At 45.8% G+C, this 72,089-nt stretch overlaps 1 protein-coding gene across 1 annotated transcript; it reads left to right on the top strand.

The window, feature by feature from the left end:
- Positions 1 to 30,028: 30,028 nt before the first annotated feature.
- TNFSF18 (TNF superfamily member 18) lies at positions 30,029 to 60,138 on the top strand. The gene is made up of 3 exons (XM_086948302.1): positions 30,029 to 31,327; positions 45,783 to 45,828; positions 55,798 to 60,138. The coding sequence occupies exons 1-3, from the start codon at positions 31,145 to 31,147 to the stop codon at positions 56,214 to 56,216; spliced, it is 648 nt and encodes a 215-aa protein (XP_086804428.1). The 5' UTR covers positions 30,029 to 31,144; the 3' UTR covers positions 56,217 to 60,138.
- Positions 60,139 to 72,089: the final 11,951 nt, after the last annotated feature.

The raw sequence follows: 72,089 nt of genomic DNA, 5'->3' as shown, positions 1-72,089 counted from the left end.
GACCAACTATCTACCTTATGTCTTTCTGTGGTGCCTAAGTGGTGGTGGTGAGAATAAGGAAGTAGTTTCTCTGTGGGGCGACTCACACGTTGTATGCACACTATATACTCTTGCCCCCATTTTACACGGTTCCCATGAGCGCAACAGTATGTGGGAGACTTTCGTAGTACTGAAGGGAGAGCATACACTTGAGAAGCTGTTCTGCAAACAAGTTGCATCAGCGCAATCTCAAGGGGGTGTTCCCTCATTTGCATGGGGGCCACTTTGTGGCAGAATTGCAATATTTTCACAGAACACAGCACAGATACCAAATCTACTGTATTGTGCTGCTCATGGAGACAAAACAGTGCAGACCTATGTCTACTTAGATTAGCACTTTGCTGTCATTGCCTGAGCTGGTGCTCTAATTAGGCTACCTTGCGCAACGCGCAACCTCGCACGGTAGTGCAAAGGTGAGTGTGCGCAATCTAACATAGATTTTGAACTTAAAGTATAACATTCGAGTACAAATTCCTATGCCTATATAAACTCAGAAGAATCTCACAGACTGATGTGTGCTGTGTACTACAGCACCCATGCAACGTATGCTTTTTTTAGGAAATCAAAATATTTCCCCTTGTTAATATCTGCTGCAGCTTCAGTCGTTTGCTTTTGTGCTGGAAAGTATCCCTTCCTGCACAAAAACAATCTTTCCCGCAACTCAGGCACCCTTGCACAATGGTGAAAGGGTGCCTGCTTTGGCCCTAGGCAGTGCAAAGTGCACCAGTCCAAGGAGAGAACAGAAATGCTCTATTTCTTTGTAAATATGGAGCATTTCTGCTCTCTCCCCTTCTCACAATGCAGTGCAGCAAGTTCCCTTGTTGCGCTGCTTTGCGTAAAATAATAATAAATATGCTCCTGAGTGTTTCTCAGCATTTGCCTGTGCACCCATGCTATATTACGGACATGGAGGCAGAGGCAAAAGAGCCGTTAGGTGGCGTGCTTACTGTACACCACATAGAGGTAGTGCACAATCACTGTGCCCACCAAAGATGGCCGTTTGAAGGAGTGAAAGTGCTCCAATGGATTGCTCAAACCTTCCTCTGCAGGGGGTTCAGTCACTCAATACACCTACCTGAAGACCAAAGGTCTTCAAACTGGGGGGCGGGCCCCCCTAGGGTTCCTCAAGTGATCCCAGGGGGGTGCCAGGCTCTGGCCAAAAGAAGCATTATGCTGAGAACAGTGCTTTGTCTTCAGCTGAAAAAAATGAGCAGCAGTAAGGTGCTCTGTAATGGTCCATCTCTAACATCGTTTGTCATTTTTATCATGGCTGGAAGAAGGTGTCAAAAGGGAAGGGATTTCAAATGTTCTTTAAAACTCCCACCCCCATTTCAAATAATCACACTGGATACTTTACATGTTATTAAGGCCTGTCTGACCAGAGTAGTATGTTTGGCAATCGATTGCATTTTAAAATGATAACAGAATTTAACTACAATGTTTAAATAAATCTAGACATATGTAAACATTGGTAGTTTAATAAAACAATTGTGAATTTTTTTTTGGGGGGGGGCTGTAGATTTATTTTTTCCACTAGGGGGCGTTGGATTAAAAGTTTGAAGACCACTGCTGTAGAGTGTTCTCTACCCCGATTCAAAAGCAGGTTGGCTGTTGGCTGCACAATGATTGGCATAAAACAGTTGGGTGCAAGGCTTGTCGGACACAGGCCAGTGGAGCACGAGCATATGCAGGGTGAGGCAGAGGCTGGTTGGAAGTCGGCGAGTCGGCGGTGTGCCGGTGTCCGGTGTCCCGGATTGGTGCAGTGCAGTGGACAATCCTGTTGACAATCCGGAGAGTACAGGGGGTCCCATATGAACCCGAGGCCAACAACATCAGGTGGGGGCTAGGTGCTGACAAACGTGGAGGTCAGCGACTGTGCAGTGAACGAAGTCGCCATTAGGCGTGGCCACAGAGTGTGAACCCTGTGAGACAACAGAAGCGGCCCAACTAGGTTGGGTGCGGCTTGTGGCTCGTTAGGGTGACCTGCTCCTGCCCGCTCCATTTGACGTCCCGGTTCCCCGTCTTCCCTCACCAGTCGCCTTTGCCTCTGCCCCCTCAGCCGCCTCCCGCCAATACATTTACTTTAACGCTGCCATCGGGCCACTGGTAATGGACACGGACAGGCTTCCATTTACCGGGCTCTACCAGGCGGTCAGCATTAGCTGCAGCAGCGCTTCACCAGCAGGGGCGTCCGAAGTCAGAAGACAGCTGAATTTGAGTCTGCTGAGGGTAAGCGGGGTGGAGCATGGGAGTGTGAGAGTGTGCGCAGCTCTCTGTCCACTGGTCTCTGCCCTCTGCATGCCGTCCAACACACCCTACATGCTTCAGTGAGAACTGTAGTGTTGGTACCGGACCCCTCTGCTAGAACTAAACCAGAAACCAAATCTGCCATCCGCCTAGAGAGAGAGTAAGAGAGCAGCACAGCAGCAGCAAGAAAGCAGCAAGAGCAGCGCTGAGGAGAGCTGAGTAGAGCAGGGCTCGGGCTAGGACAACCTGACGTCATTCTGAAGAACTAAACTGAGCTGAAGTGAATCGAAGAGTTGTCTTCCCATCAGTAGCCAAACGTATTTGCAAAGTGCCCCAACACAACACGAGGAGTGAGAAAGTAGGGGTGCTCCGTAGGTCTTGGATTATTTTCCACCATGAGATCCGGTAGTAAAAGGGGCCAGCCTGTGGTCCTGTGCATAAAGCCAAACAAAATGAAAAGATAAGACCAAGTACAACAGATCTGTTTGTGCCTTCCGAAGATGCAGAGGCCCCCTTTGGCCCCTCTGGTCTAGCACAGCAGCGACCCGGAGGTCTCCAACCACATCTCTACCAACCAAAAAACTCCTCAAAATTGTAATTCCTAAAGGACCCAGCATCATCCATATTTTCCTCAGGTGGCAAAATTCAGGGCAGTCAAGATACTCTACTCCCCTTACAGTTATTCATTGCACCAGTTACGGCACAAGACAGAGAGAGAACTCCAGCGGTCCAATTTGTGGTCTCTCCGCAACCATTAGACAAAACTTCAGAACACAAAAAAAGCAGCTCCACTGACCTAAAAGTGGGGGAAGCCGAAATGAGAATAGAGGAGCATCCCATCTGCCCATACTTGCCCATCTGCACCCTCACTTGCACAGCTACAACCGACCCCAATAAGCAGAATGAAGTGCAACTAACACAAGTGACAACATCAAACGATGGTAAGGGTAAAAATTTAGGATAAGATGAGATAAGCAGATCCCAATTGAATCGCTCTCCCAAACACCAGCATAAGCTCCAGCCTCAAAAAGACTCCCAAAAATCCCCTCACGACCAGCCAGTACAGCTTGAGGCCATCAAGCTCGCAAAGGCCCTTAAGTCTCCGGAAGCGGAAACAGGGGGCAAAACGGAAAATTCCAAGGCGACCTCCGAAATCTCGCCGGATTCTAGGGGAGGTAGGCAGGATGCCCTCTCTTACTTAGGATCACAGGAGTGGACTGACTTAGTGGCCTCTTATGCCTTGGATACTCCTGAAAAACAGCCTGAGTTTACGGTTGGAACCGGCACCAATCAAGGCGTTAAACAAGGCAGCGATCAGGAAGCAGCGAATAACAATCCAACCTCACGCCAAAGCCCCCCTAGTTCTACCTTGGGCTCATCATACCAATCCGGAAAGCAAGCATAGAACACATGGAATATCCTACTAAACACAATGCAATGAACCGTTGATGTGTTGCACTATCAGTCGGTCAAAATGGACCTGCAAATAACATTACTAGACACTCTGGCTCTTTTTGTGGGGGGGATAGATGAGAAACTGGGTCAACTACACCTTCTAATTAGCAGAGCCCAGCAGGAAGCCAAATATAATTACAGTTGTGGTCCTATCATTGACAAACTATTGGTGCTTCCCTCAATCGTATCCACTCTTATAGAGGGCCAGCCAAAGGGCCAAATCAAGAAAAAGCAATGGTTAATTCACATGAAGTAGCGCCCAACGGGTTATCCAAAAGGGATCCTGTTGTTCAAAACACTGCTGGCCTAAATCATTCGAGTCATCAAAAGGGCAGTCCGATCTTCGGGACCCCTCCACCACCCAAGGAGCAAACTCGAATTCAGAATGCAAAGCGACGCCATCAACTTAGGAGAAAAGTTCTGATAAAATATCATCCCCGAGCCTTACAAAAGTTTATCCTCTTTTTGCTACAAAAACATCACAGCAGTTAGTGCCCGCAGAAGTTATTCCAGCACATGCCTCTGCAGTTCACGGAAGAACTAATCAGTCAAAGGAAATTCAGTGTAAGGAAGATAAGCATGCAGCACAAGTGCCAACATTTTCTCCGGGGGCAGTCATGTCATCACCTAGCAGCTAAACTGACACCCAAGGCAATAGAAAACCAAAATCGGATGGAAAAAGCATGATAGCATAACCAGCCGACCATCACAATCAACTGAGGAAGGGAGCCCCTTCTCATGTATGTTTTAAATCAGGCGTTGGCTTCTACCTCAGACCTACTTTTGCCGCACCCACAAGGTGCCAATCACAAAACATCAACCATGCTAAATGAACCTCCAATCTATAGGATTACTCAGGCCCCGACTCAGGCGTCAGGAGTAGTGACTTGAAAAAACGATAACACCAGCAAAGCCTACATTGAGGCATAGGGAGCCCTTAAAAAAAAAAAAAACTATGGATTTAGGCCCAGATCTTTGTACTGGGGTGAATGTAAGACATTGTTCTGCATTCTGTCCATCAACTGTGTTTTTTGCAATTTTCACCCCGAGTGGGCTGGGTATGCTCAGACGTGAGCCCCAGGCTCTCCACATCACTGGAGTCAAGCTATCCAGGCTGAAGAAGGCTGATAGCCAGAAACCGGTCCTTGGATGCTTGATTCCGGTCTAGGAAAGACATGGCTTGGTAGTTCGGGCTGGACTGTTCCCATGAGGCACAGGGTCAAGGCTGATTTGCATATAGCCAGTATCTGACCTAGGGTGGTGTGGAGAGCAAAAAAACGATGGATTTAGGCCCAGATCTTTGTACTGGGGTGAATGTAAGACATTGTTCTGCATTCTGTCCATCAACTGTGTTTTTTGCAATTTTCACCCTGAGTGGGCTGGGTATGCTCAGACGTGAGTCCCAGGCTCTCCACATCACTGGAGTCAAGCTATCCAGGCTGAAGAAGGCTGATAGCCAGAAACCGGTCCTTGGATGCTTGATTCCGGTCTAGGAAAGACATGACTTGGTAGTTCGGGCTGGACTGTTCCCATGAGGCACAGGGTCAAGGCTGATTTGCATATAGCAAGTGTCTGACCTAGGGTGGTGTGGAGAGCAAAAAAACGATGGATTTAGGCCCAGATCTTTGTACTGGGGTGAATGTAAGACATTGTTCTGCATTCTGTCCATCAACTGTGTTTTTTGCAATTTTCACCCCGAGTGGGCTGGGTATGCTCAGACGTGAGTCCCAGGCTCTCCACATCACTGGAGTCAAGCTATCCAGGCTGAAGAAGGCTGATAGCCAGAAACCGGTCCTTGGATGCTTGATTCCGGTCTAGGAAAGACATGGCTTGGTAGTTCGGGCTGGACTGTTCCCATGAGGCACAGGGTCAAGGCTGATTTGCATATAGCCAGTATCTGACCTAGGGTGGTGTGGAGAGCAAAAAAACGATGGATTTAGGCCCAGACCTTTGTACTGGGGTGAATGTAAGACATTGTTCTGCATTCTGTCCATCAACTGTGTTTTTTGCAATTTTCACCCTGAGTGGGCTGTGTATGCTCAGACGTGAGTCCCAGGCTCTCCACATCACTGGAGTCAAGCTATCCAGGCTGAAGAAGGCTGATAGCCAGAAACCGGTCCTTGGATGCTTGATTCCGGTCTAGGAAAGACATGACTTGGTAGTTCGGGCTGGACTGTTCCCATGAGGCACAGGGTCAAGGCTGATTTGCATATAGCAAGTGTCTGACCTAGGGTGGTGTGGAGAGCAAAAAAACGATGGATTTAGGCCCAGATCTTTGTACTGGGGTGAATGTAAGACATTGTTCTGCATTCTGTCCATCAACTGTGTTTTTTGCAATTTTCACCCCGAGTGGGCTGGGTATGCTCAGACGTGAGTCCCAGGCTCTCCACATCACTGGAGTCAAGCTATCCAGGCTGAAGAAGGCTGATAGCCAGAAACCGGTCCTTGGATGCTTGATTCCGGTCTAGGAAAGACATGGCTTGGTAGTTCGGGCTGGACTGTTCCCATGAGGCACAGGGTCAAGGCTGATTTGCATATAGCCAGTATCTGACCTAGGGTGGTGTGGAGAGCAAAAAAACGATGGATTTAGGCCCAGATCTTTGTACTGGGGTGAATGTAAGACATTGTTCTGCATTCTGTCCATCAACTGTGTTTTTTGCAATTTTCACCCTGAGTGGGCTGGGTATGCTCAGACGTGAGTCCCAGGCTCTCCACATCACTGGAGTCAAGCTATCCAGGCTGAAGAAGGCTGATAGCCAGAAACCGGTCCTTGGATGCTTGATTCCGGTCTAGGAAAGACATGACTTGGTAGTTCGGGCTGGACTGTTCCCATGAGGCACAGGGTCAAGGCTGATTTGCATATAGCAAGTGTCTGACCTAGGGTGGTGTGGAGAGCAAAAAAACGATGGATTTAGGCCCAGATCTTTGTACTGGGGTGAATGTAAGACATTGTTCTGCATTCTGTCCATCAACTGTGTTTTTTGCAATTTTCACCCCGAGTGGGCTGGGTATGCTCAGACGTGAGTCCCAGGCTCTCCACATCACTGGAGTCAAGCTATCCAGGCTGAAGAAGGCTGATAGCCAGAAACCGGTCCTTGGATGCTTGATTCCGGTCTAGGAAAGGCATGGCATGGTAGTTCGGGCTGGACTGTTCCCATGAGGCACAGGGTCAAGGCTGATTTGCATATAGCCAGTGTCTGACCTAGGGTGGTGTGGAGAGCAAAAAAACGATGGATTTAGGCCCAGATCTTTGTACTGGGGTGAATGTAAGACATTGTTCTGCATTCTGTCCATCAACTGTGTTTTTTGCAAACTTCATGAGTTGATGACAACAACAATCGGGCACCTGGGCCACTCTGCAATGTGAAATCTAATTAAAAACACAGATTGTGCCTTAGAAGCCTTCACAGGCCCTAGTTGTCAAGAACCCCTATTTCCATATAATCCCAGTGGGCCAACTCGGCAGCCTATCAACACAGTCGGAGACAACCACTTGGGGTTAAACTTTGCAATAGCCCCTTCAGTCAATGAAACTAGCTATTACCCTCTTTACACCAGAATATGACTCGAAAGGTCCTTTCAATATCCTTAACAGAGGGAATATCCTCCAACTCCTAGGTGCAATACCAACATTAAAAAGCATCAGCTCAACTGACCTTCTCTCAATAGAATTCATACAGTCAGACAAGGCAGGGAATCCACTAAAGCCACCTGTAGGTCTATTCAAATCGCAAATAAAGTTCTGTAAGAACATGAAATCTTTAAAGCTTCAAGGATACGATCCTCTGTGTATTACAACATAGGATATCCACTCCCTTTGCTTGCTAGAACACAAGAAGGAATGTTCTGCAACAGAGAAAAAACATCCTCCATACTCAGGGGAGCTTGAGGACGGTCACCCCAATGGGAACAGGCGTCAAAGTCACAAACAAGCATAATACACGACAATCCCACTGCTTCTGATGATTTTCAGATTATTAGAACTATTAACACATTCAGCCGCCTACAATGACAGAGTAACTCAACGAGGAATCGTGGAAATCCTGACAAATCACCTCTGACATTATGTTCATGGAATATTAATGGGCTGAACAACAAGGCTGCAGATGCCGATCTCTTGACTACTTAAAATCTTTTGACATCAGTTTCCTGCAGGAAACATGGCTAGAGGAGCCACTGCAACTAGATGGGAAGACTTGCCTCCAGACTCCTACCCTAAGGAAATACAAATACGGTAGTCTATCAGGCGGTCTAGCTACCTATATTAAAATTTCAAAAAACCACAGTGCCTAGGAGTCACCTTCTCTCCTGCCAGCTGTAAAAACTATTAAGGCTCATCTAAACCTCAGAGGCAGAAAGGAGGAGGTGCTGCTGATCAACATATATTTACATTTGAAATGGAAAAAACAGGAATCAAAAATGTTAATCGAACACCTGCTTCAACTAATGAGTTCACATACCACACCGAACCTCATTCTTTCTGGCGACTTTAATCAACAAATCCTAGGCATCATCCCAAATGAAGATATTCAGGTCCAGTCTTTTCATTGGAATATTCCAACTCAAACTCAAAGCGACCATGGAAGAACCTCTAAGAGTGATTTAGAGCTGCTAGAAGATTTTCAGCACATTGGCCTAAGGGGGCTAAACGGAAGCCTTGTCGATGACTCTCCGCCGGCCGCTCCATTTCACACGGGACTTGTGAACTCTACAATTGACTATACCTTAGTGTCTCTCATTTTTCCCACACATAATAGGGCTTTTGCCTAGGAGATAAAGAGGACAGTGATCATCGGCCCCAGGAAGTCTTAATTAAAGCATTCGCAGATAAATCGATCACAAACCCAGCAGGTATGCACACATGCCATACTATAAATCTAAAAATAATTTACACATCTATAGAAAACACCAGGGAGGTGCTCTTGGCAGCAAAGCAACAGCTAAATGAGCTTTACTATCCCACTGGAAAGTCTACCTGCACATGGGAAACCTTCAAAGCTGTGTTTACAAACGCCTATTCATCCATAGTTCAATACTTTCTGCCCAATCACCCAATGGCTGCAGGGAAGGCCACGAGTGCACAGAGGTCCACCTTGAAACGCCTCAAAAAATCTATAAATAACTTATTGAGATCACTGAGGCTACGCCCAAGGGACAAAGACCTACACCAAGAGCTCTGTAACAGTAAGGCCGAACTTAGGAAACGTAAGTGGGACATTAATAAGTCCAATGAAAATTAATTCTGGGCTAAACTCCATCATGATTCTAAGGGAAATAATAACACTCGATTTTGGTAAACGATGAATTAAATGTTACATCCGGCACATTGCGGTCAAATATTGTACATTACAGAAAACACATGGATATCCTTTTTAGAATCTTATTTTAACCAACAGGTATCAGGACAACATGCACACAAAGATAACCAGCCTGCTCTTTCAACTCAAACTGTGATGACTGATGAGGTTGAGGCTAATGAAATCAATGCTGCCATGATTAGGAAACAAATCTCGAAAGGGAGGAAAGAAGGAGCACCCTGGCCAAACAAGATTCCACCAGTTTTTTTTCAAACAAAATCCAGAACACTGGTCAGAGACTCTGGCTCCTCTCTTCAGCTCTGTCAGACAGTTTGGAAAGGGGCGACCACTCGGTCCCCCCGAACGTATGGTTGGGTGCCCCGATCCTCCCGGGAAACCATTTTGGGCGGGGGGCGTGTCTCGGCTGGTATGCCCCCGCCCAAGAGGGGTTGTCCTAGACACCTACACCGATGGACGCGCCCAGTAGGCGTACAGGAGGAGGGTACACGCCCTCCCGAAGAAGAATAAATAGAGCGGGAATCCGAAGAAGCGTCCTCTTGTTCCTGTGCTTGGAAGGCTGCACCCACTCGTTGCTCGTGTGCCCTCGACGGAACAAGGAGCAATTTTGAGAACTTGTAATTCTTGTGTTTCTCTTTCAGTGACTTTACAGCGAAGGATTCAGGACTGTGTTGATCGACTCGGAGTGGATAATCGAAACCATGTCCGGCAAGAAGGCAGGAAAGGGTTCCGAGACAGACAAGATGCTTCGCATGTTGGTGAACAGAATGGCGAGAATGGAACGAAACATCGGACAAGTCCCAGCGCTTGGTCGTGATTTGGCGGGCGTCAAGAAGCAACTGGCCGCAATGAACAAGCCTGGTAACCCGAAGAAGGTAATAGGCCCGGCATTGCCGGGAGTCGTCCCCGAGGGTAGAGGGAAACGGGTCAAGAGGAGGGCGGTTGCAGGGGAGGTTCCTGTCCCTGAGGTGCCCCCGGTCACCCCTGCCATACTAGCTGATGACCCAGTACCAACCCCAGACGCGGGTCAACCGATTCCGGTTGTGATTACGCCCGCTAACGATGAGGATATGCCTCCTGAATTGGCCACCCAGTTGGCCGCATGGCTCAATAAGAAGGCAGGGGGTGCTATGGCGCCCGGCGACACGGCCGAAGAGGCCAAATTACTAATCCAGCAGTTGCGGCAGTCGCGAGATGCCGCGAAGGTGAATCTCCCTCTTGTTTCCCCACAGGTGACACCGGAAGGACCGGCAGCTGGTCTTGAGAAAACGGCGGGAACAACGTCCGAACCGGGTAAGCTCACTTTATCAGTGGCGGGGGAGGGCTCATTGCCCTCAAGGCGGGAGAGGGTGGTTCAACATATCCCGATGGCCACGAAAGAATTGATATGGGCAGACAAGTATGTCAATATGTTTTCGTTGTTGACTGACCATCGCGAGATGGAATATGCTAAAACACAGAAAGATTTGTGGCACCCGAGCGTCTGGCGCGCCAAGATGGCGGAGTTCAGGGTGGAAGAGACGATAACGAATTGGGCGAAGGCCTTTGCAATGTTTACTGCGATTATTGGTGAACGTAAGCCCGAGGTATTGACCGAACTGTCTTGTTATCAGGCACGTATAATGGATTTTTATGAAATGTATGAGGTGGACGAATGGAAAGGTTACGACATGAAATTTCGTAAAGCGAAAGAGTATGATTCCTCTCTGACATGGGATTGCCTCGGTTCAATTTCTTGGCATAAGCAGCTCCTGCCTGGGACGGCAGGGACATCCTCGCCAGGTGGGAATGGGCCGGGGGTTTCCCGCCAAAAGCCCGCGGTGCCCTTTCGAGCAGGCACCGGTGGTGATCACCAGCCGAAAACCGGCGGGAATGGTGGAAAGCGGGGGGTCTGTTGGGGCTTCAATAGAGGCAACTGTAACAGACCGCAAGGTACATGTAGGTTCAAGCATGTGTGTGCGGGTTGTGGGAATTCCTCACACCCGGAGAGTTCATGCAGATCGAAAAATAGCGGGTCGGGAGGTAAAGGAGGGTCCAAGCAAGACTGAGGTGGATCGTTGTGTACAATTGCCTACTCCCGTTGATCTCATGGCTATGACTCCTTGGTTAAACAAATACCCTGATTATGTCTCTGCTGGGGTGTTGAGGAAGGGATTCTTATATGGCTTCCACATCCCGGCGGGGGATTTTCGTGGGGAACCTTTTTTTAAAAACCAGCTTTCGGCACAGCATAATCCAGGTGTGGTGGAGAGAAAAATTGCTAAGGAAGTGAGCCTAGGCTGAGTGGCTGGGCCTTTTCAGCGCCCGCCAGTGGCAGGTTTCATCTGTTCCCCATTAGGGGTGGTCCCCAAGAAGGACCCGGGGGAGTTTAGGTTGATCCATAATCTGTCTGCTCCAAGGGGTTTCTCGGTAAACGATGCTATTGACCCAGACGTTTGTTCGGTGCGGCACGCATCATTCGATGATGCCGTCACCATGTTAAATCGCCTGGGCCCCGATGGGTTGCTCCATTTCTTGTGCCTATTTTGAAAAATTCAGCTGTTTTTTAGAGTGGGCATTCACCGAGGCCACAGGGCATAGGCATGTTATGCATTATCTAGATGACTTTCTGTTCTTGGGAGCAGTCGGCGACACGAAATGTGCGCAGGCGCTACAGGACTTTTGCATCCTCATGAGGGAGTTTGGAGTGCCATTGGCACCAGGTAAGACGGTTGGACCATCTACTTCACTGGAGTTTCTGGGAATTGAGCTCGATTCTGTGGAGGGATGTTTCCGTTTGCCAGTAGGAAAGGTAGCCAAATTTGGGGCTTCCCTGGAACTTTGCCTTAGTAAGGTAGTAAGGAGAAAGTGACCCTGCACCAGTTACTGCAAACAGTGGGTCAGCTTAACTTTACCTTGAGAGTGATACCAATGGCACGCCCCTTTTCACGCTCTATTGCACAAGCTATGGCTGGTCTCAAAGAAGGACACCACCGCACGAGACTGTCTGCAGAGGTTCACCAGGATATGCGCATTTGGTTGGCATTTCTGGCGGACTTCAACGGTCGAGTAGTGTGGAACAAGCCGCCAGCATCTTCGAACGAGCTGGGTTTGTGGACTGACTCAGCAGGGAGCGTGGGATTCGGCGCCATCTTTGGTAATCGATGGTCGGCGCAAACATGGCCGACGTGGTGGCGCACCAGCGGTCTCACAGGTAACATAGGGTTCCTTGAGCTATTCCCTATTTTTGTTGCTCTGATGGCATGGCCGGACGAGTTCAGAGACCGCTCTGTGGTATTTTGGTCTGATAATATGACTGTTGTCGAATGCATTAACAATCAGGCAGCACGCTGCAAATGGATCTTGAGATTGTTGAAGGAAGTTGTGCTGCTTTGCATGAGACTGAATGTACAGTTCAGGGCGAAACATGTGCCGGGTGTACTGAATCATGCGGCTGATGCACTCTCTCGTTCACATATGCAGGCGTTCAGGGGTTATCTACCTACAGCGGACCTAGCGGCGGCACCATTCCCCGAAGCACTCTGGCTAATCGGTGCCCCGGATTACAAGACCTCGTGGCAGCAAGCTTAGCCCCCAGGACGAGGAAGGCATACGAAGGAGCGTTTCGTTCCTATTGTGCATTTTTGGGTCCGACAGGGAATCAGAACTGGGGTCAGGAGGATTCCTTCCTAGGGTTCCTGGTAGCACTGCACAGAGAAGGCCGATCAGCGGCAACGGCCAATAGACACAGGGCGGCCATCTCATTCATGGCGCAGGTGCATGGCATCAAAGACCCAACAGGTTCCTTTTTGGCGAAAAAAGCCCTTCGCGGCTGGCAGCGCCTCGAGGGTCGCAAGCTAGACGAGAGGCGCCCGATTGGCTTAGAAAGGTTGTCCCTACTCATGGCGAAACTAGTCACGACATGCTCCTCCCAATTCGAAGTAGTTCTGGTCCGGGCAGCTTTCGCATTAGCGTTCCATGGGGCTATGCGGGTGAGCGAACTGGTCGCAAGGAATAAGAAAGATGTGGAGGGAGGCTTGTGCAGGGATCACATCCTAATTAGGGGTGATTCGATGGTAGTCACGATAGCTAGGTCCAAGACTGACCAGGGAGCTATGGGAAGCAGTGTTGTTGTCCAGCGCTTGCGAGGGTCCCCCACGTGCCCGATAATGTGTATAGAGGAATACTTGGCACTGAGGGCGGATACATGGGGGGGGGAGTTTGCTGAGGCACATCGATGGCACCCCACTGACGAGGTTTCAGTTCCAGAGGGTGCTAGCACTGACAATCGCTGCGGCGGGCATGGACCCGTGCGATTTTGGGACCCACTCCTTTAGGATAGGGGCTGCTACTGAGGCTACAGCCAGGGGTCAGAGTGCAGAGGAAGTGAAACAGTTGGGACGATGGTCCTCAAATTGCTTCAAAAGGTATGTGCGATTGCACATGTTGTGAAGTCAAGTGACATGCACTCACGCTTCTTGTCTTCTGTTTGATTTACAGTTTCGCGAGCATGTCATGCGGGGTGGAATTTGCAGTCGACCCAGTACCAGGGGACCAGCGGTCATGGATCACCGTCTGAGGAGAGAGTGGTTTGGGTCGTGGGCCACTCATACGTGAGGCGGGCCGGGGACGTATTCAAAGCAGGTGACGCGACTCGCGCAGCTGGGGAATACGGGTACAGAGTGGCCTTCCACGGAAGGGGCGGGCTCTGTATTGACCAATTCGAATCTTTTGTTGAGGGTCTCTTAGGGCGGCAGAGGTCACCGCCATCTGTAGTCATAGTACACCTGGGGGGCAATGACTTGGTGACACTGGGTAGACGAGTATTACTCGAGCAAGTTTTGTCTGCCGTTAGCTGGTTGGCAAAAAGAATCCCGGGGTGCACGATTGCCTGGTCCCACATGATTCCCAGGAAGGTATGGCGGGGGGGCCTTTCAGTGTCAGCACTGAACCATTCGGTAAAGAAGGTTAACAACAAAATTGGTAGATTGTTTCGCTCTGCGCAGTTGCATAGCATTCCTCATGGGTGTATTCGGGGTGATCACATGTATCTGAATGATGGGGTTCACCTGTCCCGGGAGGGGAATGTTTTACTCATAGGAGACTTCATAGCATGGCTAAGGGGTTTGAGGAAGCATGACCTTTAGGAGGAGTTTGGGGGGGCCGGATAGCCGGTCAACTATCCGGCCTGTGGCGGTAAGGTCATGATCGGTGAGCAGTAATTTCAAGGTCCCTAGAGGGGGGCGCCACCCACTATGGATGGGAGCGCCCGGGGGGAGGCGGCCATTGGCCCCTCCCACTGGGAGGCGGCACCCACTAAGGATGGGTCGCCTAAGGGGAGACGGCCATAGGCCCCTTCCAGGGGAGGAGGTGGCTATATGCCCCTCCTATGAATTTCCCGGGGCCCGGTTATCCGCGACGGTGGATATGATAGAGAGTGTGGGGATGGGGGGGGAGTCCACGCTGTCCTTCCTACAGATACCTCACACGGGAGCTCGGACGACCTTTAAGATGGCGTCGAGCGGAAAGGGGGGCCCCCAACAAGACAAGGGAAATTAGAGTTGGCAAGGAGGGTACAGTCCTCTGCGCGGCCGCCACTCAAACCGTGAGGGCGAGAGTTTTTGGTAGTAGGGATCAGACACCGGTTAAGACCTTGCCGTTGGCCCTTAATGCTAGGATGTACAATTTTAATTTAGAATGTATGCATTTGCAGGATGTTAGACTCGGCTAAGAAACCTTTGTATTAGAGATTTGTTAAGGTTAGCCAAAGAACATGTCTTCATCGAAATGTAATAAATGAAAATTGTACATGATTATGAAACTTTTATTTAATGTTTTAAATTTTGTTTCATATTTTAATAAATACGGCCGGGAGGGTGACTCCCTCCCGCCTTCCAAAAGTTCAGAACTGCGTCCGACTTCCCATCCTTGGGGATTGTGTTGGGAGGGGGTGACGGGCATCCCGGCCATATGGAAAGGGGCGACCACTCGGTCCCCCCGAACGTATGGTTGGGTGCCCCGATCCTCCCGGGAAACCATTTTGGGCGGGGGCGTGTCTCGGCTGGTATGCCCGAAGCGGCGTAGCCGGGGCGCGCCTTTTCCCGCCCAAGAGGGGTTGTCCTAGACACCTACACCGATGGCCACGCCCAGTAGGCGTACAGGAGGAGGGTACACGCCCTCCCGAAGAAGAATAAATAGAGCGGGAATCCGAAGAAGCGTCCTCTTGTTCCTGTGCTTGGAAGGCTGCACCCACTCGTTGCTCGTGAGCCCTCGACGGAACAAGGAGCAATTTTGACCCACCCACCAGCCCCTTATGGCAATGTTTGGTTTTGCAAAAAAGTTTTTTGCTCTGATAGGCCCCTTTGTTCCTCCGTATAGAAGTAAATGAATGTCTAGATTGAGGATGTGACTTCTGTCTGTAGGATACTGTTTTTTCTTTTAGGAGTAAACAGTCTTGATACAATTAGACATGCTGATATTTTCTTCCTTAGTAGGTGAACAAATGTCGCATTTATTTTGGTCGGGCGGTAAGGTCATGATCGGTGAGCAGTAATTTCAAGGTCCCTAGAGGGGGGCGCCACCCACTATGGATGGGAGCGCCCGGGGGAGGCGACCATTGGCCCCTCCCACTGGGAGGCGGCACCCACTAAGGATGGGTCGCCTAAGGGGAGACGGCCATAGGCCCCTTCCAGGGGAGGAGGCGGCTATATGCCCCTCCTACGAATTTCCCGGGGCCCGGTTATCCACGACGGCGGATATGATAGAGTGTGGGGATGGGGGGGGAGTCCACGCTGTCCTTCCTACAGATACTTCACACGGGAGCTCGGACGACCTTTAAGATGGCGTTGAGCGGAAAGGGGGGCCCCCAACAAGACAAGGGAAATTAGAGTTGGCAAGGAGGGTACAGTCCTCTGCGCGGCCGCCACTCACACCGTGAGGGCGAGAGTTTTTGGTAGTAGGGATCTGACACCGGTTAAGACCTTGCCGTTGGCCCTTAATGCTAGGATGTACAATTTTAATTTAGAATGTATGCATTTGCAGGATGTTAGACTCGGCTAGGAAACCTTTGTATTAGAGATTTGTTAAGGTTAGCCAAAGAGCATGTCTTCATCGAAATGTAATAAATGAAAATTGTACATGATTATGAAACTTTTATTTAATGTTTTAAATTTTGTTTCATATTTTAATGAATACATCCGGGAGGGTGACTCCCTCCCGCCTTCCAAAAGTTCAGAACTGCGTCCGACTTCCCATCCTTGCGGATTGTGTTGGGAGGGGGTGACGGGCATCCCGGCCATATAAGTGCTTGCCTGCATCACGGAAGGACTCCATTATTTCACCAATTTATAAAGCTGGAGACAAAACCCTACCAAAAAACTATTGCTTGATTGCACTACTAGATGCAGAGGCAAAATATTTTGCGGGTAATCTACTAACAGAGCTGCATGAATGGGCAACAGAGCACAACATAATTCCTCCTTGCCAAACAGGGTTCTGCAGAGAGACCGGTACAACAACCAACCTATTAACAATGTCATTACTCATTGACAAGGCAAAACTAACAAAACAAACTCTTCATTTCTGCTTTGTGGACTTTCTGGGGGATCATTCCATCTCTTTTGAATCTTCTGATACAATTACACTCCAACACGTGGATACAGGTTAAGCTAGGTAATGGCACCCATCTTTTGAGGCGCATACCAACAACCAAAGGTCTCAAACAGGGTTGTGTGCTCGCACCAACTCTTTTTAACCTTTACACAGCAGACATGACATCAGCCCTAAGTGCCTGCAATGCGCATGCCCCTCGACTAGGAGGAAAAGCCATCTCCAGTCTTATGTGGATAAAGTTGTTTTAGCAAGCCACACTCAAGTAGGTCTACAATGGCCACTTCATAAATTGCACGGATATACAGCCGAAAATTATCTGGAAGTTAACACCAACAAAACCAAAACCCTGACAATCAATGGGAAAAACAGTCTCATTCGTGGTCTCTGGGAAAAACTCCAATTGCGAATTCGCCTGAGTATAAATGCTTAGGTGTCATAATTGATAAAGATGGTGAATTCGCGAAACAGCTAAAGGCCATTAAGAGGAAAGGGACGGTGAAAGTGTCAATGCTAAGGCAACTTAAAACAAAATTGACTAGACCAATTTTTTGCCCATTGCTTCATGTTGCGCAAGCAAACATTCCACCTCCAATCACTTACGGCAGCAAAACGCTAAAAGGCAGGGACGCAATACTGCTGGATACCACCATGGCAAAAGCATACAGAGTCATGCAAAACCTCCCGCCATACACCTCGCCAGCACAGATTCGACTCGAGTTTGGCTTAACAAAACAATTCCTCGAAAGGCGAGGCTCATACATCAAGTGCTGCCACAAAATCAAGAATCCGTCCGGGAATACATTGAACCACCAGCCCTGGCAGGAATTGTGCAGCCATCTACCCCACGGGGCAAAGCCTATCTGGAGGAATCATGGCCATTACCAGATTAGCCGACTTATTGGAAATTTCAACAACGCACTCGCACTTTAAGCACATTGTAAATAAGGTTATTAAGAAACTTTCTCGCACAGAAGACATACTTGCCTTTTCACATAGGAGCCATGCATGGATGACTCTGAGCAGTTACAAATTATTTGGACCGGAGGCATACTTCAAACTGGGGTACTCCAGGAAGTCAAAGAATCTTTTTAAAAATACAGGTTAGGAATCCTCTTAGCCATACCACATCTCCCACCGTGGCTGAGAGAGAATCGCAGGAAATTATGCAGGCTATGTGGGGTCGGAACTGAGGATCTTACAAAATCTAATATGTTCCCAAGCTAAAAGTGGAAAGGGCAGGCCTCCTAAAAATCCACTTTAACGAACGAGGCATACGTACCCGGAGACAAGCAGTACCTGCCTGCTTTAATCCCAAGGACCCACAATTAAATGGGAAGCTAGTAAAGTTCCTGCTATTAGTTGCGTCTAAGCAAGGTCCAGAGGCACCCTGTGGGAGCGCAAAAATAACAAAAGACTTTAATCCTTCACAATTGTAACCTGAGTACAGATTCCAGAGGCCTAGAGCATAATGTAGTTATGAGAAACAAGGGTACCCCTTTAGTCAAAACCTGGGGTCAAAGTATTGTTAAAGAGAAACAATGGCTCTGGGTGGCCTAAGAAGGTCCTAGTAAGGAAAAATATAGTTCTAGTAAATGAGTTAATCTTGGGAGACAGTTTTGTAAGGTAACAAACATATAAAGGACTTTATTAATGTCTTCACAATTATGTTTTCTCGGTTTTTCAGGTGCTCACACATGTGACAAGGTGCTTATAGTGACTGAGTGAGATATTAAAAAACTATATACAAAGTGTCACAAGCAAGGGTATTCCCCAAAAAAATATATACAGTAGGGAAGGGGAGTTTCCTTGCAGGGTTCGACGGCGTTTCGATCTAACATGACTTTAGATCATCATCAGGACGTGAGCTTTCCTGAAAGAATTAAATTAAAGTTTTACTACTACAGCCTTACAAAAACATAGCTTCTAAGAACGAAGTGAATGGTGCTCCCAGTGGCATATAATTCATGCACATTTCTATAGATGTAGAAATAGGGCGAACCGTGAATGTAACGCGCTTTTATTTACATTAAAATGAGAAAAACTTTTGGTAAAGGTTTAATTTACGCGCTTTTTGGTATTGAGTGTACTTGCTTACTTTGCACGAGATGATAGATTGATTATCTGACTCGGCGATCAACTTGTTGATACTGTGAGGTCTTTGGTCCAACTGTTTAAAGCAGGAGGATCAGAAAGAATTCATTTAAACATATATTCAATCACATGGAATTGGAGTATGATGCGTTACAGTTAGGTGACTTACTCAATTTTATTTTGGCAAGAAATTTAATTATCCATTCTTCTAGGGTAGTTTTAGCTCAAAGGGTTCATCACAATCTGAAAGTAAGATGAAAACAAAGTTTTGGGCTTTTTTTTCGGAAACAGGGTTTTATTAAAGAAAATTAAGAATAAAAGGATAAAAAACGTTACCAATAATGGTCCAATTACTCGTATTGCAGAGGTAGATGTATTGAATGGGAGCGGGTTATTTTCCTGAAAAGGATTTAAGGGAGTGAGGATTAGAATTACGATCTCATGTGATACACGCTTATGCTATCTGGATTTTAAAAGGAGTTCACAATACCTGGTATTATTTGGTGTCCCACGTTCCGGCGGGAACTGCAAGAGACAAAAGGGAGGCATTTAGGGATTAAATAATACGATCCCGTCACAAGCCAACCGTAATGTGTAGGCATGGGATACCGGCCGGGGTGGCGTGTTCACTTACTTGATCGCCGCGGTCCGTGGCTAAGCTACCTCTGCTTCACTGCTACGGCGTCTGGAAGCGCTGCAACAGTTACTTCCTGGTTCGGTTTTAACGCATGCGCTGACTCGTTATCGCTTACGTAACCCTGATTGGCTTAACAAACGCGCATGCCTGGAGGTAAAGTGTCTTTAAGCAACGCGCCTGCTCAGTGGAGAGGTAAAAGCAGAGCGCAAGTGGGTGATTGCAGTTGCCTGTAACATAAATGCTATACATTTCAAATTACATCAGGATCTTCGTTTTAAATTATAAAACATTGTGCTTCATGCTCATAAGAGTCGGTACTTAGCCACAGCTGTTCCACACATCAAGAGTGTTGAGTCCTTTTTCAATACTTTTGCAAAGAAAAATCCATTTACACTCAAGACGATTCAAGATTGTCTGTTGGTTTCCTCCTCTGGTATTAGGCAAACCTGGTCAACCACTTGCCACTGTAGCTCGTTTTCTGAATGTCCTTTTTCCACACAGTGTTCCACTAGGGGTGCAGATAGCACCTTGCAGCGAATTCTGCTCCTGTGTTGCGAAATCCTGGTTTTTATCTGCTGTGTAGTTTGGCCAATGTACAGTTGTTGGCATGGGCATTTAACACAATATATAACATTCTTAGAGTTACAATTAGTGAAAGTTTTCAATATGTGTTTACAGTTCTCATATTCAAACACCTTAGTATTTTCCGTGAATTCGCATGCAGTGCAGTTGTTGCATTTGTAGTGCCCTACAATAGGTGGTAGATTTAGACATGTCTCTATTGTTGTGTTTTTTTTGGTTATGGTAGCTGCTCGTACTAAATGATCTTTTAGATTACGGCCTCTTTTGAAGGAGAAAAGGGGCATTCCTGTGTTAAGTTCCAGGGGAGATAGTACAGGCCAATGTTTCTTAATCGCTTTGCACAGTTTATTACTAATTGTGCCAAACGTTGTCACACAGGTTATTCTTTTAAGCGCTTCTCTCTTTTTTGGTTGTAGGAGATGTTCTCTATGGGCGTACCAAGCTCGCTTCATAGATCTTCTCACCAGTTTTCTGGGGTAGCCTCTGTTCATCAGTTTTGAACATAGGGTTTCAGCCTCTAAGAAGAAATCCTGTTTGAATTTACAATTACGCCTGATTCTAAGGAATTGGCCATAGGGAAGACCATCCCGGAGGGCCCTTGGGTGTGAACTGTGGTATTCTAGGAGCGTATTACGCTCTGTAGGCTTTCTGAAGAGTGTGGTATATAATTCCTCCTCATGACACTTGATGGTGACATCTAGATAATCAATCTGATGTTTATCAAAATTAAAGGTGAATCTTAGATCTGGTTGGCTGTTGTTCAGCCACTCACAGTATTTTTTTAGGGTGTCTTCATCCCCTTTCCAAATCATAAGCACATCATCTATATATCTGCGCCAGCTAAGTATGTTGTCTCGGTACGGGTTGCCTGTGTTTAGAATGATGTTGGATTCTAAGTCATCTACAAAGAGTATGGCAAAATTGGGGGCAAAAATAGCCCCCATAGACGTCCCCTTGCATTGTCTGTAGTATGTATCTTTAAAGAGGAAGTAGTTCATGGTAAGGGCAATCTCAAGTAGATTCATAATAAAATCTGTGGGGACTTGATGGGGTGCTGGGCGCTTATTGAGATGGTTACGAATTACATCCATTCCTTTTTGTTGTGGAATATTCGTATATAATGACTCTATGTCAAGAGTGACAAGGAGTTCTGACTCAGGGTGATATGGATGGGATTCAATAAGGTTTATTAGATGTGTGGTATCTTTGATGTATGTGGCTGTGTCTTTTACCAAGTCTTTTATGAAGAAGTCAATATACTTCCCTAGAGGTTCTAAAATAGAACCACATCCTGAAAGGATAGGTCTCCCTGGTGGTGTTCTCAGGTCTTTGTGTAGTTTGGGAAGGGTATACAGTACTGGGATGCGGGGTTCCTTGTTGTTTAGGAACAGATATTCATTCTTACTGATATAACCTTCTTCTAAGGCATTCTTAGTGATCTGTTGGATCTTTTCACTAATATCTTTTGTGGGGTTGTGCCTCAGTTTTTCGTAATGTGTTGTATTGTTTATTTGACGCTCAATTTCAGCTTCATAGACGGTACGATCCTGAATTGCAATCCCACCGCCCTTGTCACAGGGTTTAATCACAATAGTGTCGTTCAGTTTTAGTTCAATGAGACTATTTCTTTCTTCTCTACTGATATTATATGGTGTGTATCTGTAGTCTTTCTTCAAAATGTCTAGTTCGCGGAGGATTAGATGTTCAAAAGTAATCACTTCGGGAGGCATAATGCTGGTTGCTGGGTTAAAGGAGGAATTAGGGCGTAGCCCTGTGGTGTCATATTTTAAGGCAGCTTCTCTGTCTTTGAAAAAAGTTTGTAGTCTTATTTTTCTAAAAAACTGAAAAATCTCTGACTGAATGTTAAACCAGTTAGGCTTTTGCGAAGGGACGAAGGAAAGTCCTCTACTTAGCAGGGAAATGTCTGTAGAGTTTAGCTGGTGACTAGAGAGGTTAAATATGGGTATAGTTTCCATATTAGGTTGCATATTGGGTTGCTGAGAAATTTCAGTATTCAATATTGGTAGCCCCATTGGTAGAAGCGATTCCTGGTTTGGCGCTCTCCCGGGGGAAAGTTGTACCTCGGTTTGGTTCTGCCTCTCCCTCTCCCCCTCCCTCTGGGGGGGTCTATATTTCTCTGTTGACCCCTGCCTAAAAAATGCGGAGGTGGTGGTGGATTGCCGTGGGATGAGGTACTAGGACCCTCTGGTAACTCAGAGCCGTCTGATTCGGCTGAAGAGACCGAGAAAGTTACGGGGGCTCTGTTTCGAAAACGTCCCCAAGTACCTGTAGGAAATTTTTGCTGTTCCTGGTGGTTTTCAGAGAAGAAATCTTCCTGGAGGTAGGGATAAGTTTTTTCTTTGCTATAGTTCTTAATATCTTTTGTCACTTTGGTTGTTTTCTTGTGGATTTCAAAAGCTTCAAAATCCTGGATAGTTCGTTCAATCTTTTCAAGACAAGTTTTTGCGTCTGCCAAAGTGTCTAAACCTTTTATGGCCTCTTCTAGGGCTTTGATCTCTTCTAGTTCCTGTTTACTATGTTCTATTGCTGTGTCAATGCCGAGCACCATCCAGTGGCGTGAACAGGTGGTGCCGATATGAGCGAAACCTGCTTTGAATTTTGGGTCTTGGATGAAAATGGCAGGGACGTTTTGCACTTGGAGGCCGACTGGTATAATTTCTGCTCTTAAATAATCAGTTAGCATACGGGCATGCAGCTCTGTCCGTACATGTTTTTTCTTCAGACGCTCGAGCTCAGATAGTTTGTCACTGGCTGGGTCTGTGGTTGTTCTCGTGTTTAGAGTGGGGCCCTGGAGTAAAGATGGCCCGGTCAGTTTACTTGCTATATATTCTTCTGTGTAGGTAGTACCTACTTGTATAGACATCTCCGATTTAGTTGGTGTCTATGGTGCACGATTTATTCATGAATACCACTCGATGAGCGGAACCCTTGCAGTGTAGCCACTGCGCGTAGAGTAGTTATGAGAAACAAGGGTGCCCCTTTAGTCAAAACCTGGGGTCAAAGTATTGTTAAAGAGAAACAATGGTTCTGGGTGGCCTAAGAAGGTCCTAGTAAGGAAAAATATAGTTCTAGTAAATGAGTTAATCTTGGGAGACAGTTTTGTAAGGTAACAAACATATAAAGGACTTTATTAATGTTTTCACAATTATGTTTTCTCGGTTTTTCAGGTGCTCACACATGTGACAAGGTGCTTATAGTGACTGAGTGAGATATTAAAAAACTATATACAAAGTGTCACAAGCAAGGGTATTCCCCCAAAAAATATATACAGTAGGGAAGGGGAGTTTCCTTGCAGGGGTCGACGGCGTTTCGATCTAACATGACTTTAGATCATCATCAGGACGTGAGCTTTCCTGAAAGAATTAAATTAAAGTTTTACTACTACAGCCTTACAAAAACATAGCTTCTAAGAACGAAGTGAATGGTGCTCCCAGTGGCATATAATTCATGCACATTTCTATAGATGTAGAAATAGGGCGAACCGTGAATGTAACGCGCTTTTATTTACATTAAAATGAGAAAAAAAAAATTGGTAAAGGTTTAATTTACGCGCTTTTTGGTATTGAGCGTACTTGCTTACTTTGCACGAGATGATAGATTGATTATCTGACTCGGCGATCAACTTGTTGATACTGTGAGGTCTTTGGTCCAACTGTTTAAAGCAGGAGGATCAGAAAGAATTCATTTAAACATATATTCAATCACATGGAATTGGAGTATGATGCGTTACAGCTAGGTGACTTACTCAATTTTATTTTCGCAAGAAATTTAATTATCCATTCTTCTAGGGTAGTTTTAGCTCAAAGGGTTCATCACAATCTGAAAGTAAGATGAAACCAAAGTTTTGGGCTTTTTTTTCGGAAACAGGGTTTTATTAAAGAAAATTAAGAATAAAAGGATAACAAACGTTACCAATAATGGTCCAATTACTCGTATTGCAGAGGTAGATGTATTGAATGGGAGCGGGTTATTTTCCTGAAAAGGATTTAAGGGAGTGAGGATTAGAATTACGATCTCATGTGATACACGCTTATGCTATCTGGATTTTAAAAGGAGTTCACAATACCCGGTATTATTTGGTGTCCTACGTTCCGGCGGGAACTGCAAGAGACAAAAGGGAGGCATTTAGGGATTAAATAATACGATCCCGTCACAAGCCAACCGTAATGTGTAGGCATGGGATACCGGCCGGGGTGGCGCGTTCACTTACTTGATCGCCGCGGTCCGTGGCTAAGCTACCTCTGCTTCACTGCTACGGCGTCTGGAAGCGCTGCAACAGTTACTTCCTGGTTCGGTTTTAACGCATGCGCTGACTCGTTATCGCTTACGTAACCCTGATTGGCTTAACAAATGCGCATGCCTGGAGGTAAAGTGTCTTTAAGCAACGCGCCTGCTCAGTGGAGAGGTAAAAGCAGAGCGCAAGTGGGTGATTGCAGTTGCCTGTAACATAAATGCTATACATTTCAAATTACATCAGGATCTTCGTTTTAAATTATAAAACATTGTGCTTCATGCTCATAAGAGTCGGTACTTAGCCACAGCTGTTCCACTCATCAAGAGTGTTGAGTCCTTTTTCAATACTTTTGCAAAGAAAAATCCATTTACACTCAAGACGATTCAAGATTGTCTGTTGGTTTCCTCCTTTGGTATTAGGCAAAAGCTGGTCAACCACTTGCCACTGTAGCTCGTTTTCTGAATGTCCTTTTTCCACATAGTGTTCCACTAGGGGTGCAGATAGCACCTTGCAGCGAATTCTGCTCCTGTGTTGCGAAATCCTGGTTTTTATCTGCTGTGTAGTTTGGCCAATGTACAGTTGTTGGCATGGGCATTTAACACAATATATAACATTCTTAGAGTTACAATTAGTGAAAGTTTTCAATATGTGTTTACAGTTCTCATATTCAAACACCTTAGTATTTTCCGTGAATTCGCATGCAGTGCAGTTGTTGCATTTGTAGTGCCCTACAATAGGTGGTAGATTTAGACATGTCTCTATTGTTGTGTTTTTTTTGGTTATGGTAGCTGCTCGTACTAAATGATCTTTTAGATTACGGCCCTCTTTTGAAGGAGAAAAGGGGCATTCCTGTGTTAAGTTCCAGGGGAGATAGTACAGGCCAATGTTTCTTAATCGCTTTGCACAGTTTATTACTAATTGTGCCAAACGTTGTCACACAGGTTATTCTTTTAAGCGCTTCTCTCTTTTTTGGTTGTAGGAGATGTTCTCTATGGGCGTACCAAGCTCGCTTCATAGATCTTCTCACCAGTTTTCTGGGGTAGCCTCTGTTCATCAGTTTTGAACATAGGGTTTCAGCCTCTAAGAAGAAATCCTGTTTGAATTTACAATTACGCCTGATTCTAAGGAATTGGCCGTAGGGAAGACCATCCCGGAGGGCCCTTGGGTGTGAACTGTGGTATTCTAGGAGCGTATTACGCTCTGTAGGCTTTCTGAAGAGTGTGGTATATAATTCCTCCTCATGACACTTGATGGTGACATCTAGATAATCAATCTGATGTTTATCAAAATTAAAGGTGAATCTTAGATCTGGTTGGCTGTTGTTCAGCCACTCACAGTATTTTTTTAGGGTGTCTTCATCCCCTTTCCAAATCATAAGCACATCATCTATATATCTGCGCCAGCTAAGTATGTTGTCTCGGTACGGGTTGCCTGTGTTTAGAATGATGTTGGATTCTAAGTCATCTACAAAGAGTATGGCAAAATTGGGGGCAAAAATAGCCCCCATAGACGTCCCCTTGCATTGTCTGTAGTATGTATCTTTAAAGAGGAAGTAGTTCATGGTAAGGGCAATCTCAAGTAGATTCATAATAAAATCTGTGGGGACTTGATGGGGTGCTGGGCGCTTATTGAGATGGTTACGAATTACATCCATTCCTTTTTGTTGTGGAATATTCGTATATAATGACTCTATGTCAAGAGTGACAAGGAGTTCTGACTCAGGGTGATATGGATGGGATTCAATAAGGTTTATTAGATGTGTGGTATCTTTGATGTATGTGGCTGTGTCTTTTACCAAGTCTTTTATGAAGAAGTCAATATACTTCCCTAGAGGTTCTAAAATAGAACCACATCCTGAAAGGATAGGTCTCCCTGGTGGTGTTCTCAGGTCTTTGTGTAGTTTGGGAAGGGTATACAGTACTGGGATGCGGGGTTCCTTGTTGTTTAGGAACAGATATTCATTCTTACTGATATAACCTTCTTCTAAGGCATTCTTAGTGATCTGTTTGATCTTTTCACTAATATCTTTTGTGGGGTTGTGCCTCAGTTTTTCGTAATGTGTTGTATTGTTTATTTGACGCTCAATTTCAGCTTCATAGACGGTACGATCAAGTGTCATGAGGAGGAATTATATACCACACTCTTCAGAAAGCCTACAGAGCGTAATACGCTCCTAGAATACCACAGTTCACACCCAAGGGCCCTCCGGGATGGTCTTCCCTACGGCCAATTCCTTAGAATCAGGCGTAATTGTAAATTCAAACAGGATTTCTTCTTAGAGGCTGAAACCCTATGTTCAAAACTGATGAACAGAGGCTACCCCAGAAAACTTGTGAGAAGATCTATGAAGCGAGCTTGGTACGCCCATAGAGAACATCTCCTACAACCAAAAAAGAGAGAAGCGCTTAAAAGAATAACCTGTGTGACAACGTTTGGCACAATTAGTAATAAACTGTGCAAAGCGATTAAGAAACATTGGCCTGTACTATCTCCCCTGGAACTTAACACAGGAATGCCCCTTTTCTCCTTCAAAAGAGGCCGTAATCTAAAAGATCATTTAGTACGAGCAGCTACCATAACCAAAAAAAACACAACAATAGAGACATGTCTAAATCTACCACCTATTGTAGGGCACTACAAATGCAACAACTGCACTGCATGCGAATTCACGGAAAATACTAAGGTGTTTGAATATGAGAACTGTAAACACATATTGAAAACTTTCACTAATTGTAACTCTAAGAATGTTATATATTGTGTTAAATGCCCATGCCAACAACTGTACATTGGCCAAACTACACAGCAGATAAAAACCAGGATTTCGCAACACAGGAGCAGAATTCGCTGCAAGGTGCTATCTGCACCCCTAGTGGAACACTATGTGGAAAAAGGACATTCAGAAAACGAGCTACAGTGGCAAGTGGTTGACCAGCTTTTGCCTAATACCAGAGGAGGAAACCAACAGACAATCTTGAATCGTCTTGAGTGTAAATGGATTTTTCTTTGCAAAAGTATTGAAAAAGGACTCAACACTCTTGATGAGTGGAACAGCTGTGGCTAAGTACCGACTCTTATGAGCATGAAGCACAATGTTTTATAATTTAAAACGAAGATCCTGATGTAATTTGAAATGTATAGCATTTATGTTACAGGCAACTGCAATCACCCACTTGCGCTCTGCTTTTACCTCTCCACTGAGCAGGCGCGTTGCTTAAAGACACTTTACCTCCAGGCATGCGCGTTTGTTAAGCCAATCAGGGTTACGTAAGCGATAACGAGTCAGCGCATGCGTTAAAACCGAACCAGGAAGTAACTGTTGCAGCGCTTCCAGACGCCGTAGCAGTGAAGCAGAGGTAGCTTAGCCACGGACCGCGGCGATCAAGTAAGTGAACGCGCCACCCCGGCCGGTATCCCATGCCTACACATTACGGTTGGCTTGTGACGGGATCGTATTATTTAATCCCTAAATGCCTCCCTTTTGTCTCTTGCAGTTCCCGCCGGAACGTGGGACACCAAATAATACCGGGTATTGTGAACTCCTTTTAAAATCCAGATAGCATAAGCGTGTATCACATGAGATCGTAATTCTAATCCTCACTCCCTTAAATCCTTTTCAGGAAAATAACCCGCTCCCATTCAATACATCTACCTCTGCAATACGAGTAATTGGACCATTATTGGTAACGTTTTTTATCCTTTTATTCTTAATTTTCTTTAATAAAACCCTGTTTCCGAAAAAAAAGCCCAAAACTTTGGTTTCATTTTACTTTCAGATTATGATGAACCCTTTGAGCTAAAACTACCCTAGAAGAATGGATAATTAAATTTCTTGCCAAAATAAAATTGAGTAAGTCACCTAGCTGTAACGCATCATACTCCAATTCCATGTGATTGAATATATGTTTAAATGAATTCTTTCTGATCCTCCTGCTTTAAACAGTTGGACCAAAGACCTCACAGTATCAACAAGTTGATCGCCGAGCCAGATAATCAATCTATCATCTCGTGCAAAGTAAGCAAGTACGCTCAATACCAAAAAGCGCGTAAATTAAACCTTTACCAAAAGTTTTTCTCATTTTAATGTAAATAAAAGCGCGTTACATTCACGGTTCGCCCTATTTCTACATCTATAGAAATGTGCATGAATTATATGCCACTGGAAGCACCATTCACTTCGTTCTTAGAAGCTATGTTTTTGTAAGGCTGTAGTAGTAAAACTTTCATTTAATTCTTTCAGGAAAGCTCACGTCCTGATGATGATCTAAAGTCATGTTAGATCGAAACGCCGTCGACCCCTGCAAGGAAACTCCCCTTCCCTACTGTATATATTTTTTGGGGGAATACCCTTGCTTGTGACACTTTGTATATAGTTTTTTAATATCTCACTCAGTCACTATAAGCACCTTGTCACATGTGTGAGCACCTGAAAAACCGAGAAAACATAATTGTGAAAACATTAATAAAGTCCTTTATATGTTTGTTACCTTACAAAACTGTCTCCCAAGATTAACTCATTTACTAGAACTATATTTTTCCTTACTAGGACCTTCTTAGGCCACCCAGAACCATTGTTTCTCTTTAACAATAGAGCATAATGTAAACATCAGGAACTCTGCATTTTAGAAACATACCTGTAGTTCTTAGCCCCTTTGCTGCGGGGGTTATTCCCCCGCTGTGCTGGGAGGGGAGGGGGGCGCGCGCACAGCGCCCGCATGCATATGATGAGCTGAGCTCGTCATGAGCTACGGCGCTCCTGTGCTCATGACGAGCTCAGCTCATCACAGGTGCATTCGCTCCCTGGAACGTTCAGCACATGGGGGAATTCTCCCCGCACCTGAGCGTTCCACGGGCCATGACGAGCTGAGCTCGTCATGAGCACCGGAGCGCCGGGGCTCATGACGAGCTCAGCTCGTCATGAGCATGCAAAAGGTTAATACATAGGACTTTTATTAGAGTGCTGATTGAAACGGTTAATTAACCAAAAAAATGTTTATCAGAGTGTATTTTTGTAATGGTTTTAATTAATCAAAAACAAAAAAAATGTACATATTTACTTACAGTTGGTCTATCCTTCCTGACTTCATTGCCCCGAGGCACAAGTTTGCAGCTGCGGCGGGGACAGCACATTAATACGGCCCCCAGAGCAACAAGAAAAAGTTGGGGCGCCACATTATTTTGCACGGTATATTTTGAGCGATGCGGCGGTTCCTCAGATTGAAGGCAGTGCGTGTATACGTTTTGTTGACATGCATCACTCTAAGTTGCGTTCTGAGAGGAAGCGAAGACCACACTTATGAATGATCACGTTATTAAATGCAAATGACGTGCAGCTTATTTCAACATAATAAAATTACAACCGAAAAAAAGCTGCTGTTTTTGAGATACAAGGAAACTGTTAAAATATATATCAATTAAGTCATTCTGCCTCTCTGCCAAGTCCCTTGGAGGTGGGACCTCGTCTGGTCTGACAGCATTCTTGCGTCCTCCTGGCCGCGCGCTGCTCTGCAGTTCGCTTCCGGCGCCATATTCTGGCTTCCTGCACGCGCCCAGTATTTCCCGTATTCCCCGTAGTGCTTCTGCAATCTCTGCTCGTGCTAAAAACAAGCACGCCACACTGGCGCAGCGCCAAAAAAAGATTGGCAGTGTTTGCTGGGTTTCGCAAGATGATGACGAAATAGAAAGTGAGACTGGGCATAGATAGAGACAGAGAGAAAGGAATATTGACACTTTACACTCCAGTACCGGCCTCCTCTACGTAGCAGATGCGTGGGGGTGTTTTTTCTGCTATAAAATAACCTACTCTTTCCAGGGATGCTCAGAGTTCTTCTAAGCTTTCTCGTCAGCTAGATGAAGCCGGGCATTCCTCACGGTTGCTCCTAGGAGACATTGTCACTTGACTGTGGCAGCCACTGGGACTCCCAACCTCTTCTTCAGCATTGAGGGCTCCACGCCACTATAGCTCCTTGGAATTTCTTCTTGGCTCCATTGCTTCAATTCCTTGAACTTTTCCCTCTTTTTTGTTACTGTGGCACCTTTAACTCCTTTGTTCACCACACTGAAGCTGCTCTGTGGACTCCCAGTTCATTATTTCGCCATAACTAAACCTGCTCCTAAGTGTTCAGTGTGTTTTAGTGCAATTTACTCCCTTTGCTCATCACATTGCTGCACCTCTTTCTGTTCCATCACAAATTACATTGTTGTAATTCTTGTCCACTTCACTTTGAATTGCTTTGTTGTGCCGCCTTTCAGTCCTCGATCAATTGCATTGCTGTGGTCTCTTCAATTTTTCCATCAATTGCATTTTTCAGCTACTTGCATTCTTCAGTCAGTTGTATTGTTTTGGCTTCTCTATTTTTTTAGTCAGTTGTGTTGCTTTGGCGCCTTCATTTCCTCAATCACTTATATTGTTGTGGCTTCTTACACGTGCATCGCTCCAGGTACTTCAGCTCCTGGTCCACTGTACTGCTTTTGCTCTACCATTCACAGCTTTGCTCTTTGCACTGGTGTGTGTGCTTGCCCATCCATTGCATTACTGTGGCTCCTTCCGCTCCAGAGTCAATTGCATTGTTGTTGCTCATTGGCCACCTTGATCGATCGCGTTGCTGTGGCACAGTGGCCCCCTTGAGCCATCGCATTATTTTGTCACGTTGGTCACCGTGGTCCACTGCACACAGCACCCCTTTGACTACCTCTGTCAATCTCATGTCTTCGGCTCCTCGCCACCTTTAACCAGTGTATATCACGTGGCACCTGGAACTCCTCTGTTGACTGCTCCTGGTTGCTTTCAAGTCTCCCAGTTCTGCTCCAAGCTGTAGTTCTTTAGCATCCAGTCCAGTGCACACCACAGCTGTTGGCGTTTCCCTAAATCTCTGAGTTACTCTGACTTCCGAAGAAGCACAGCCCCAGATCTTGGTGTGTCTTCAGCCATCGAGGATGAGTAATTCGGAAGTGGAGGCAAAGTCCAAGGAGACTGAGATCTTCATTGGTGACACTAGTGTGCCAAAGACAGTGTCTGGACAAAGATGCCGGCTGTTGCTCCTCTCCGCCCTTGTGTCTATGGTCCTGGCCGTGCTGGTATCGACATGTTTCATCCTCCTTCTGCTTCCAAGGTACAAGGTGAGTGATGCATTTTTATTCTGGTTTTCCTTAAGATGGTAAACTTATTTCCTCTGAAATAAATATTTCTCGTCACTGATCCAATTGCCTGCTTGCCACCAGATATTTTGTTCATGGAAACTGCTTTTGAGGTAACCAAAATGTGCCTGGAACAGATCAGATGGTGTTGCTGCTACTTTTAATCAAGGGCTCCTAAAGTGATGGGGGGCATTGCACTTTCATTTGGGTGCCATAATGATTTATTATGCAATATTGTTTTATCTGCTGTTACCGGAATATTGTTATGGCTTTTATTAACTAAAACAATATAGAGTGAAAGGGAATGGAAGCCACACTGTAGCAGTGCCACTGCGCCTGCTGCATTGATATGAGATTGTTTAATTATGACCAGAAGTGCTGTTTGGTAATTGGTAGTTTTTGTGGTGGATTAGACTTGTTTAACCAAAGAATCAAACAAAAGCTACTTTGTAAATGTAAGCGTAGCTTGCGAAGGCTTGCGCTCATGGCTCTTTTTGGCAGTCCTCTTGTTATTCAATATATTTCATATATTCAGATTATCAGCCAGCACGGCTGAAGTACTGAAGAGCTTTGACAGAGCTGTGTTTGTGCGCATTCCAGGACCTGAACAGCACAAGGACGGTAATGCTTTGGCAGAGGACGTGTCTCTGTGTCTGACAGGAATGACGTGTTTTGGCAGAGTTGTGCGCGTGTGTGCGGATGACCCGTCTAGGGCTCATGGGCAGAGATCAGTTTGTGGGCGCCTCAACTGACGTTCAGTCAGTGGCATAGCTGAGCGTGTGTATGAGTATGACACGGCTGAGGTGCATTAACAAAGCTGCATGTGTATAACAAGTTTGAGGAGCATTACCAGAGCTGTGTATGTTCAGGGCGGGCTTGAGGTGCATTGGCAGAGCTGACTGTGTGCACGACAGGCTCGAGATGCACTGACAGAGCTATATGTGTGCATGACTAGATTAATGTGCAACGACAGATATGAGTGTGTGGGTCCCTAGAATGGAGCAGGGGCGGGGGTTGCAGGTATGTACTGAGGTGGATTGCCAGGGCTTTGATGCAGGTCTCAGAGTTAGTGCATCAATGGGTGATGAAGTAAGATTTTTAGGTGCATTAGAAGTTGGCTGAGCTGCTAACACCGGATGCACGCGCACGCGAGGCTCTTGGCTCATTCACATAAATGGTGTTTACTTTCAGCTGTGACCCTTCTCACAGACCGTGTTTATTTGACCCCTTTACTCCATGTGACTCAGCTGTCTGCTTCCTGGGGTTATTGAAAGGGACATACGCCATACTTGTGTTGATGGGCGTGTAGAGTCTTCAGGGGCAGGAACTTAACTCTGTAAATCATTGAACCTGGGGAAGGAGCCAGCAGCTGTCAGTGAGGGCTCCACTCCAGGATGGGAAGGGAGCGGCGGCAGTAAACATGGCAGTGAATGAGTTGCAACACAACCACACGTTTCTGTGCGAGAGGGCACAATGCTGTGGAACAGACTGCCGCACTATGCCGTCCCTGCCCTGAGCCTGGCTGCTGAAGTGCCGTCAGTGGAAGTGGTTGAGAAGAGTAATTTTCAACTTCGGGGCAAGGATTTTTGGAATCTCAGGCATAATTATTTTTTTGACGTTTGGGTACTCCCCGATTCCTAAGTAGTACGTTGTGTTATGTTAACAGCTTTCGCAAAGCGCTCTGTCACGGGTGGTTCCTAGTTGCTAATGGAAGAGGTGTGGAGCCGCGGCTAGGGGGACTGACTCCGGAATCGATCCCTGCCACCGGAGGCAGATTAGCCCAGCACCATGTGACTCTGGGCAATAGCGTGCTTAATCTTCCCGACGGCCCCCAGCGCCTAGAGATTGTGTGCTTTACAAATGTGGATTATTATTATTATTCCAAATGTAAGTGGGGACAAAAATCAGCTAGTAAACATTAAGGGGGATATTCACAAGGACACAACTCCGAATTATCCCCACCGTAACGCAACAAATGCAGAGATAGATTTAACATCCCGTTTCACAAGCTGGTGCAAACTGCAGACATCGCCAGTATTCCAGCGATAACTGCCTCAAAATTTATCTCCACGGTGAACACCACCAACTAACCCTAATGAGATGCTGAGTGGGCGTTCCCATGCAAAAACACATGAAAAAACCACAACACCACATTCACAACGAACTGCCAGCTCTGCGAAGGGAAACAAAAACAGGCGATAAGCCGCGATAGCAGCAGGAAACTAACACCTGCCTTCTGCTGGTGTTAAGCAGGACGACTACCTGCAGCATGAAAGGGAGCCCAGCCAAGAGCCACACCTGAAGACCCGTGCAAGACACAAGAGCCACAGCAAAGGCACGATGACGCATAGTCCCAAAATAAACACACACATGTGTGGCGAGAAGAATGAGAAACAGTCACACAGCAGTGAAGTAACAACCAAAAACTTTATTGAAACACAACACAAAATAGCAATGTGGAAGACTCCTGTCGGGTCCGCCAGGAACAATCTCGACAACACAGCCTGGAAGAGAGAGCACAAAATCAGGACATGTGTCATGCGGACATCAAAGGAGAGAGACACAGTGAAACAGAGAAGGAAAGTGAGCCAGAGAGAGAAAGAGCGGGAAGGATAGGAAAGGAAGTGAGAGAGAGAGATAGGGAGATGGAAGTGAGAGAGAGAGGGAAGGGAGGGAGAGAGAGAGAGGGAAGGGAGAGAGAGAGAGGGAAGGGATATAGAGTGAGAGAGAGACAGGGAAGGGAGGGAGAGAGAGAGAGGGAAGGGAAGGGAGAGTGAGAGAGAGAGAAGGGAGGGAGAGAGAGAGATAGAGAGAGGGAAGTGAGAGAGAGAGGGAAGGGAGGGAGAAAGAGAGAGAGAGAGGAAAGGGAGAGAGAGAGGGAAGGGAGAGAGAGAGGGAGAGAGAGAGGGAAGGGAGAGAGTGAGAGAGAGAGAGAAGGGAGAGAGAACAAAACCGCTGCCCCTGCGCACAGGCCCCACTGCTCACCTGCTGCCACCGGTGTGTCCATCAGTAGGCACACCGCATGCCTGTGCAAGCTCCAGGCCCCTGTCACGCCACCATGGCATCGTCCACATCCTGCAGGTCCGCCCAGTATGTCCCACACATGACGCTGAGTCCTGAGTCATCAATGGCAGAGACCACATCAGTGCACACATCATCATCACAGGCTGCACACCCGCTCAGCAATTACGTGTGCCACCACCCCTGTAAAACGCCAGTCAGAGCCACGTGGTGGTAGGCCCATGTTGGCGGCAAGGCCTCGGGTGCCACTAACCCTGTGCTACACCAGTCAGCGCCACTTGGTGGTAGGCCTTAGTCGGCTGCAATGCCTCGGGTGCCACCAACCCTGTGTGCAGCAAATCATGGACCTTTATGATTGAGCACCGTGGAGCGCCCGTCATCCAGTCACCACACGCGGAGGGAAATGTGACGTTGTCGGACCCTTATTTTTGTGGGGTCACATGGCCTGTGACGCCTGTGCCAGATGGGTGTGGTGTGTGTGCAGACCTGCCCTCAGGGAAGGCCGGGACATGCTGACAACTAGACCAGTGACCTGCACACTACCAGCGAGTACGCCTGCGACACGTAGCTATGTGGGCCCCCCTTGGAGCGTCAGCGGAGTGGTCTGGCCTGGTGTATGCCGTACCAGCGCAGGGCTGCAACAATGACTCAGGGGCTCTGGGCGTGGTACAGTCCATGTCTGGACAAGGAAGTGACTAATGCATGTGTCCCTGTGTAGTGTCCACGGCATAGAGGACACAATAGGCAATGTAGCACACGGTGACAGGCATCCAACTAGATGAGCATCATTGACATAAGGGAAATCACTGTCCCCACTTCCATCCACACAATGATGCAGGAATGATGAAAGACATGACACAGCAGTGCGTTACTGGATGTTTATTGCACATCCAGTGGAGTGTTGCAGCTGGAGCGGTACAGGGACATGCCAAGCACACCACACAATATGGGCTAGTGGAGGGCCAGCCAGAGTCCATCCGGGGATGTCAGGTACTGCGTAAGAGGAAGGGAACAGTCTGCAGTCTGGTCGCCGTGTCATTGGTCATCAAACAGGATATGGCGGCAGTCCATGTCGCTGTCCAAGGTGAGTGCGGCGGAGTGTATTAGGGGTCAGTGGGAGGTCATGAGGCTATGTGCGACACCAACCAGAAACAGGCCAGGTTGCAGAGATGAATGCTACTGCCTCCTTCTGACAGCAATCCCATCCACGTCCTCGTCCACGTATGTGTGCTCTGCCCCACCTGTGGGTGTTGCAGTACCGGCTGCTGCACTTTGTGCCACTGACACATCAGGGGCCGAAGGTGGATTGTCGGCTGCACTGTGTGGCAGTGGTACATCAGGTGCCGGAGTGGCTACGCCTGCCACACTGTGAGGCACTGACACACCAGGGGGCGGAGATGTGGATGGTGTGGGGGTAGCAGCATTCATGAGCGCCACGCTTTGTGGCAGCAATGCCATGATGAGGATCTGCAGGGCATGGTAGATACCAGCATATGCAAATAAAGGAGGGGGTACCCCTGACTAGAGTTCCTAATTCGGGATATACAAATAGGTTTGGAAGAACAGGTAATTAGGAACAATATTTAGCTAATGGACATAACCTGACATCAGACAGTAATAAATCTGGTTAAACACCATGCATGGTACAAAAATATATATTTTATTTTATTTAAAGATTTCTTTATAATTAAAAGGCACACAGTTTAATGTCTCCTCTGTACATGTGATGATTATTCTACATATATAGTATGCTACACTGTTTTGTTCAACCACAAATTTGTAAAAATTGCACTGTATGTTTTTGAGCACATTTATGATTAGGACAACACACTGACACTGACATGTAATGTATTTTTCTGTTTGCATAGGTTCATTTGGGAATTTCACGGCTTCCTGATGAAGGCCCTCAGCCGAAACGCGCGTAGTTGTTACATCTAGCCATGTTTTTAGATCGCAAATGATCAGTTTGTATAGCACCACCATTACAGTCTCCAGACAATGAAATGTTATAAACTGTATTGGAAAACAGAAATGAACAAAACAGTATAGCATACTATATATGTAGATTAATCATCACATGTACAGAGGAGACATTAAACTGTGTGCCTTTTAATTATAAAGAAATCTTTAAATAAAATAAAATATATATTTTTGTACCATGCATGGTGTTTAACCAGATTTATTACTGTCTGATGTCAGGTTATGTACATTAGCTAAATATTGTTCCTAATTACCTGTTCTTCCAAACCCATGGTAGATACCAGCTACATTTCGCTGATGTGCAGCGGCGGCTGCCATCCTTTCCGCCTCCATCCACACCATGTCCTCCATGAGCCTCCACATGTGCGCCAGCTCACGGCTGGAATCGCTGGAGCCAGTCTGAGAGGACAGGTGTTCTTCTCTCCACAAACATAGAAAACTAGGGGGGTCTAAATGGGTTAGTTTATAGACCATTACACCTCACAACCCAAAGCATAGTACCAATAATCAAAAGAAGAGATGTGTAGTCAAAAAAGAGTGTGCTGTTTTGTAGACACGTAACAAGCAAGGGCGTGGAGATTTATGACACAAAATTGTTTGTAATATCTTCCGTTCCTTTAGGAATAGGACGAGTTATCCCACTTTCCACCAGCCAATATTGGGGCTCCAAATTCCTGGTAGGAGAATGTATATTATTAACAATAACACTGTATAATTGTTCACTCTGCAGTAGCTTCTTTTCATCACGGTCCTGAAGAAAGCTGGAGACTCTTGCTCCATAAAGCTGAAACATGTCGACCACACTGCATATCGCCAACGCATAGTTATATTTTCAAACTATTAGGCTTTTTTAAATCTTAACACTAGCGCAGTTCCTAATAAACATATTTTCTGCACTAGTAGTTAATTTTAATTTCACACACCTTTTTTCACTGAGCACTGCACAACTATCAGCACCATTCGAAATACACTGCGGCTAGAAGGTTACCCCGGTCATCCATCTCTGCACCATCATTAGATGGGATTGGGCGAGATTTGGATTTACCATCCGTATCCCACATGATGAGACTCCGCCACAATGGTGGGCTGATGGGAGTTTCTTCAGCCTAGTGTTATTCTTCCATCCACGCCCTCGCTTGTTACGTGTCTACAGAACAGCACACTCTTTTTTGACTACACACCTCTTCTTTTGATTATTGGTTCTTCTCTCCACGTCATGACTCCAGCGATGTCAGTCAGGGCTCCTTGGAGACCATGGAGCGGGCCGTGGGTGTCCTTTGGGGACTGAAGCTGGTCCCTGATGGGACCTAGACACCCATGGATGGCGTCCATTTTGGCAGCCATGACACTTAACCCCACCTGCACCTGCTCAGCCGTCTCCCTCTGGCCCTCCAGCACACAGCGTTGGAAGGCCATGGTTTATTCCTGGGGGTCTTGGGAGAGTGCCGGAGCAGTGGGTGCCTCCTGCAGGGTGCTTTGGGCAGTGGGTGGGGTCTTCTCGATGTAGCTGTGCTGCCCTGATCCTGAAGGTGAGTTGCGGATGATGTCCATGATGTTTTGGAGGGTTTTGGTGTCGACGCTCGCGGTGTCCTCTTCATCATCAGTCAAGAGTGGCTGGGACTGTTCTGCAGGGGGTGTTGATGGTTCCCCTGCAATGTGAAGGTGAGATGGTGTATTATAATATGTCCACATGTATGTAGCCACATGGTATATGTTGACATTCAGACAGCATGGCATTGTACACGGGGACAGTGTGTGGATCAGGGCCATGACCCAGAGTCATTACGGGTGTGCCCTGTGCTCTGCTTGATTGTGCATGTGTTCCATTGTGGGCCTCTCCACCCTTCCCCCCAAGGTCCCCACCTTGTTGTGGTTTTGTTGTGTCCTGTCGAGCAGTGTCTGGTCCCCGACTCCGGCCACAGTCTCCACACTGATGACTGTTGACACCAGCTCCTCCATGTCATCCAGCACGAGCTGTGGCGCTTGGCTCCCACTTCCAGTCTGCATTGCTGCCTTCTGGTTGGCTGCGAGTTTCTCCTTTGTCTTTCACTTGATGTCAATCCATCGCCTCTTGGCCTCGTCCATTGACCTCCTGTGCTCTCCGACCTCATTCACCTTGTCCACGATGTTCCGCAATATTCAATTTTTGGTTCCCAATGACACGTTGGAGGCGACGAACAGTTGTTGATGGTGTTCCATTACCTCCTTAATCAGGATCCTGTTTTCCTGCTGACTGAACTTTGTCTTCCTCTTCTTCTTGTCCCCGAGGTCCCGGGCTGGTCGTCCGGGGTGCTTGTGGGGTTGCGCTCTTCCCCTGCGCCTGCTCCGGCTGCCTCCAGGGTGCTTGGGTGTTGGTCAGTTGGTGTTTGGGTATTTTTTCTACTTATATAGTGATTTTTCCCACCTGCCATGTGTGTATTGCAAGCCTGGCGCTGCTTATCGCTGATTTCTTCATCGCGCTTTGGCCCATTGCATGTTTTTTCGCGTTGAGGTTTGTGTTTTTATTGCCGTTGAGGTGGTTGTATCGCGGACATTGGCCGCGGTTTCGGCAGACTATCACATTCTACCGCCTTTTTGTGAATTCCACGTTTAACACAGGGTTATTTACCTGCGATCGGCTGCAATGTGTAAAGGTGCGTTAGCTTTTATGGTGATGTTTAGCACACGTTCTTGTGAATATACCCCTAAGAGTTATCAAATGCTTGCATGAACAGCCGGAGTTTTATCTCATGAGGAAACGTGGGTAGAGAATGTTCAAAACATAAATTAGTTGGTGGAAAATCAGAAAGTATAAGTGCAGTGCTTGGAAAGCTGCGTGTCCCGTCATTGAATTGCAAAATCCAGTAATAACTTTAAAGTTAACAGAAGAGGATTTCAGACAACCCCACCAACCACAGGGGAAAGGCCGCAAATCACCCCCTCCACAAAGCTGCATTAATTCCACCATTGACCGTAGTGGAGCTTCGTATAGTAATTAATAAACAGGGCCGGACTGGCATTTGCGGGCACCGGGCATTTCCCCGGTGGGCTGGAGGGGTGGGGGCCGGTTTTGTGGCCGCAAGGGGCCGCTTTTCTTACAGAGTGCCGGTTTTGTAGCAGCTCTGCAAAATCGGCCCTCTGTAAGAAAAGCGGTAGCAGTGCTTTGCGGGTAACAAACCCCTCCCCTCCCGTTACCAGGGCCGGTGGAGAACCAACCTGCCAGGGCTGGTTGCTGGTCTCAGTCCGGCCCTGTTAATAAAGCGCTGGAACACCTTGTCAGGGTAGTCAGCACAAAATTAAATGCAGTCTCAATGGCAGATGCAACCAGCTGAAGAAACACAGCATCTGCCTTTGTAGTGAAGACGGCGTTCCATCGCTGGGGTTTTCTAGACGTGGGCAAGCAAATGTATGAGGATAACCGAGCTTGAGCCAAGCCAATGGTCCGGTGTGATCCTAAGTGCGAAATCACGAGCCAATGCATCCAAATATTTGGCATGTAAATCGTGCAACAAACGTATGTAAAAATATGATAAAGATGCTTCAGCATTCAAAAATAGTGTAATCCTTTAATATTTGGTAGGGTTTTACTTGATTAGGTTAGATAATGTCACTGCATTGTGTGGCATTTTTTCAGAAGTTATAGTTTCTAAGCATCATCTTGGAAACATTCATATACCCCACTTGTCTTTGACGTCATTGGTGACCCTGGAGCCAAGTTAGCCGTCTGGTACCCCTCTGTGGCTTACATTGTTATAATAGCTGGACAAGCATCCTCGGGCCTAATCACGAGTGGCCCAAGATGGATGCGATAATTATGCCGTGCAATGAAAATCCATCACTAAGGTAATCCGAATTCTCCAGATGAGATAATTATCACACGTTTCCAGTTTTTGGCCAATAACATGCAGATTTTAGTGCGTATCGCACCAACAACATCCACACATTGCGGTAAATACCCCTTCCCCTTTTAAATTGCGACAGGTTTGACTTGCCTAAGTTTAAGGATGGGTGATGTCCTTAGTGCACCCGGTAATTACTCAGGATTCCGACAACAGCACATACAGTTGTTTGCAAATGGGTTGGAAAACCCCGACCCACTCATAATCAGGGCCTTAGCCTAATAAACAATATAGAAGAAAGATTTTTGTGCAGAGCCCAGCCTGAATGGAATATTTTCAAGGTGCTCTCAAATGTTTTGTTTAATGAAAAGGACGCACATCGAACTAAAGTCGATTTCTAGGATCACGCAATGTGGTCAATCGGGGAAGCTCGAAATTAACCCAGTTACATTACATAAGGACTTCAGAGTACATGGATTATATATAATATACAAAGCAGATACACAAGCCTAAACACAAAAAGAAAACATTACAATGGTGTGTACAAAAGATGTGCAATTTAAATGAAGAGTGTAGATATCAGTGGTGGCTCCTCCGCTAAGGCCCCACTGCTTTTTAGCAGTGAAATAAAGGAAAAATAAAATGATAAAAACTCACCGTAATTATAATTTTATTTGTTTATCCTATAGCAGCTTTGCTGGGGGCGGGGCTTCTCTGCTCTCAGAGCAGGTGGAGGAGTGGTGCGCACACTATGTAAGTGCGCATGAATGTTTGGTTGGCCATCTCGGGCCAGCCAAACATTCATGCGCACTTTGCATGTTCTCCACCCAGGCTATATTGCTGGTTGGAGAACTTGCCCAGGCTCCCACTGCCTGTCTAAGTGCCGAACCACAGTACTCAGACCAAACACAACACTGCATTGCAGCATTGCAATTCGTTATGGATGGCCTGGGTGTGCTTCATGTTCCAGCTGGAGTCGAGACTGTGGAGGAGAGACGCAGCGAGGAAACGGTGAGAAGGTGTTTTTTTTTTCTTCAAGATTTTTTTTTTACACCCGCTTCCCCCCGGCCCGCCACCCCCACTCATTTCTGGCCGCCACTGGTAGCTATAATCTGCCAGTATTATGCAAGCAGTAAGCAGATAGAGTATTGGGGAAAATGAGCGCAAAGAATATAGACATAACATAATGATAATATATAGTATAGCATTCTGATCTTGACTAGTTGGTTAGTTAGAAAATACATCCAAATAGCATCCAAGGGGCCCCAGATGCTAACTCTGTTCCCAAAATCACGCTAAATAGGGGGGACCAGCCAGACTGTAGTCAACGGGCTCCAGGTGGGACAACCTTCTTGGTAGTCTCCCTGTACAGCACCAGGCATCATTGCTTGTAGTCTTGTTCCTCCTGCCCTGTTTCATGTTGCCTTGTGTGTACCGAGCCCTATTGCTTGTTGCCCTGTCCCTCTCTCCCCACTGCTTGTTGCCCTACCCCTCCCACAGCCTTTGCACCCTGTTGCCTGTTGCCCTGTCCCCACCTCGTTTCTTGTTGCCTTGTCCCTCCCTCCTCCTGCTCTGTTCCTTGTGTACCACTATCCCATTATTTGTTTCCCGATAAGTCCCATCCTGTTGCTTTCTGCATTGCTGTGCAGCATGGCTAACAAACATTGCCAAAGCCAATATCTCTCATAAGCTAAACTTGCAGCGCAGCTGAAAGTAAAAAACAGAAAAAAACCCTATGATGCGGCCAGTCTTGACTGCTTCATAGCACTATTTTTTTACTTTCAGCTATGATGAAAATAATTGCCTATTCAAAAGGACAAAGCGGTACAAAAGGGGGTGGTGATGGACGGAGCATCTGAACCAATCAAACACTCGCACCCAGTCAACAGATCTGGGTTTAATCCATCACCATTCTTTAGCCCACTCTGCCACCCCAGTTCAGACATGGCCATATGCAAATCAGTCTGACCCTGTGCCTCATGGGAACAGTCCAGCCCGAACTGCCAAGCCATGCCTTCCCTGGACAGGACTCAAGCTTCCTAGGACCGGTTTCTGGCATTACAGCCGTCTTCAGCCCGGCTTGCTTGAATCCAGTGGCAAAGTGAGCAAGGGACTCGCGTCTGGTTAAACCCAGATCTGTTGACTGGGTGTCGCTGTTTGATTGGTTCAGATGCTCCGTCCATCACCACCCCCTTTTGTACCGCTTTATTCAAAAGGACAGCATAAAACTTTTCCCAGCTCTACAATGGTGCTTTTGAAGAAGCGCCCTGTAACTGTTTTCAGACTGCATGCGGCGCAATAAATTATTTTAACTAGTGATAATTTCCCCCACGTTTTAGCCACGTTGTGGAAACCCCAGGGCATTACCAGGAGCAGTGAGTGTACTGTTAGTGCATGGTATTCAAAATGTTACTTGCTGCCATGGTCTTTCTTTCATTTAGGACACTGTAAACAAGGCAGGATTACATGGACGACCCGTGGTGTTCAGACCCATGAACTACAAATGCACTCACATATCTGTAGTGGCTGTCCTAATCCACTGTAATTTTTAATCCTCAGTGAGAGGAGTTAAAAATTCATGCCCATTCAGTCTTTGGTCTCTGGAGTTTTGCCAGCTGCAGGAGACCTGATAATATTTACAAGATAACCCTGGAAAAGTAATCACATGCCGCCGTATTTTTAATTCACACAGCTCCAGCATAACTCCAGCATGACTCATTTGGCCTATTCTGGGAGGCAGTAGTCTATGCACCTGGCTAAACTGCAATCCCTTACCACTGTTTTATGGGTTCAGTGAGTGGGGGATCTCTACAGGCAGGAAGCACTATGAATTAAATCACCTCCAAGCAGCGACGGCCCGTGGAGGGAGTTACGGTGGGGCAGGAGGGCGGGGAGGGGGAGGGGCAGGGTGGAGGTTGCTAAAAACCGGCATATGGATAATTGCAGGTAAGTAAACAATTTAATTAATAAAACGAATTTCGTAGTGCGCCTTGCATCGCAAAATGCAATGCAGTGCGAGCTACGAAATTCGTTTTATTATTTAAATTGTTTACTTACCTGCAATTATCCATATGCCGGTTTTTAGCAACCTCCGCCCTGCCCCTCCCCCTCCCCGCCCTCCTGCCCCACCGTAACTCCCTCCACGGGCCGTCGCTGCCTCCAAGTGCATCCAAGTGGCGCACATGGCCACGCCCAGTTATCTATCTACAATGCTTATTTCACAGCCTTCCTATTCTGACCACTGACATAACTGGGACACAGGAGACAATTGGGAAAATGAGGATGCAGAGATAACATTGTGAGCCTCACTCTTCTCTCTCAACTAATTAACACCTTCACCGCAGGGCTAATTCCCCCACGGCGCGGGGGGAGGGATGCCGCGTGTGACGCCGCATAGCTTGTGACGAACTCAGCTAGTCAAGCTGCACGGTGGCGCTGTGCTTATGATGAGCTGAGCTCGTCATGACCACGCCTGCTTAATGGAACGCCAAGCACAGGAGGGGAATTATCCCTGCGCTGGCGTTCCACGGCGGTTATGACGAGCTGAGCTCGTCATGAGTACAGCGCCACTGTGCCTCATGACGAGCTGAGCTCATCATGAGCACTGAAAGAGCTAAGTTCCTAAACCACATAAACCAGATCATCGACTTGGTTTGCTGCAGTTAGAAGAAAGAGTAAAAGTATTCACAGCCTGAACATAAAATTTCATCCTTATACATTACGATTACGAGTTTGGTACAACGGCACCGGCTAAACGCTGACTCTGCTGCACCAAAGCCTTGCATGGACCACCTGCTGTATTACAAGTTGTAAAAGTACAACTCGTAATACAGTTGGTAGTCCTTTGACTTTCCCATGGCAGTGCCTTTAAAACTGGCACCGCAATGGGAACGGTCAAAAAGTTCCAGCACAGCATGGACGGTGACGTCTATGCAAAGCTGGAAGTGGGGGAATACAGACGGGGGGCACATGTTGTTCCCCCCTGAATGTATCCCCATGGTGGGGGGACATGGTTCCTGCACTGCCAGCCTTTTCATGGTGGGGCTGGTGGGGTTCCATGAAAAGGCTGGCGGGTTAGTAACTCAAAATATGCTGAGTGGGACTGCGCCAGTCCCGGCTGAGCATAATGCATTGTGGGGCTACTGCGCACTGCCAGAGAATGACTTCCCTGGCACAGCAGGCGGTCCACCGCCGATATGATTTACAAAGTCGATACCAGCAAAACGGTGGACAACTACTGCTGCGCCACCACGATTCAGGCTTTTGCCAGACTCGTAATCGGGCTCTTAGTCGTGTTTTCACACAACCAGGCTGCTGCGTACAACAGTACTGGAAGAAATAACAAGGCACTCGTTACTCTATCAAGTCGGTAACCCAGAAATGTAAGTGGGATGAAAAGAGTGTCTGTGGGTGTGTGTCTAAATGGGGCGTGGCATATGTGATTAAGGGTGTGGCCTAAACATGTAACAAAAATTCAGTGCTTCCCATTCCCAATACCCAACCAGTATTTTGGTGTCTTTCTGAGCTTTCTGTTATTGCATCCAGAGATATGCACCTTAAACCAGCCAGGATTATTGGCTTTGGCAATAGTTGCTAGCTGTTAAAGATAAATGAATAACAACAATTATTTTGTTGTAAATATTTAACATTCAAAATGTTTAAATGTTGAAATAATGAGAATTTGAATTAAATATGACTAAGGTCTATGCAAGGGTTAGTAGTCAATTACTCCTGCTCTTCTCTTCACACAACTTTCCTCTGCAGTCTATGTTAGTCACTTATGCTCTTTTTCTCTCCACATCTTTCCAAAATCCTCCATATGCATATCTCACACTTCGGCCTTCAGCAACGTCTTTTAACTCTCTCCTGCATGTGGTTCCTTTCACTTTACCACCACCCGCACATACTCACCAGTAACCTCTGCTTTTTCTTTTAATTTCGCTTTGTCAATATTTTGACAACTGTGTCACCTCTTTCACACACATTTGCACAGAATCAGAACTGCAGAGAGACCAGGGATTGGGTGACCATGTATTCTGAACACGTTTTTGACTACCCTGACAGACAGTGAGAAAAACTTTGCAATGCCTCTAGCACCAACTCCATGGCGGTCAATGGTGGTGTTTTATAATCACCAGGAGGCGACGAAGATCAAAGTATGCACCAATCGAAAGTAATATGCTGCTAGGAAAATGATAAAGTAACACAACATCCTGGAAAAAGCAAACAGTCTTAGGGAATACAAGACCAACTAACACATGTGAAGTATAAATTGTAATGAGAGCTGTATAAATCGTTTCAGAATGATTAGAGGGCTACTTGCTATGTTGCAATAGAATTCTGACAATTTAGCAGGAATTCCCTTTTCTCCTACCAGCTCTTAGCTGGTCCACAATAGCAAAACGTGAACAAATGGCCAGTGTGTTTGACTAAGAAATGTGACAACCCTAGCAATGAGCAGTCTGAGCAAATTATGTGGCAAATTAGCAGAACACTGTTCTTGGTAGAGCGGCAATTTACCACTGGCGGTATTTCTGACAGAGTGGAGTATATAAGCTGGTAGCATGTTCTACTCAGGTTGTGTAACAGCCCTGATGCAACTGTGCTTCTCTTTTCAGACCCGCCCCATCTGCCTGGCCCGATCTGTTCCAGTGCCCTTGCCCTGTAAGTATTTGAGCAAAATTGACATTCTTTTCATTTTTAATGGCATTCATTGATGCAGTACATATGCTTTTTGTGCATGTAGATGTTGCCTATCGCTGAGTCGATCAATTCTAGTGATAGAAAGTATGAGAGAACCTTGGATTCACTGTGCATACAGATGTATGTCGAATAGGTATGCAGATAAAGATGTAAGTACTATACCTTAAAACACTGTGGTTGTAGTAGAATACATATAGAGATAAATGTACAATAGGTATTTTAAAGTGCAGATACAGATGTATGTACTATAATTAAATATGTAATAAATGTACTGTAATATAGAAACAGTTATGCTGTATGTAGGACGCTGTATTGTGAAGAACAGTTGTTCACTATGAGTAATAAATCATGTAAACAAGAGAAAATCTGGTCTATTATACATTTTGTCCAGAAAATTAGTAATACACCAGGGCAGATATAATGGCAGGTAAGAGAATGCAATATATGTATTTATTGCATATACTTTGTTGAATATTATTTGGAGCATATCATATTCTGATGGTGTAGAAGAACATTCCATACTCACATTTGGGTGAAAGAATGTGCAGTGACAAGTGAGTGATAAAAACATGCATCAACTACCAAAATCACGATGTATGACTCCTTTAGTTATTTTTATATAGTAAAAGAGGAGTCGGTATGTCTGCAGTCAATGGTGTTTCAACCTCATTAGATTTGAGGTCATCATCAAGACAACGTGTGTGAGCACCTAGTGTCTAAAGAAATAAGAAAAACATTGAGATCAGATGTGGAGCGCAGAAAGCCTGCATACTTAAGTAGGGTATAGTAATGAAGACCTGCCTGGTGGGTAAGTAAAGGCATTACTCCTATGACTGGAGTCACCCAGTTAGGGAGGAGGCACAGACACAAGCCATCAACCAGCCCTAGAAACGAGAAAAGAATTTTTGATCCATCTTATGGGTCCCTGAATTAGAGCAGGGAGAGACGGGGTAAAATTATGGAGGAGGTGGGTGGAAAGAAAGGAGGGGGAGGAGAGAGGAGACTTAAGGGGGTTGTGGCATGGTAGTGCCTCACATGCCCTGTAACTAAGACCAAATAGGTACAATGAGCAGAAAATTAAAACGTGTGTGCTGCAGAGGGGGAGGGAATTTCTACAGCTTTCAAGGGAGGTCTTTAAACGGGCCAAAGGGGTATGTATGACGATACATACAACTAGATGTAATCAAGCGCCCGAAACATATCAGTGACAGGGGAATTAGTACTGAAATTAATTATCAGGGGTGCAGTATACACCTATTGGAAGAGCAAGGTACTCACTCAAGTCCTAGCAATTAATATCCAGGCTGCAGTGGTATATCAGGACTGGAATAAAATTGATATCTCAAGTCTTCAGGCCTGACTACTGGCATCAAAACCTAAATTGGAGTTAGACTCCAACGCTATGGTTAATAGAGTAAATTCATAGGTTAAAACAGTAGTAGATATAGTAGCCCCCAAAAAGAGCTCACTATCTAAAAGGATAAAAACATCTGAGCCTTGGTATACAGAGAAACTCAGAGAACAGAAAAAAGTATGCAGAAGATTTGAAAGAAAGTGGAGGGCCGACTATGTGGAGGCGATGAAAGTAGAATACGCACACATTTTGTCAGACTATAAAAAAATTATTATTGAGGAAAAAAGTAAATATTTTACTCGAAAAATTCTGGAAGCCAAGAACTCCAGCAGAGAATTGTTTAGCACAGTAAAAAAACTAGCCAACTTCCAGGAAATTTTCAGAAGATAGATAACCTGGAATTCTGTAATACCTTTTTGAGAGTTCTTCACCAATAAAGTGGAGACAGTATACAAAACCTTCAGAGATAGCAATAATTTGTCCTCTGAGAGAAATATGCTAGGGCTACAACCACCAGTTTCTAGCACACGTTTTACCTTTCTCCCACCTACTGAGGATCAGATCATCCAAGTAGTGAAGACAACAAAGTCAGGAGCTCCATCTGACACTTGCCCTCTTAAAGTCTTTCACCTGTTTCCAGAAATGATTAGTGAGCAACTCAGAACAGTATTCTCGGAAATAATACAGTCATGTATGTTTCCAGAGTTGTGGAAACAACCTCAATTCGGCCTCTACTAAAGAAAGCCAACCATGATCCTGTGGAGCCAAGCAGTTATCGACCAATCTCCAGGATCCCCTTTTACTCTAAAGTGTTGGAGAAACTACTTAATAGGCAGATTACATCTTTTATTTCCGATGGAAATCTTTTAGATCATTTACAGTACGGGTTTAGAGAAGGCCACAGAACAGAGACCGCTCTGGTGATGGCAGTAGAAGAACTAAGAAGAACATTGGATGAAGGAAAAAAGGCCGCCTTGATTTTGTTAGATCTTTCGGCGGCCTTCGACACGGTCAACCATGAAATCTTAATTGGTAGACTAGAGCAATTGGGATTTCAAGACATCGCCCTCACTCTATTGTCAACATATTTAATGAATAGAACGTTTGTAGTAGAAATGGATGGAATGGCTTTTAAATCGTTCAAACTGCCATGAGGGGTGCCTCAGGGTTCATCCCTGAGCCTCACACTTTTTAATATTTATGTGGCCCCTCTGGCAGAAATTATTAGGCAATGCGGTTTCTAGGTTGTCTCCTATGCCGATGGCACACAGGTGGTGGTATCGGTATCAAATAATATCGAGGAGACAGTCGATCATTTTAACATCTGCATGCTGCAGATCAATACTTGGATGCAGAATAACTGCCTTAAATTAAATATGACAAGACAGAGGTTTTGTTACTACGGTCAAACACCTCCTTCTGGTCCCCAAGATGGTGGTCGGCTGAATTGGGCAAATGCCCTGCGCCTGTCACAAAGGTTAGGAACCTAAGGGTAGTATTTGACCAAAGATTGACATTTGAAGGTCACATTAATAAGCTTGCTTCTACCTCCAGGGGCATTTTGAAAATGATAAGGAAGATCTGTCTGTTTATCCACTTGGATACTTTAAAAACTGTGGTCACTGCATTGGCCATATCACAACTGGACTACGGATATGCCCTATTTGTGGGACTTCAGTCACAGCTCCGACTCAGACTTCAACGTATGCAGAATGCAGCGGCAAGTAATTCTGGATAATCCTAAACATGAATCAGTAACTCATCGACTGAGGGACCTCCACTGGTTGTCAATGGGAAAGAGGGTTATATTTAAGGCACAATGTCTGGCATATACGGCATTACAGGGGAAAGGGCCACTGTATCTGAGAACACACCTCAAGAAATACATGCCATCTAGAAATCTAAGGTCGGCTCAGGCACAACTATTGTCAGTCCCTAGGTACAAGCAGGTACGCTGTGGGGGAAGGAGTTTCCTTTTAGGAACTGCAAAGGTTTGGAATTCTCTTCCCATGGCGATACAAAAATAGCAAGTCTCTGATGTCATTTAGAAGTCTGCTGAAAACATGGCTGTTCAAGAACTGAAAGGCTGAAGTACAATTGAATCTGCAGAATTTCAGCTTTCCTGTTAGACCTAGCGCCAAGACGCCCTTGGGCATACGATGCACTTTATAAGTCTGTAAATCAAATCAAATAAAATCTATCTGTGACTGCCTGCAGGAAGAATCCCTAAATTGGTTACACAAGTAGACAAGGGTGCCTATATAGACACGCTACCATGAGGGCTAGCGATTATGGAGACTGTATGGGAAAAACCGGAGAGCGGGAAATTACTAAAACATAGTACACTCAGAGTGGTAGCGTGTAGGTAAACTAAAGACGGCCCAGTTGAAGCGTGGGACTCTGTGCACTTACTTACTCTCCAGCAGCGGACTGTGTATGATGTAGGCGGGAATCTGCAGGCTTGGCATCTGCTTCTGAGGTGAGGACGTAACGAATGGCGAAGTCGCCCAGATATAGTCCAGAATGTGCATACACCTATGTTGATTAGGGCATTGCCACTAGAGCGCGAGCCAGCAAGTTGGTGCGTCTGCGCAAAGGAGCCAACAATGTTCACAGGTTCCCTTCCTTAACTAGTTTATGTATACTTGCAGCATTTTGTGCGGCGATACATTGTTCAATAATCAAATATGCATACCACTCCGTAACCAAGGGAAAGGTCATACTTGTGGCTTACTCCTAGTTTGCTATGTTAGAGGAGGGAGATTTATCAAATATCTTAAAAAACTGAGTTGTCTATATTTATGAATGGAGTTTTCATAAATAAATAGTGTAAAAAAGAAAAACAAATTGAATCAAAAAAGGTCATGTTAGACAACATATACAGATATATATTTACAGACAGGCTTACATTTTGCATCTAGAAGTTCCCAATAAAGAAAAGATAGATATCTGGCCATACTGTAGAACAATGATTATGGGAAAAAGTAATCCAGATGGAAGGTATAAATTAGATCCGAAAAAGGCATAACAAACAACATATATTTATACAGATAAAAATTATTCCATCTTGCATCTAGAGATGCCCAATTGCTACGTGTGTTCATATTAAAAGTGCAGACAATTTTAGTATTGTCCTATAGGATTGCTTTCCAATCTTCCTGCGTATTCAGTCCATTCGAAATGGACTGGCACTTAATAATCCATTTGCATTCCAAAAATTTGGTTGCTACCACATCTTGTTTGGGGTTTCAAAATGTCAATCACTTGCCATGAGAAGTCATTTTCATTATGTCCATTAGTCAGGAAGTGCTTGACCATTGGTGTGGTGATGACCTTACATCGGATCCTGCTTTTGTTAGAGCTTGACTCATTCTAGCACTGGGATGGGTGAGTAAATGGGTGTGTGAGTGCTGTATGGGTGAGTAAGTGACTGTGAGTGAGGTTCTATGGGAGAGTATGTGCTTGCCTCAGTGACTGTATAGGTGAGTGAGTACATGTGTTAGTATATGTATGAGTGAGTGGGTGTGTGACTACCAATATTGGTGAATGAGTGGCTATTTGAGTGACTGTATGAGTGAGTGGGTAGGTGTGTGAGTAGCTGCATGGGTGACTGGTTTGCTGTGTGAGATTCTATGGGTGTATGAGTAGATATGTAAGTGTCTATAGGACTTTGTGTGTGAGTGGGCATATTGGTTAGAGAGTAGGTGCATGAGTGCCTGTATATGTGAGCTAATGGTTGTGTAAGTGACTGTATGGGTGAGTTGATGTGCGAGTGGCTCCATGGATTAGTGAGTAGATGTATGGGTGTTTGTATGGCTCTGTGAATGGGTATGTCAGTGGTTGTGTGGGAGTGGGTGTATGAGATATTATATGGAGCTGTAAGTGGCTGTGTCAGTGGTTCTGTGGATGATGTCATCAGTGATGTCATTTGAGATGTCATCAGTGATATCATCAGTGATGTCACTGACCATGTCATTGGTGATGCAATATGTGAGGTCATAAGCAGCTAACTATAACTGCTGAATTTCTTTGGTATTGTACGAGTGAAATGGCTGACTAACTATAACATCCCTGTAACCTTTAGATTCTTCAGTACATTTTTAAGTGTTTTAAATTCTTTTTCCTAACTAACATGTACACTTTGTTTTCTTCAGTGAATTTCTATGGATTCAAAAAATTCTATTTCCTAAGTATAACCCCCCGTAACCTATATGTGTGTATATTATATATATCTACATGCACACACACACATATAAAAACACAGGCACACACAAATATGCAAAGCTACTGTCTGGAAAAAAAAACACATGCCACATGCGCACTTCACAATTATCACTTTAAGCCACAGCTCCAAGTTTACTTCTTGACAACAAGTGTCATATGTTGCCTTGATATGTGAGAGTTTTTCTGGCCAGAGCTCGCTCTGAGAGAGCAGTCAGTGAAGAAGAATGAAAACTCCCAGGTGAGGATCAGCCTGCTTTCGGTGCCTTTCCTGGTGCAATAAGGTGGGGAAACAGGGAGGCTGATAAGTCATTGCACCTTAGTTGGATGTTATTCCGTAGCAGTGGGCAATAGAACAACCTGGAACAAAGAATCCGGGGTGAGTATGTTTTGGTGACAAGATGGACTGTGGGTAGAGATTGTGATACATATCAGCCCAGAAAGAGCAGCTGTGGAGGTTCCTGGAACTTCATTAACACGAAAGTGCCAGAGGTGACGCCTGAACATTCATAGTTTGGTATAAGGGAAGACCTGAGTAAGGGGAAACCTTTGCTTTTTAGACCCAGGGTAGTCATTCAGGAGCCATTCGGGTAACACCCCACAGGGTGGGGAGGGGGATGGTCCCAGAACCAGCACTGTGTGGCTTAGGAGGAGGGGACTGCTCCTTTTCTTAAACACACTGCTGCCTGGAACGCAAGCTCCCTCCGAGGGCAGACATCCGAGGGCACCATCTTGGATTCCCCCCAGAAAAGTTCACTTTGGGCCAGTTTGAGGTAAAACAAACAGGATGTGCTGCAAAAGTGAGTAGGATAGTCCCTGGGAACTTTTTCCCCATTGGTTATGGAGTGTCCAGGAGTCACCCACTCTCACTGGCTAGTAAATCCTACAAAGCTGGCACCTCATCCATAACTCCTCAGAACAATTTCTGGACCTGTGGAATAACAGAATAAGAACTGCTTCTGCTATTTGAGACCTTTGAGGAGACCTGAAGGGCTGAATCTGCTTCCTCTTGTACCCAGGAAAAAAACGTGGATGCCAAGGGTTTATTGACTGACCTCCTGTGTAGCTACAGGGACACAACAAGCTGCAAGAGGCCTTCTTCTGGAAGTGACCTGTTGCAACTGGAAAGCGAATGGACCCTTCTGGTGGCCTCTGCTGAAGTGAGTCAAACCCCATAAATGCTGTGCCTGATGTCGAGGAGCCTCAGTGGCATCCATAGTACTTATTCTGAAATCTCAGAAAAATGTGGATACATTTTGGACTTCCAGACCTCCAGAGGACCAGAACCAGCAGCCCCAGTCATGACCTTGCTGGGCAAGAAAATCAGGTTGGGCCCACCTGGAGAATTTTGCCACCTCAAAACCCAGTTCAGCGAACCACCACGGCAAGCCCATACCATTTACGTGCAACCTTCCAGTATACAGCCTGCTGCCTTGCCCCGCTGGAGGAATCCGACCTCCCAGAAAAGGACTATGTCCAAAAGTAGAAATCTTGATCGAGCAATGCGCTAAAAGTATCCAGCCAACAAGAGGACTTTCCTGAGTGCGAAATTGTACTTTCTCCATGCTGAGCGTTTCTTGCCCAAACCAACAGCTACAGTGGGACCTTGCTCAATGTCTATCTGACTTCCAAGGGACTTTGCCGGATACAATCTCTTGCCTTGTTCTGCTAGAGGATTTTGACTTTCATTCCAAAGACTATGTCAAAAGGTAAAATCTTTCACCAAGACGACCTGCTTGGGGTTGGATACCCCAAGCAGGTTCGACTTGGTGAAAGACTGTCTTCATTGTGGGTGGCCGGAAATCGCACCTAGATCTCAGTCAGTAGCAAACAGGGATTACTGATTGGTGCTTTATTTTTTCTTGGTGCTGTTGCTTAAAATATTTAGAAAATGGTATTGTTATATTAGACAGGCTAATCTATTTTATTGTATCACTGTTGTATTTTTGGTGGTTCACAGGTCTAAATAAACTATATTTTTGTACTACTATTTCTACATCTTTAGAATTCCATATCTCCTCTTCACCTTATTCGAGTTTTCCTGCTATTATGACATTTAGTTTATCAAATCTTACTCTATGTTTATAAATTGGAGTGGGATTTTGATTGGTTTGTGTGTTCAAATTCTTTGCTGTTTTGGTACTTCCAAATGCTTAATACATTTTCTCTAATGAACCCAGTCTGCTCTGTGTGATAGCTACCAGTGGTTGAGCTGTAGTTTAACTTACTGAAACTTTTCTCTGGATCTAACCGGTTAATGACATTTATTACTTGTGGTGGACAGCCCTCAACCCTAATGAATAAGTCACCTTCTTAAAAGTGGTTAGATTGAGGAAACTCCACTTGGATAGGCTTTACAATAGTGAGGTATAAAGGAAGGCTATATAGGACTGATATTCTTACAATATATCATGTTTTATTGTCTTGTGTTTGAGTAAAGGAGTGCATAATTTGAGCTGGCACGGGCCACCGGCACTCATTTTTGGGGTGAGTGGGGCTTAAGCACTAATTTTATGGGGACTGGAATGTATTTTTCCCCACCCATATTTCCCGAGAGCAAGAGAGCTAAAAACACAACGAAGAAACAATGAGAAATAAAAAGATGGCATTACCGTCATGAAATGAAAGCATAACCCTACAGGAGACAGATAAAGGGGCAGGAAGTGTCTAGAAGTTGGTTAACGCCGCATAAGATTGATTCCAGACCTTGCAGCCCATGGTATTCTGTGCGCTGGTGCCAGCCACGGCCTTTTGAGCAAAGCTTTGGATACCGGCACATACTCTTCAAAACAGTAGGCACTGAAGTAAAGCGATGTAGAGCTGCTCAAATTAAACCTATAATTAAGTATAGAAATATGATTTGGCTTGGAAATATGCTTATCTCTACAATAAATATGGATGGGGTGAATCTAAAAGAAAAATAATGTATTTTTTAAAATAGGAGTATGGATTCTTCTTTTAAATTATAAATGCTTATTGAGATACATTGTAAAAATGCTTTACATACTTTGATTTATGGTTTTATAAATCACTATCAACAATAAATATATGACAATTGCAGTATGTGCAGTGCATGCCTACCTCATAATTGTGGGTGACGTATAGCCCAAGCCCACCTCTATAACCCTGGAACCCCTTCAATTCCCGAGAAGAGCAGAAGAAAATTCTCCATACCTTCCATTTGACTGCTCTAATACTCCCTATAAACAATAGCATCATAGGCAAGTCTGAAGGGAAACGTCCAATACTTGAGGTCATAGAAATGTAGTACCCAAATAATTGTTTTCTGAACAGCAAATCAACTGAATGTCTATCAGAAAACTGTGTTTCTGACTAGAGTGTATTCACCGCTGTTTAAAAAGCAGCCACCTGTCCTCCATACATGATAGAATCCTCTGAGTCCTCTGTTTCCAGCCAAGCCCTATAACATTTCTTCATAACAGCGGTGAATGTTGGACTCCCTACCCTTGTGTTCTTCTCATAGACTTGGCAAGAAAACATTGTCATGTGAAGGCTGTGCCCGAGAGATTGCAGACAAGACAAGCTTTTGTATGCACGAAAGTTGTGTAAAGAGAAAACTCACACATTTGAAAAAGCTGTGTATTGTGTGGGAATGATCCCAAGATACATCTTCCCTGTTCTGTGTGGCAAGTGGGAATTCCTTAATTTCGTATGCATCCATGCCTTGATGTGGGTAAATTCAGTTTTCTTCCCCAGCACAAGTATTTATACAGACACACTGCAACAAAAACAGAACTGTGAGTCACACCAGGCCAACTTCTGAATGAGTAAAAATATAACCTTTGTGATTTGTGTGTGTGTTCCATAGCATGTCTTCTGGTCACCTGCACCATCACTGAGGTGGAGTTTGACCCTCTTATAAAGATGAACTGAACATTGAATGGAAGAGTGATTTGAATGCCCTATAGAGTGCCTGGCATGAGATGGTTGCCCTGAGGAAAGCCCTGAGATAACAACATTGCTCGAAATGAGGAATGATGACCTGCACTTGCTGGAGAGCAAAGGGGTGAGTTGATTGTTAGTTGTCAAAGCTGGCTCTTCATATCGCAGGAGAATTGGAGTGCGGCAGAAGGGCTGAGTGAGTGACGGGAGTAGTGATACGGACTTGGAGTGTGGGTTTTATAAACTATCTTTGAAGAATAATGTTTTCGTGTGCTACCTTGGTATTTAGGATGAAACTAAATGCCTGCATTTAAGCTGATGTAGGCAGATTGTATTCCACTAGAATAAAGCAGAACCTAAACTTCTTTCTCTCTTGAATGACTGTGCGAAAATGCCCAGCTCTGTATGTGGAAGTTGTGAGTTCATAATGGAAGTCCATTTTCTCTTTTTAGCTGTCAAGGAGGATTGGACCTGGACCATGCACAACTGCAGTAACCACTTCCGCGAAGAAGGCGCAAAATTAGAGGTCCTCAAGGAAGGGGTCTACATCATCTACATACATGTGACCCACAATCCTATCGCAAACGGGCCATACCGTGATCTCTTTACGGTTCAGCTCTTGAAGGAAAGCAATGGAAAAGAGAGTATCTTGAGCAAAATGACGGAGTATACCGAGGGCATCAACTGTTCTTCATGCCAGCCTTACATATCAGTGGCTCACCCCTACCAGCTACAAAAAGGCGACCTGCTATATTTGCAATTCAACAATTTTACTAATGTTTCTAAGACAAAGACAATGACTTTTTGGGGGGTTTATGAAATTGCACCAGTTACAGTCTCTTCGAGTGCACTGTTCCAGGAATCAGCTTGAGCTGTGTGGAGCAAATTGGCTCATCACCTTTTGGGCGCTTCTGAATGTGAAACACGATTTGCACTATTGCAGATGTTCATTTAAGACTTCGGCCTATAGAAGTATCAAAGGGTTGACCCACACGCCCACGCCCTTATTACCTTTACTAGGATATTTATTCAGTGGAGTGAAAGGACGGTACTTCCTATTCCACGTGAAGTTAAGTGATGTGTGATTGACAATGTGGTTGAGTGAAGTAAAAGTCATTCAGTTGTCATTATTAAGTTACAATCCAATGCTCCCCATTCTGGTTTCAATGGGAGGAAACATGCTAAATTGGTGGGACCAATAAGGCCACATCATCCATTCCAAGTATGTCACTGGAAGGAAGATATTGCTATCGGTCTCTTCAGTCGCCCCCTACAATCTCGAATATAGGCATTGGAAATGAAGGTATGCCTCTTTTTCTTGTTGAAACCAGGTATAGCTCCTGTAATAGCCAGATAAACGTCTGCTTTCCGAACATACTCTTCGCTTTATGGCTGCCACTGAAAGCTGCTCTTCATGTCGACCTCTACAAATTGGACATTGTTTTCAAACAAATGTGGCCCACTGCAGCGAGATATTAGCTCAGGGGAAAATAAAATGTGTTTTGGCCATTCAATGATTTGGTGGCCAAATTGAACCTACAGTAGCCATGGTGACTCTAAGTATTCGGCTACCTACTTGCTTTTGAGAGTAGTGAGCCACAGTAAAAAATAGCCAATTGATAATTTCCCCACAACTCACCCACCAAACTGGTTGTGATTCGGCGGAGATAAATCTTCTGTCCTGGCACCTAAAGTATCTACCTAAAAACTGTATAAGACACTTCACTTTATATATTTATTTATTTGATATTATTTTCTTTTTTTCATTAGTGTATCAAACCTCCAAAGCACTGTAGTACACTGTCATCATGCTCTGCCACCTTTCCAAATGGTTGGGAATTGATTGTCCCGTAGGCAGATTGGGAAAACGTTTCTTAAAAAAAGATGGTGTCGCTTTCAAACTTTTAGAACTGGCCCAGTGCTATCATCCCAATGTACCAGGTCATGCCATTTATCCATGGCAGCAACCATCCACCTAAACTAATGTTTTTGACTAGGTGAACAGTGCAATTCTATGTATAGCGACGTTGTGGTAAATTATGCGGGTTAGTCTTTCTTTGAATCTGAAGCCCCATCGACATTAAGCCCCACATGGACTGAAGTAAGGACCGTAAGTTGAAGATATTTTTGTTCTGGGACACAGTTTAGTTTCTTCAAAATCTGGAGAGGGATAGGAGTGGATATGTCCTTTTCTCCACACTTAAAATCAACGGTGCAGCCACATTGTAAATCTACATCGTCAACAAACAGAAGTGAGGAAAGCTGTTGCACTGTTGTAAGGGGTGTTGCAGGAATTTAGTTTTACTTTTGTAAAAACTTAAGGAATGCCTGGTATATCAGTTTTCTTTGATCAGGAGGTGTTTCGTGCATGGAGCAAGCCTGAAGTTTTGAAACAATAACATTTATTATAGTTTCAGACAAATTGAATCGACAAATACTATCTCTGATCTAATGCAGATGCTTTATTTGTGGGTGCACGATTTTTCAACTTGACATGAGTTAGGTTTTGTTTCCTCCTTGCTCCCTTCTCATACTCCAAAGGGCTTTACCATAGAAAATCTCCTCTGAGAGGCAATGACAGGTTTCCACAAGAAGTGCCTCTATCTGATGCCTCTCCTAAAGTGTTTCCTAATTGAAAATTCACTCCATGATCCCTTTAGCCACCTCTAGAGATGAGATGGGGATAAATGAACTGCTGTGTAAATAGGCAGCCATCTTTGACTAGTGAAGTTGGCTGCAGTTACAATTGTTCTGACTAATGTTCTTTTTTGACTGCATTTGGTGACTCCTTATACCTCCCATTCACTAGTTTTATGGAATGCTGTTTTTCATTGCCATTGTTTATTATTTTTAAGGGGACCTCATAAACCATCATACATTTAGTAAAAGTTGGCCAAAGTAAGCCCAAGATACCAGCATTGAAAATATATCATTGAAAGAGTGCTGCTCTAAGCTCATTCATATGAGATTATTTAACCACATCGCTGCTTGAGATATTCCTCTGCTGTGCTGGACAGCAATAAAAACGGGTGTGGTCATGACGAGCTCAGCTCGAGCACTGTGCTGCATGACGAGCTGAGCTCGTCATGAGCATGGAAGGGGTTAACCTTATCATTCTGATGGGTTGGAAAATTAAACTTACCAGCCCTGTTGCACTTACATCTTTAACAATATTGCGAATCCTTTGTCTTTAACCCGAAGAGTCAGTATCATCTAAAGTTCAATGGGAGCCCCGGCAAGACATATTTTGTGGGCCCTTGTAAGAAACAAATTTCAATTTTGTTACCCATTTCCTGATAATACCTACACTCCATGATGCCAAACAATGCTAAATTATATGTTAATCTTTAACAGGGTCACACAGTTGAAATATGTCTTGCCCAGGACCCCAAAATCCACAAGATAACTCTGGGTAGAGAGACCAAGTCAGGGTAAAAGTAGGCGGCAGGAGAGAGGTTTAAAGAGAGAGAAATGAAAAAGAGATAGAGCAAATAGGGAGAAAGTTCACTTTCACCGGGGCCCCTTGGAAGATGGGGGCCCAGGACAATCGCCCACATTGCCTATGCCTTACAACATCTCTGTGAAGAGTTTGTCTAAAAGCTGCAGTGAACTTTGGGTGAAGCTCCTGGCAGAAATGAAGAACAATCAGGGGGCTCTGACTCTGAATTTCTGATTTCCCTAGTAGTCCCTAATTTCTAAGGGGTCCCGCTTATGATCCCAGTTAATTCTGTCCTCTGGATAGCTCTGATATCAGTAAATCCTAGGGGCTCAAAACGGGAACCTCATAATGAGACTTTGATATACTTAAGCAAATCAACGCATGCTAACATTCTATGATGTAGGCTACTGCTCTTTTGTCACAAAATCAGGTGTTAGCATATTAGCCTGAAAAGCGGGTTTTCTCTTTTTTCTGGATGTTGGTCCAGACAATGGCCACCACACATCCTAGAAGACTCTGAAAAGAATAACTCAGTGGAAAACAATAATGAATGCTGTCAATTTGTCTGTATATTTATATATAATGCACAGTGCTAATAATAATAGGATTATGTGGTAACTATTAATAATATACGGTGTATTATAAATACATGTGTAAATAAAAGTTTTAATATGTCTGACACGGTTCCTTGCTTGAAGTTATATAAGGGGTAACATTATTGACACCAATGGAGTTCGTGGCTAGCTTAACAGTGAGAATGTAGACTGTAGTGTAAGGTATTCTTAAAGAAATAAAACAGAAGAGAAAGCATTCTTAGCATGAATTAACTCAACAGATCTGAACCTTGATTGTGTTTCATTGTAAGAGCATGTGATGTGATGAAAGCAGGAATTTAATTTAACAAATGGAATATGCAAAACCACAAACACACACAGGTTACATGTAGTTAATGGTAGCAACGGGGGGGCAACGGGGGGAGGGTCTCTCAAAGGGGCGTGTTCAATGTAATTATGGGTTTGGCTTAAAACACTTAAGTTAAATATCTGTGCTTGGCATACTCTGCCACCCGACTGGTATTGTGCTGCTTTTGTCCTTGCATCCATATGTATTTTGCTGCTTCTCTCCTTGCATCCATATGTATTTTGCTGCTTTTGTCCTTGCATCGATATATATAATACAACAAGCAACATTAAATGGCTCACTCTCTAAAGGGGCCACCTGGCAACAAGCTCTGCGTCTTTTAAAGGCCCAAAATAAAGCTCTGCATCTTTTAAATGTCCAAAATAAATGAATATCATGCCATAGTGTATCAGGAGATTGTACCCGAAATAAAGCTTGAAGATGGGCCATGAAACGTTGGCTTGTGATGTAATGTTATTGGCCTGTATGCTTCTCTTTGAAATCATCATGAACACGAAGTATGTTGTTTTACCTAAACAAAATGGAAAATGATATTTTCCATTTTCCATTCTTGCATTTTCTTTTGTGTCAATTCAATTGTTCTGTGCAGTTACCTTGCAGACAAAAGGGTCATGATTTGAATAGTGCAGCAGGTGCAGTAGCACCGCGCCCAAAAGTTGTCAGAACTCCTCTAAACACATAATATTGCTATATTTTAATACTTAACAGACAGTCACAATTGCAGTTCCCTTGCAGATAAAAGGGACTTGATTTTAATGGTGCAGCAGGTGCAATGGTAACAGGGCCAAAAGCTCTAGGGACCCCACTAAACCCAGATTATTGCTAAAATGTTAAACTAAACAGGCAGTCACATGTGCATTTACCTTGCAGACAGCAGGGTCATGATTTAAATGGTGAAGCAGGTGCAGTAGAACGGGGCCCAAAAATTGTCAGAACTCCTCCAAACACATAATATTGCTATATCTGACTACGAAATTGGCAGGCACTAGGGTCATGATTTCAATGGTGTAGCAGATGCAGTGTCACCAGGGCCCTAAGCTCTAGGAACCCCTCTAAACACCATATATTGCACTAGTTTACTACTAAACAGGCAGTCACAAGTACCATTACCTTACAGGCAATAGGGTCATGATTTGAATGGTGCAGCAGGTGCAGTGGCACCGGGACCAAACGTTGCCATAACATGTCAAAACACCAAATATTGCTATATTTTACTACTAAACAGGCCGTCACAAATGCAGTTATCTTGCAGGCACTAGGGGTATATTACATCAATGAATTTTATTATAACCCTCTTTCATTTCATTTTTAAAAAAATTGCTATTACTTACCCCGACTATACCGCTAGTAACAGCTCAATATATTGCCTTTTGTACATAAACAAGTCATAACACCATGACAGACATTCTGTGACTTATATTGTACAACTACTTGGCAAGCTACAACTTCCCACAGTGGAGAAGTGTGGCTCAATGGTTAGAGCGGCAAACCCTGATGCAGAGATCTGGCCTGGGACCAGGGTTCAATTCCCCGCCTCGGCGGGTCTTGGGCTCAAAATTCCACAGACCTGATAATTCTCGCCTCGCTGCCTATTCCAATCATGGAGTCCCACTCTGCAACTCTGGGCAATAGCTTGCTTAATCTCCACAACGGCCCCCACAACGCTAAGGATGCCTGGCCTCCACCTTGGGGGTGCCCAGGAGTGGACGCCTCACAGGGAAAGCCAGGATGGTTTCCACAGCGGTATTGGTAAAAGCGCCTTGAGACCCTTGCGGGTGAGTAGTGCGCTATACAAGTATCAATTTACATTTACAAGAAAAAACTGATTATTATTAATCCCATGGGCGAAACTTAGCTACTTGAATGCTCTTGACGAGCTGAGCTCGTCATGAGCCACGGCGCTCCGGTGCTCGTGGAACGCTCAGGTGCGGGGAGAATTCCCCCGCTGTGCTGAGCGTTCCACGGGAGGAAATACACCTATGACGAGCTGAGCTCGTCATGAGCACAGGAGCGCCGTAGTTCATGACGAGCTGAGCTCGTCATGAGCATGGGGGCGCTGTGCGCGCCCCCTCCCACCCAGCACAGCGGTGGATTAACCCCCGCAGCGAAGGGGTTAATGCATTGTCCCATGCTTGTTATATTAGGAACCCTGAGAGTGAGGGCAAAAATGGAGTGCCTGATCGGGACACGTCTCAGCACCTGCTTTTTAGAAATGCGAGTGCTGAGCACCGGCAGGACCCTGACCACTTGAAGCCCTGCTTATAGTGACACTGACTAACAGGAAAAGCACATTTGGTTTTCCAACACTTCGGACACCTATTTAAGCGGGAATCAGTTAATTTTTCCGTTTTAAAATGAGGTAGTATGTTCAAGGAGCTCAGTTTCTTCTCTGTACTTTAGATTCATGTGAAACCGTTTGTTCGTTTTTCTCTAGTTTTGGAAAGAAACTGTATATTTGGTTGGCATAGTGCCTGAAGTGTGCAGTTTGCTGCAGACCTCACAATTGTATGAATCAGCTTGGAATCTGATCGTCTGTCCAGAGATGTACATTTTGCATGCCTGACATCTTTTATGTTGCAAAGTTTGCAAACATCGATCTGTGAATAATGCTCATGGAGGAAAGGGGGGGCACCGATCATGGAGGTTCTGATGGACATTGATCAATAGGGAGTGGACACACCAGCTGGCAAAGTCCAGTCCTTGTCTCTGGACTCTCTGCACCCACAGCCCCCGGGCCTGGACTTTGGCCCAATAGATGGTCCTCTTCAAAGTACTGTGCTCTGTCCCCATGTTCCCGGGTTTCACAGTGCATATTGGACTCTGGATGCGGGGTGAAACCTTCGGCCACAGAACTACACAGTTATCATGACAACAGAACCAGCAACCTTTTGCCAATCTCAGTGACCAGTCTCCAGAGCTCAGTGAGCTCTGGATGGAGGTAACCACAATTAACCACTCGTTTTGCCTATTCCTATGTACCCAGAGCTTGCAGGGCAAAACCTTTAAACAAGGCGCTTGCTATTAAATATGCCATGCATCCGCACCATTTTGCTGCAGGTGGTGGCCTTTTTCCAAGCCCTACTCCCACTCTCCTCGCTACTGAGACTGTTGCACCTTGTACATGGCATGGCCAATGGCCACAACAGCCACCCAGTCTCCATGCCCCAGAAGCTGTGCACACAGCCAAGGGCCATGTCCTTTGTCCAGTCTATGTTGCCCTGGAGCTAGCAGAGCAAAATCAAAAACAAGCCCAACAGTTTGTGGGTGCCCCCCTTGCCATCCTTCACCCAGTGCCCATTTAGGTAGTGAGAGTGGCCATTTTCTTGTTACACTGATTTTGTTCATTTCCGTTTTGTGAACTGGTCCGCAACAAAACACGTAATTCACCTGTTTACTGATCACAATCACTTCTGGGGTCTAGGACCCCAAAGGGAGACCCCCAAACTATGTAATGCAAAATAATTTTTTTAGAAAAACAAATTTACACCCATATGAAGCAATCCCTTGAACCCCATCAGTGAGCTCCCTTTTCCCCCAGAGCACCTGCCATTTAATTCGGAGACAGGCTTTGTATCACGTACTAACAACATTTCTAATGAGTACCAAATTATATATGTTTGCACACCTCTTTTGAAGTTCACAAACCCCAAAATAAACAACGGCCAAAACGTCTTTTCGACTTTAATTCATTCTAAATTTGAATTTGAGGTTCGCAAACTGGTACATAAACTAGAGTTTGCAACGGTGTGAAGACCTAGAGATCAGATAGACTTATGGTACAAAGACGTGGAATTAGGAATAGTAAATCTATACTTCTCCATACTTTTCAATATTTTGTCCCTCGATGTTCTGTCCTTGATTTTCTTGCAGTACAATATTCAGGGAGTCATGTTCAAGTAATTCTCCACCCTTCCTCAAGCGCCTTGAGACCCTCTGGGTATGTAGTGCGCTATATAAATTTACTGACTTGACTTGACTACAATACCCTTAAGCAGGACATGAAGCTCACAGGTTTGTTCTTTCAAATGCATGGGCATCAGAACCTGCATCTCTCCATATCTGGCAGAGAAATTAATTACCTCAAGTGGACAGTACCACAGCAGAAGCCAAGACACATCACTATCGATTCAGAAAAGGGGGTGGTGATGAACAGAGTGTCTGAATAAAGCAGACCACTCTTACCCAGTCCAAAGATCAGGGCTTGATCCATCACCGTTATTTATCTCACTGCCCCAACCCAGCTCAGAACCTGGCTATATGCAAATCAGTCTGTCCCTGGCCCAGTGCATCATGGGAACAGGGCAGACTAAACTACCAAGCCAATTCTTCACCAGAAAGGAGACAAGCTACCGGGGACCGGTTTCTGGCATTTCAGCCGTCTTCGGCCCGGCTTGCTTGAATCCTGATGGAGCAGTGAGAAAGGGACTCATGTCTGAGTATACCCTGCCACACCATTAGTGGCCAAAATCGATTCAGAAAAGGGGGTGGTGATGAACAGAGTGTCTGAATAAAGCAGACCACTCTTACCCAGTCCAAAGATCAGGGCTTGATCCATCACCGTTATTTATCTCACTGCCCCAACCCAGCTCAGAACCTGGCTATATGCAAATCAGTCTGTCCCTGGCCCAGTGCATCATGGGAACAGGGCAGACTAAACTACCAAGCCAATTCTTCACCAGAAAGGAGACAAGCTACCGGGGACCGGTTTCTGGCATTTCAGCCGTCTTCGGCCCGGCTTGCTTGAATCCTGATGGAGCAGTGAGAAAGGGACTCATGTCTGAGTATACCCTGCCACACCTATAGTGGCCAAAATCGATTCAGAAAAGGGGGTGGTGATGAACAGAGTGTCTGAATAAAGCAGACCACTCTTACCCAGTCCAAAGATCAGGGCTTGATCCATCACCGTTATTTATCTCACTGCCCCAACCCAGCTCAGAACCTGGCTATATGCAAATCAGTCTGTCCCTGGCCCAGTGCATCATGGGAACAGGGCAGACTAAACTACCAAGCCAATTCTTCACCAGAAAGGAGACAAGCTACCGGGGACCGGTTTCTGGCATTTCAGCCGTCTTCGGCCCGGCTTGCTTGAATCCTGATGGAGCAGTGAGAAAGGGACTCATGTCTGAGTATACCCTGCCACACCTATAGTGGCCAAAATCGATTCAGAAAAGGGGGTGGTGATGAACAGAGTGTCTGAATAAAGCAGACCACTCTTACCCAGTCCAAAGATCAGGGCTTGATCCATCACCGTTATTTATCTCACTGCCCCAACCCAGCTCAGAACCTGGCTATATGCAAATCAGTCTGTCCCTGGCCCAGTGCATCATGGGAACAGGGCAGACTAAACTACCAAGCCAATTCTTCACCAGAAAGGAGACAAGCTACCGGGGACCGGTTTCTGGCATTTCAGCCGTCTTCGGCCCGGCTTGCTTGAATCCTGATGGAGCAGTGAGAAAGGGACTCATGTCTGAGTATACCCTGCCACACCTATAGTGGCCAAAATCGATTCAGAAAAGGGGGTGGTGATGAACAGAGTGTCTGAATAAAGCAGACCACTCTTACCCAGTCCAAAGATCAGGGCTTGATCCATCACCGTTATTTATCTCACTGCCCCAACCCAGCTCAGAACCTGGCTATATGCAAATCAGTCTGTCCCTGGCCCAGTGCATCATGGGAACAGGGCAGACTAAACTACCAAGCCAATTCTTCACCAGAAAGGAGACAAGCTACCGGGGACCGGTTTCTGGCATTTCAGCCGTCTTCGGCCCGGCTTGCTTGAATCCTGATGGAGCAGTGAGAAAGGGACTCATGTCTGAGTATACCCTGCCACACCTATAGTGGCCAAAATCGATTCAGAAAAGGGGGTGGTGATGAACAGAGTGTCTGAATAAAGCAGACCACTCTTACCCAGTCCAAAGATCAGGGCTTGATCCATCACCGTTATTTATCTCACTGCCCCAACCCAGCTCAGAACCTGGCTATATGCAAATCAGTCTGTCCCTGGCCCAGTGCATCATGGGAACAGGGCAGACTAAACTACCAAGCCAATTCTTCACCAGAAAGGAGACAAGCTACCGGGGACCGGTTTCTGGCATTTCAGCCGTCTTCGGCCCGGCTTGCTTGAATCCTGATGGAGCAGTGAGAAAGGGACTCATGTCTGAGTATACCCTGCCACACCTATAGTGGCCAAAATCGATTCAGAAAAGGGGGTGGTGATGAACAGAGTGTCTGAATAAAGCAGACCACTCTTACCCAGTCCAAAGATCAGGGCTTGATCCATCACCGTTATTTATCTCACTGCCCCAACCCAGCTCAGAACCTGGCTATATGCAAATCAGTCTGTCCCTGGCCCAGTGCATCATGGGAACAGGGCAGACTAAACTACCAAGCCAATTCTTCACCAGAAAGGAGACAAGCTACCGGGGACCGGTTTCTGGCATTTCAGCCGTCTTCGGCCCGGCTTGCTTGAATCCTGATGGAGCAGTGAGAAAGGGACTCATGTCTGAGTATACCCTGCCACACCTATAGTGGCCAAAATCGATTCAGAAAAGGGGGTGGTGATGAACAGAGTGTCTGAATAAAGCAGACCACTCTTACCCAGTCCAAAGATCAGGGCTTGATCCATCACCGTTATTTATCTCACTGCCCCAACCCAGCTCAGAACCTGGCTATATGCAAATCAGTCTGTCCCTGGCCCAGTGCATCATGGGAACAGGGCAGACTAAACTACCAAGCCAATTCTTCACCAGAAAGGAGACAAGCTACCGGGGACCGGTTTCTGGCATTTCAGCCGTCTTCGGCCCGGCTTGCTTGAATCCTGATGGAGCAGTGAGAAAGGGACTCATGTCTGAGTATACCCTGCCACACCTATAGTGGCCAAAATCGATTCAGAAAAGGGGGTGGTGATGAACAGAGTGTCTGAATAAAGCAGACCACTCTTACCCAGTCCAAAGATCAGGGCTTGATCCATCACCGTTATTTATCTCACTGCCCCAACCCAGCTCAGAACCTGGCTATATGCAAATCAGTCTGTCCCTGGCCCAGTGCATCATGGGAACAGGGCAGACTAAACTACCAAGCCAATTCTTCACCAGAAAGGAGACAAGCTACCGGGGACCAGTTTCTGGCATTTCAGCCGTCTTCGGCCCGGCTTGCTTGAATCCTGATGGAGCAGTGAGAAAGGGACTCATGTCTGAGTATACCCTGCCACACCTATAGTGGCCAAAATCGATTCAGAAAAGGGGGTGGTGATGAACAGAGTGTCTGAATAAAGCAGACCACTCTTACCCAGTCCAAAGATCAGGGCTTGATCCATCACCGTTATTTATCTCACTGCCCCAACCCAGCTCAGAACCTGGCTATATGCAAATCAGTCTGTCCCTGGCCCAGTGCATCATGGGAACAGGGCAGACTAAACTACCAAGCCAATTCTTCACCAGAAAGGAGACAAGCTACCGGGGACCGGTTTCTGGCATTTCAGCCGTCTTCGGCCCGGCTTGCTTGAATCCTGATGGAGCAGTGAGAAAGGGACTCATGTCTGAGTATACCCTGCCACACCTATAGTGGCCAAAATCGATTCAGAAAAGGGGGTGGTGATGAACAGAGTGTCTGAATAAAGCAGACCACTCTTACCCAGTCCAAAGATCAGGGCTTGATCCATCACCGTTATTTATCTCACTGCCCCAACCCAGCTCAGAACCTGGCTATATGCAAATCAGTCTGTCCCTGGCCCAGTGCATCATGGGAACAGGGCAGACTAAACTACCAAGCCAATTCTTCACCAGAAAGGAGACAAGCTACCGGGGACCGGTTTCTGGCATTTCAGCCGTCTTCGGCCCGGCTTGCTTGAATCCTGATGGAGCAGTGAGAAAGGGACTCATGTCTGAGTATACCCTGCCACACCTATAGTGGCCAAAATCGATTCAGAAAAGGGGGTGGTGATGAACAGAGTGTCTGAATAAAGCAGACCACTCTTACCCAGTCCAAAGATCAGGGCTTGATCCATCACCGTTATTTATCTCACTGCCCCAACCCAGCTCAGAACCTGGCTATATGCAAATCAGTCTGTCCCTGGCCCAGTGCATCATGGGAACAGGGCAGACTAAACTACCAAGCCAATTCTTCACCAGAAAGGAGACAAGCTACCGGGGACCGGTTTCTGGCATTTCAGCCGTCTTCGGCCCGGCTTGCTTGAATCCTGATGGAGCAGTGAGAAAGGGACTCATGTCTGAGTATACCCTGCCACACCTATAGTGGCCAAAATCGATTCAGAAAAGGGGGTGGTGATGAACAGAGTGTCTGAATAAAGCAGACCACTCTTACCCAGTCCAAAGATCAGGGCTTGATCCATCACCGTTATTTATCTCACTGCCCCAACCCAGCTCAGAACCTGGCTATATGCAAATCAGTCTGTCCCTGGCCCAGTGCATCATGGGAACAGGGCAGACTAAACTACCAAGCCAATTCTTCACCAGAAAGGAGACAAGCTACCGGGGACCGGTTTCTGGCATTTCAGCCGTCTTCGGCCCGGCTTGCTTGAATCCTGATGGAGCAGTGAGAAAGGGACTCATGTCTGAGTATACCCTGCCACACCTATAGTGGCCAAAATCGATTCAGAAAAGGGGGTGGTGATGAACAGAGTGTCTGAATAAAGCAGACCACTCTTACCCAGTCCAAAGATCAGGGCTTGATCCATCACCGTTATTTATCTCACTGCCCCAACCCAGCTCAGAACCTGGCTATATGCAAATCAGTCTGTCCCTGGCCCAGTGCATCATGGGAACAGGGCAGACTAAACTACCAAGCCAATTCTTCAGCAGAAAGGAGACAAGCTACCGGGGACCGGTTTCTGGCATTTCAGCCGTCTTCGGCCCGGCTTGCTTGAATCCTGATGGAGCAGTGAGAAAGGGACTCATGTCTGAGTATACCCTGCCACACCTATAGTGGCCAAAATCGATTCAGAAAAGGGGGTGGTGATGAACAGAGTGTCTGAATAAAGCAGACCACTCTTACCCAGTCCAAAGATCAGGGCTTGATCCATCACCGTTATTTATCTCACTGCCCCAACCCAGCTCAGAACCTGGCTATATGCAAATCAGTCTGTCCCTGGCCCAGTGCATCATGGGAACAGGGCAGACTAAACTACCAAGCCAATTCTTCAGCAGAAAGGAGACAAGCTACCGGGGACCGGTTTCTGGCATTTCAGCCGTCTTCGGCCCGGCTTGCTTGAATCCTGATGGAGCAGTGAGAAAGGGACTCATGTCTGAGTATACCCTGCCACACCTATAGTGGCCAAAATCGATTCAGAAAAGGGGGTGGTGATGAACAGAGTGTCTGAATAAAGCAGACCACTCTTACCCAGTCCAAAGATCAGGGCTTGATCCATCACCGTTATTTATCTCACTGCCCCAACCCAGCTCAGAACCTGGCTATATGCAAATCAGTCTGTCCCTGGCCCAGTGCATCATGGGAACAGGGCAGACTAAACTACCAAGCCAATTCTTCACCAGAAAGGAGACAAGCTACCGGGGACCGGTTTCTGGCATTTCAGCCGTCTTCGGCCCGGCTTGCTTGAATCCTGATGGAGCAGTGAGAAAGGGACTCATGTCTGAGTATACCCTGCCACACCTATAGTGGCCAAAATCGATTCAGAAAATGTTGTAAATATTTTTGTCCACCCCAAGCGTGGAAGGGTATTCTCAGATGTGAGACCCTTGCTCATTGCACCATCAGGATTCAAGCAAACCGGGCCGAAGACGGCTGTAATGCCAGAAACCGGTCCCCGGGAGCTTGTTTCCTTCCCAGTGTAAGAATTGGCTTTTGTAGTTTGGTTTGCCCTGTTCCCATCATGCACTGGGACAGGAACAGACTAATTTGCATACAGCCAGGTTCTGAAACTGGGATGGTGCAGTGAGCTAAAAAACAGTGTTGGATCTAGCCCTGATCTCTTGACTGGGTGAGAGCTTTCTGCTTAATTCAGAGACTCTGTCCCTCACCACCCCTTGTTGTAAATATTTTTGTCCACCCTAAGCGTGGAAGGGTATTCTCAGATGTGAGACTCTTGCTCATTGCACCATCAGGATTCAAGCAAACCGGGCCGAAGACGGCTGTAATGCCAGAAACCGGTCCCCGGGAGCTTGTTTCCTTCCCAGTGTAAGAATTGGCTTTTGTAGTTTGGTTTGCCCTGTTCCCATCATGCACTGGGACAGGAACAGACTAATTTGCATACAGCCAGGTTCTGAAACTGGGATGGTGCAGTGAGCTAAAAAACGGTGTTGGATCTAGCCCTGATCTCTTGACTGGGTGAGAGCTTTCTGCTTAATTCAGAGACTCTGTCCCTCACCACCCCTTGTTGTAAATATTTTTGTCCACCCTAAGCGTGGAAGGGTATTCTCAGATGTGAGACCCTTGCTCATTGCACCATCAGGATTCAAGCAAACCGGGCCGAAGACGGCTGTAATGCCAGAAACCGGTCCCCGGGAGCTTGTTTCCTTCCCAGTGTAAGAATTGGCTTTTGTAGTTTGGTTTGCCCTGTTCCCATCATGCACTGGGACAGGAACAGACTAATTTGCATACAGCCAGGTTCTGAAACTGGGATGGTGCAGTGAGCTAAAAAACGGTGTTGGATCTAGCCCTGATCTCTTGACTGGGTGAGAGCTTTCTGCTTAATTCAGAGACTCTGTCCCTCACCACCCCTTGTTGTAAATATTTTTGTCCACCCTAAGCGTGGAAGGGTATTCTCAGATGTGAGACCCTTGCTCATTGCACCATCAGGATTCAAGCAAACCGGGCCGAAGACGGCTGTAATGCCAGAAACCGGTCCCCGGGAGCTTGTTTCCTTCCCAGTGTAAGAATTGGCTTTTGTAGTTTGGTTTGCCCTGTTCCCATCATGCACTGGGACAGGAACAGACTAATTTGCATACAGCCAGGTTCTGAAACTGGGATGGTGCAGTGAGCTAAAAAACGGTGTTGGATCTAGCCCTGATCTCTTGACTGGGTGAGAGCTTTCTGCTTAATTCAGAGACTCTGTCCCTCACCACCCCTTGTTGTAAATAAGACACATCACTAGACATGCCTTTTCACTCATGCTCCCAGGACCTGGAAAAACAACCCCATCAGGACTGCTGCAGCTCTTATGCAATTCCGAAACGAGAAGATGACCCTCCCTACAGAGATTATTGCATCTTCACATAATTCAATTCGACATCCACAAACTTCCTGGGGTTGATTATAAGCACTGCTTTGCATTACTTAGCACCAAGGGGTTATTACGTGGGTGGTACATGGGAATTCCCTTGCAACCACGCATGCCTTTATATGCAAAACCCTATCTACGAAGAATTGTAGACAGGGTTTAGTGCCAGAAGACAACGCCACTTCCAAGGAGCTGCTAACAGGAGCAATGCTGTCATTTCTCCTTTGTTTTCCAACTTTTCATGGATGAAGCACTGTGTAGCACAAATAGAAAGTTGGAAAAGCTTTTAAACTTGTCTAGGCATTGTATTTAGTACAGGAAGGGTACCCTTCCGCAACAAAACCTATGCTAGACTCACGCACACAGCCTAGCACTATAAAGTTAAAACATTTATAAAGCGCACGTATACCGAACGGTTTCTTGGCGCTGAGGACGAGCAGACTGGACAGGGCAGAGAGGAAGATCGCCTATTGGGAGAAGGCGATAAGGTGTGTGTGTGCGGCACTCAGCAGCTGAAATCAGCGATAGGGAGCGAGGAGGAGGAGAGTGCCATATCTCAGTAGATATGGTGCTCTCTGGCTTCCTCCGTCAGGCAACGCAGCGCAGCCTTTTTGGGTGCTGCTCTGTATCGCATGTATTTTGTGAAAATCTGGCCCCCTATGTCATAGTGAATTACTCTTTTTGAAAATCAGAGCTCGCATTCTTATTCAGCGCTCTGTTGCTGTCTTGCTGGATGGATACTCTACAAATACACATACACACATAAGTACATGGGGAACCCTGTCACACTCCTAGGCTCCTTTCAACAACTCCAGTGTAAAGTAGTACTGGCTCTGATACAGATGTACTACATTTTAACAAGACACCTTGAAAGGTGACTGCCTTAGCCCAGGTTTTAGCACCCATTCAGAGTTATATTCCAAACACATGATTGAGATACTGGCTCTTCACAATCACCTTTCCAACATGTTACAGAAATGTGGCGCATTGTTTCACAATCCTCCTCGGCTTCCAGAGTTGAATCTGACCATGTCTGACACTCGCCCATCTCTGTATAAAGCCTACAAACTGACTGACTCTGCCCCAGTGCTTACAGAGTTGGTCAGATACATGACCGAGTCTACCAGCCACTCCACCCTTGTACAGCTGACAGATACTCAATCTGCACTAACCATGCAGGGCTTTCGGAC

This window comes from Lissotriton vulgaris, unplaced genomic scaffold, assembly GCF_964263255.1.
Source record: "Lissotriton vulgaris unplaced genomic scaffold, aLisVul1.2 SCAFFOLD_540, whole genome shotgun sequence".
NCBI lineage: Eukaryota > Metazoa > Chordata > Amphibia > Caudata > Salamandridae > Lissotriton > Lissotriton vulgaris.
This window is presented reverse-complemented; position numbering and strand designations above follow the sequence as displayed.

Bases quoted from the DNA above. Each gene is read 5' to 3' on its own strand.
- TNFSF18 (XM_086948302.1), top strand. From the start codon at position 31,145: ATGAGTAATTCGGAAGTGGAGGCAAAGTCCAAGGAGACTGAGATCTTC. The intron at 31,328-45,782 runs GTGAGTGATGCA...TTCTCTTTTCAG, and splicing joins TTCTGCTTCCAAGGTACAAG to ACCCGCCCCATCTGCCTGGC. The intron at 45,829-55,797 runs GTAAGTATTTGA...TTCTCTTTTTAG, and splicing joins TGTTCCAGTGCCCTTGCCCT to CTGTCAAGGAGGATTGGACC.